Genomic DNA, 66,752 nt, shown 5'->3' with positions numbered 1-66,752 from the left:
ATACACCCTATAAGCTTCCCCTATAGAATCCAAATAGCAGAAAAGGTGCGAACAGTTGTCCGGCGCCTTTTCCCCTATTACACTGGCTAAAATTGCAAATGCTTGCAGCCAGTTTGTAAACGTCTGAGGGATCAACCGCCACCGCCGCTTCTCATCATCCTCTTTTTTGTTGTCGTCTTTCTTGGGCTTGTCCAAATTAAATTTCTCTAACGGCAACAAAGAGAAGATTTCCACATAATCATCCCTCCAAATTTTTTCCCTAACTTCCTTCTTTAAATGCGAGCCCAGCGGCCCCTCAAAACACACGTAAACCTCCCCCCTCGCCTTATCATCCAAATGAATCCGATCCTTGTCTTTTTCCGTCTGCACAGAAACCGACACTGGCTCGGACCTCCGCCGTACCTCCGCCGCACTCGCTGCCGCCACCCCCACACCCGGGACCCCGGATCCCACCCACGCCGACGCACAACTTCCGACACTCCCGCTCCCCTCTAGCCGCGCCAACAACTGCCTGACCTCCGACAAGACCTCCACAACCCCTAGTGACCCCGGCGGAGCCGCCTGCCCCTGAGCCATCCCAGCCCCAGCCGGACCCACTGCACTACCTAACACATCATTAGTCAAAGAAGACAAACAAGACACAGAGCTGTACTCACCAAGCTGCGCAGGAGCTGTGATCCCGCCAGCCGTCAATCCCGAATCCTGCCGTCCAGCCATCCCTGGCGCCGCGTCCCTCTCCTGTCTGAAGTCCTCCACAGGTCCGATCGGCGAAGGTAACCTCGGATCGGTCGGTCCCGAGCCCAATCCAGGTGGTCCACGCACCGCCGCTCCTGGATCCCGACCGCCAGGCTGCTGCTGAGACCCAGAGCAGTCCCGCCCTGGCCCGCCGACCTCCTGCCAGGGATCCCGCCGTCCGTCCTCCGTGTCCCGTGCCGACCAGCCAGGCCGCCCGACCGGAACATCGCCAGTGCGGCCCGCCGCAGCCTCCAGGTCCACTTGACTCCAGGTAGCAGCAGGCCCCTCCCCCCTATCGGGCCGAGGCCTGCTAACCACCGCTGACCTCAGCCGCGGACGTGAATTCCTCCCGGCCCGGAGGGGGCTCCCAAGGCTGGAGACCCCCCCACCGCCGGAGGGTCCCTAATGGGGCTTCCCTGCTGCCGCTGAGGCCCCGCAGGCGCTGCACTGGATCGCCCCAGCTCTAACCGCGGCCTGCGAGCAGGCCGCGCCTGCCCTGTGGCCCGCTCAGGACCGCTGGGAGAGAGGCGCTCCGGAGGCCTGGATCTGCGGCATGGCCGCTCCCTAATAACCGGAGAGACCTCCGCGGCCGGCCCCGGAGCCCCCCCCGACCGCCGACCGCAACGAGCGGGCCGCGCCTGTGGCCTAGCCGGGGCAGACGCACCCGACACCACGCCACCAGCCAGCACCGCCCGCAGCTGCTCCTCCAGCCAGCCGGATGGATGGCGCCGGGCCGCCCCCCGCAGCTCCTCCAACAGACCGTCCATAGTAAGTGGAAAACGGTCACTTTCACTTTTTTTTTTTTTTTTTTTTTTCTCGGCAGCAGTGTCTGACTGTGACAACTACTTCAGCTGCAGCCGCAGCAATGCCAAGCTTTTCCCCGCTCCTAGCCTAACGGTCCCTAAACCCCCACCCCTCTCCCTCTTCACCCTATCCCCCCTAGCCACGTCATGCCGGCCTCCACCTACCCCCTGGGGAGGGGGTGGAGGTTCCAGCTGGGCACTTTAAACATGGCATTGTTGGATGCTGCCTTCACCATAAATCAGTTAAATCCTGATCTACAAGATCGGCTATTGTCAAGCTTGCGTGACGAACATGGTTTACCTAATTGAGACTTTTCTGGATGAATCTTGGTTTACAGGGAACTTGGCAGCTAATTCATGCTGACCAAGCTACAGGAAGCAGAGTATGGCTGCACAATTATAGCCAGGTATATTTTTCCCTGACACACTGAGGATTTGGCCAGGGATCATAGCCGGAGATGAGACTGGTCCGGCTTTGCTCCATCTGGCTTCTACCAGAACCGCTCCAGTTGATTGACAGTTCTCTCCCATGCAGGTATGTAAGGACAGACATGTCAATCACCTGGCGCCACCCTTGGAAAAGATGGAGCATGAATTAGCTGACAGGCTTCCATTAGTGGATTTCTGAGGAATTCTGCCACTGGAATTTATTGTGCCTGCTGTAAAATGTAGTGCAAAAGACATAATGATATGGGGCTATTTTGTATGGTTTGGGATATGCTCTTTTTTTCTAATGAGGGGTAATGTTAACATGAGAATTATGGCTTCCATCTTTGGGACAACAATTTGGAAAAAAAAAACATTTTACTATATTAAAACTTAAGTGTCCTATATATGGTCCTGCTCTACATCTCATCAAACACTTTCCAGAATAATTAGAGCACTGATGGTTAGCCAGCGCCTTTTGGCCAATATTGTTGCCTGACCTCACAAAAATTCTTATGGCTAAAAGTGCAAAGGTTCCCAAAGGTGCACTCTAGTCTTAAGGGGGATTTACACGCAACGACATCGCTAACGAGATGTCGGTGGGGTCATGGAATTCGTGACACACATCCGGCCTCGTTAGCAACGTCATTGCTTGTGAAATGCAGGAACGACCGTTAACGATCAAAATTACTCACTATATCGTTGATTGTTGACACGTCGTTCTAACCTCAAAAATCGTTGCTCGTGCAGGACGCAGATTGTTTGTAGTTCCTGCGGCAGCACACATCGCTATGTGTGACACCGCAGGAACGAGGAACAATATCGTACCTGCGGCCGCCGGCAATGAGGAAGGAAGGAGGAGGCCGGGATGTTCCGGCCGCTCATCTCCACCCCTCCACTTCTATTGGACGGCCGCTTAGTGACGCCGTTGTGACGCCGAACGAACCTCCCCTTTAGAAAAGAGGCAGTTCGCCGGCCACAGCGACGTCGCTAGGCAGGGAAGTATGTGTGACGGGGACTAACGATGTTGTGCGCCACGGGCAGCGATTTGCCCATGGCGCACAACCGACGGGGGCGGGTGCTTTCACCAGCGACATCGCTAGCGATGTCGCTGTTTGTAAAGTGGCCTTTACAGAAGGCCTTCCCAGAAGAGTGGACTCTGTTCTAGCAGCAATATGGGACTTTGGAATGGGATGTCCAACACGCTGATCTAGATATGACCATCAGGATCTAGATCAGTGTTTCTCAACTCCAGTCCTCAAGACCCACCAACAGATCATGTTTTCAGGTTTTCCTCAATCAGGTTTTCAGGATTTCCTTAATGTTGCACAAGTGATGGAATTATTCCCTGTCTAACATTGAGGAAAACCTGAAAACATGATCTGTTGGTGGGTCTTGAGGACTGGAGTTGAGAAACACTGATCTAGATTATCATGATCTAGATATGACCATCAAGTGTCCACATACTATTACCCATATAATGTATTGTAACACCTTGAAGCTTTATATGTGGAAATGCACTAAAAGTGCATGTGTGTTATTTCCACATCTAATACAAGTCTATAAGAAAATCTGCACATAAACCTAAGGGGTACATTGCACACTACGACATCGCAAGCCAATGCTGCGATGCCGAGCGCGATAGTCCCCGCCCCTGTCGCAGCTGCGATATGTGGTGATAGCTGGCGTAGCGAAAATTATCGCTACGCCAGTTTCACATGCACTCACCTTGCCCTGCGACGTCGCTCTGGCCGGCGACCCGCCTCCTTATTAAGGGGGCGGGCCGTGCGGCGTCATAGCGACATCACACGGCAGGCGGCCAATAGAAGCGGAGGGGCGGAGATGAGCTGGACGTAAACATCCACCTCCTTCCTTCCGCATAGCCGACAGGAGCGGCGGTGAAGGAGGTAGGAGATGTTCCTCGCTCCTGCGACTTCATACACAGCGATGTGTGCTGCCGCAGGAACGAGGAACAACATCGGACCGTCGCAGCAAGGTAATTATGGTTTTCGCCGATGCTACACCGATGATACAATTACGACGCTTTTGCGCTTGTTAATCGTATCATCTAGGCTTTACACACTACGATGTCGAGAGCGACACAGGAAGTGCGTCACTTTCGACATGACCCCACCGACATCGCACCTGCGATGTCCTAGTGTACAAACTACCCCTAAGTGTACCCCCAGGAGAAATTGACATACTCGGGATTGGAAACACGGTCAGATTACATTGAGTAAAAAAGACGCGCAGTAGGAAGGAGATTCCATAAATCCCATCCACTTCACTGTAACTGTGAGACGCTATGTATTCATGGAGCAAAAATATGCAGCGTCAAAAACTCACTATAAAAAACATTGTGGGAACACAGCCATACAGATTAATTTTTACCGCTTGACAACAATGAAAAGCTAATATAATTATTTGGAAAGATGTATTATACATCTAGTTTTTTTCCATGGCTGGTGCACTAAAATGTTGTTTGCATGATTAAATTATACACATTTTAGGATTCTTCTTTCCAAAGCTGGTGTAAAATATAGCTAAAACACACAATAAATGTGGTGAAAACCGTGGGGTTCATTAGAAAATCTCCTAATTAAAATGTTAGTTTTCTACCTAAATCTCATGGATGACTAAGGTAGAAAATCTGCCAAACAATGTAGTGTGTCACCCCATGGAGCGCTCCTTACTGTCTTCTTGCCTTTGTGTTCTATTGAACATTTCAGAAACTTTGTAAATGGTTTATTGATTAAACAGAAGTATGAAAATAACCAGACATACCTGCAAAGTGAGGCATGCAGGAGCAGAGGAATGTGCTCTGGATTCTGCCTTGTACTTCTATGCCTAGTGACACATTTTGTGAATGCAAAATCACCAGACTGTTAAATCTATTCATCAGATGACTAACAGTCCAGATCTTATTAACTAGTCAGCATGATGGAGTGCATCAATTAGGAGCCATGGCCTGTGTATAGGGATGCTGCAGAACGTCACTGGCTGCACTGTGCATCGCTTCTACTTATCAGCTGCATGTCATCCACTAATTAAAGAATAAAAATAATCTGTGTAAAATATAAATATTCTTCTTCTTCCATGTGGATATGAGTATCTGTGGTTATTTATTATATACTGGTAGAGACTAAATATGTATAGTCTATTGCACTGTGTGAATGTGAATACTTCACTTACTGTGTTGTAATGATTATCCTTTAGATGATATTTTCTTTAATAGATTGAGGTTGATAAATACGAAATAATAGAGGGATAGTCAGAGAAATGGATAGAGAGATATATGATAGACAGATAACACTGGGGAACGCAATTTTTTAGGAGTTAGGTCAGACAACTGTTCTTAATTAATTTTTGGATGCTGAATCCAGAAATGATCTCAGTTTTTCTCTATCACGTCAAGTTTTTGAACTATAGGATTTTTGTCTTCTCAAAAATATGTAAACTACTGTACCTAAAAAGTGTTGTTTTTTTTAAATAGTACAAATATGAACAAAAAATGAAATATATAAGAAATAGGCACTGTCTCAGTTGTGACTACTCTTACAAGTTGCCACATAGCTCTATATGACTCGAATTGTACTCAGATAACAAGTCTTATTACAGAAATCAGTGCAATTGTGCTTCTATGGCAGGTAAGTTGAGGGGGAAAAACTTGACGTGATAGAAAAAAACTGACTACATTTTTGGAATCAGCATGCCAATTTTAGTATAAATCAGCTCAAAAACCTAACTCAACAGAATTTTTTTTTCAAATTGTTCCCCAGTGTTATAGACAGATAAACAGATAGATAGTTAGATAATATATAGATATATGGATAGATAATAGACAGATAGATAATAGATAGATAGATTAATAATAATAATAATAATTAATTTGCAAAACGTTCAGACCTTTATTGGCCCATAAGTGTGTCAGCAACAACGTTTGGGTTCCTGGAAACCATGAAAAAGGTTCCCAGGAACCGAAATGTTGCTACTGATACTGTACAAGTATGGGCCAATAAAGATCTGAACTTTCTGCAAATTATGGAGTGCTGCCCTCATTATTATTCTTTTATGTAACGGTAATGGAATTGTTGCCTGGATAGATAGATAGATAGATAGATAGATAGATAGATAGATAGAGATATAGATAGATAATGGATAGATAGATAGATAGATAGAGATATAGATAGATAATGGATAGATAGAAAATGAATAGATAGATAATAGATTATAGATAACACATAGATAACTAGCTAGATAGATAGATAGATAGATAGATAGATAGATAGGGGGATAGATAGATAGATAGATAGATAGATAGATAGATAGATAGATAGATAGATAGATAGGGGGATAGATAGATAGATAGAGAGATAGATAGAGGGATGGATAGATAGATAGATGATAGATTGATAGATAATGGATAGGAGATACAGAGATGACACAGGAGGTCACTAGTTTTGCAGTATTTCCTGATTCCTGAGCTCCTGCCATATCTTGCTAGGCTCCTCTGCTGTGTAAGGAGCACGGGTTGATATTCAGGAATAATTGTCTTAATGCCGGCGATTGTCATCACAGGCTTCCGATCCGATCTCATTACTGGGATAGATGCATATGCTCCGTGGTGATTTCCTCCATTATTTGCAGGCTTGGCGCGCCTCGGTCATTAGATCAGCATGAATGCCTTACAAGATGCCTGCGATCCTTCAGTAGTTGGGAATTTGGCCTCTTCCCGCGACTTTGACACTCAGGAGTGAAGGGCGTGTGCTGCATTCCTGGGATCTGCCTGGCCGGCTCTGTGCCGGCTTTATATAAGGGAACAGGGCCGAGAAGCAGCACGATCTCCCCAGTTCAAGACGATCAGCACCGCGGACAGCGCCAGCTCCACACCATGAGCGTCAGCCCCGAGAGGATCTCCTCCTACCGCCGCCTCTTCGATGAGTTCGCCAGCAGCTCGGTGGTCCGGCTCCGGGTGAGCAGCCCCTCTCCGCCCCGGTCCAGGAGGTCCACGAGCTGCAACCGGGACACGTGTGAGGTCCACGCCGGGGGAAGGAGGAGCGCGTCCGCCAGCAGGAGACCCCGCAGGTAAGGGGAGCAGGACGAGCGCAGGTGGGGGGCAGCAGGACGAGCGCAGGTGGGGGGCAGCAGGACCAGCGCAGGTAGGGGGCAGCAGGACGAGCGCAGGTGGGGGGCAGCAGGACGAGCGCAGGTGGGGGGCAGCAGGACGAGCGCAGGTGGGGGGCAGCAGGACCAGCGCAGGTGGGGGGCAGCAGGACGAGCGCAGGTGGGGGGCAGCAGGACGAGCGCAGGTGGGGGGCAGCAGGACGAGCGCAGGTGGGGGCAGAGGTAAGGGGTGATAGCGGGATAAAATGGTCCACATGACATACACGTGTATGTGTAATCTATCTATCTGATAATCTATTATCTATCCCACTATCTATCTACCTATTAACTATCTATATCTATCTATCTCCATTATATATCTATCACTTATCTATCATCTATCTATTATCTATATCTATATATCTATCTCTCTACCGCTCTCTCTTTATCAGTCTGTCTATCTATCTATCCATCTATCTGTTATCTATCTATTTTTCTATCTATCTATTATGTATCTATTTGTCTATATCTATTATCTATTTATCTGCTATCTATTTTCTCTATTATCTATCTTCTATCTATCTATCTATCTATCTATCTATCTATCTTCTATCTATCTATCTATTCTCTATTATGTATGTCTGTCTATCTATTATCTAAGTAGCTATCTACCATAGCTATCGATCAATTTTTCTGTCTATTATCTATCTATATTCTATATATCATTTATTATTCTATCTATTATCATCATCCCTCTATTATCTGTCTATGCATCTATTTATCTATCTCTTTTTATTATATATGTATTTGTCTAGCTATCTACTATTTATCTATCTATCTATTATCTATCTATTTAGCTATCTATCTATCTATCCATATATCTATCTATTTTCTATCTAACTATTATCTATCTATTTCTCTATCTATTTCTCTCTATCTATCTATTATCTATCTATATATTATCTATCTATTTAGCTATCTATCTATCTATCCATATATCTATCTATAATCTAGCCATCTATTATCTATCTATTTCTCTCTATCTATCTATTATCCATCTATTTCTCTCTATCTATTATCTATCTATCTTTATCTATCTATTTAGCTATCTATCTATCTATCCATATATCTATCTATTATCTATCTAACTATTATCTATCTATTTCTCTCTATCTATCTATTATCTATCTATCTATCCATCTATCTATCTATCTATCTATCCATCATCTATCTGCCTTGTTTATCTATCGCATGTACAGCAGGGGGTGTTATTGGTGGCCCATGTGGCTACTTGTGATAACCTGTCCATTACTTGTTTAGGTTCATCCTAAAGTCTATAGCCCTCTTATGTGTATTCTTGACAGATCAGCATTCTGGCTATCACATCTGCTTGCACTTATGTCAGTCATCTTGTCATGAAGTGGGTGACCCAAAGCACTCACTTGGAAAAGTTATGACATAGACATGGAAATATCATGTATCTGTGACTTTACCATCTTTGTGGTACATCAGTGTAGGCTTTTGAGAGTATTGTTTTTAGAAATGCTCTTTGTCATTGTCAGAAATTAGATTAATATCTGGACCAGTACAATTAGTCTATATTAGTAAACACTTCTATCACCAATATAAATGAAAATATGGGACGAATGGGAAGGTGCGGGTGTGCAGGAATGGGGCGGGGGCCAAGATTGTGGAGAGGAAGCTCTGAGACCCACCCTAGCCTACGTTTGGAGATAAAAGATCTTTTTTATGTAGCCAAGGCTGAAGTCACTCATCAGAAAAGAGCAAGATCTGTGTATACAATCAATCCCATACAACTCAGAATGGACCAATTAACTATTTCAGCTGAATGAACATTCACAATGGTTGATGACCAACAGCTGTCTGCCAAATATATAATAATGTGTCATTTTTTGACAGTTGTGGCATATGCATGTTGGTAGTGTGGATGAGTCAGCTATCATTAATAGTCTCCATTGGCTCCTAATCTTTAATTCATAATAATCTTTACAAATCCAGAGCAGTTCTGAAACAAAAAGGAGCACAATTAGCTCTGAAAATCATCTATAGTATTGTTACAGTGCCTTAGAACAGAGGTTCCCAACTCCAGTCCTCAAGGCACACCAACAGGGCATGTTTTCAGGATTTCCTTAGTATTGCACAGGTGATAATTTAATCACCTGCAAAGGTGCTGAATCCAACACCCATGCAATGCTAAAGAAATCCTGAAAACATGCACTGTTGGTGTGCCTTGAGGACTGGAGTTGGGAACCTCTGCCTTAGAAGGTCGTTCTCAGCTCGGTTTGCCAATACCTGTCCACAGAATATGGGATAACTCGCTAATCATTGGGGTCCAACTGCTCAGACCCAATGGATCCAACCAACGGGGCTCCAGACAGAATAACTAGAATAGAGCAGTGGGTACAGATGCTGCTTCATTCATTGTCTTTTGGACTGATGGAGAACGCAGGATACCACACTCTGCTAGCTCCAGAAATCCTATAGACGCTGGATGAAGCAATGAGTCCCATGCACGGCCATTCCCAAATGCTAACAGGGAATTCAGGAGCCTTGTTGTGGGGGTCAGTGGGGTCGCAGGGGTCAGCAACCTGTCAGAGCTGAGAACAGGTGCTAACAAGGGACTATCATTCCTCAGTACAGAACTGGCCTCATCTAATCTATCTATCTATCTATCTATCTATCTATCTATTATCTATATATCATCTATCTATCTTTCTATCTATCAATTATCTATCTTTCTATCTATCTATCTTTCTATCTACCAATTATCAATCTATCAATTATTTATCTATCAATAATCATTCTATCTACCTATCTATCTATCTATCTATCTATCTATCTATCTATTATCTATATATCATCTATCTATCTTTCTATCTATCTATCAATTATCTATCTTTCTAGCTATCTTTCTATCTATCTATCTTTCTATCTATCAATTATCAATCTATCAATTATTTATCTAGCAATAATCATTCTATTTACCTATCTATCTATCTACCTATCTTTCTATCAATAATCATTCTATGTACCTATCTATCTATCTTTCTATCTATCAATTATCTATTTATCTATCTATCTATTATCAATCTATCAATTATTTATCTATCAATTATCTATCTATCTATCAGTCTGTCTATCATCTATCTAATCTATCCATCATTTATCTATTCATCTATCTATATCTCAGTCACTCTGCTACATATTGGGGATATATATATTTTTATATATATATATATATATATATATATATATATATATATATATATATATATATATATATATATATATATATATATATATAGGTCTACTTAGATATATGTGTATATATTCATATAAAATGCATTAGTCTGACCTGCTCCAAGTGTACCATATATATAGCATTAACTAATTTAGGATGCCTACACTCATAAGATGAAAGTCGGCCATTTTCGGTGGTATCGGCCGGCAATCTACATACAGTATGGGTGGACCCGACTTTTCCCACAATACTTGTCGGAAGATAGAAGGATGGAGCATGTTGGACCTCAATGTTCTGGTCCTTTGTCTCCACACATATGAGCCTCTTATTATGCAGTGCTTTAGCACAATGTATTGCCCTCTCTTCATTGAAAATATATTACTATTTCATAGACATAACATGTATATACAATTTATACAATTACTTGTGAGGACTATAATTAACGTGGTAAAAAAAGAATGATCATAAAGCATGCTAAGGAATACATAGTTACACTTTAAAATATTTTCATGAATTAAATTATTGGACAGATGTTTGCCTTTATTCTGGTAGATGAACACAATGTTTGCATGATGTGAATACACCTGTGCATAGTTATTCCAACACATGGGCCTTGACTTTGTCTTTGGTAGGTTGGAAAAAGTGTATAATGAAAAAAAAAACGTATTTGTATTATGGGCAAATGTCTGAAATATTCATAGAAGTCACACCAAAGTGAATGTTAATCTCTGAGGCCATGCACCTTTATATTACCAGTATAGTACAATATTATGTCCTGATTTCTCCTGCATTAGGTGGTCTGTTAGTGATGGAGACCTGTTCCAGGACCCTTGTGCGTTGTCACTGCACACTGATTAGTATTTCACTTCTTCCATTTTTAGGGTGATCTAGCATCCAAATGGCTATTTTTCAGAGATCACATGTACAAAGCAGGGAAGGATCCTTACAACGTGGGAAGACACATTAATCATTGTTAGTCATATATAATGATTAGGTTGACATTTATATTTACAGTATATATATATATATATATATATATATATATATATATATATATACATATACATTATTTGCCAATGATGTATAGAATGAGTTCAGTCAGTCATCATTGCTGGTTATGAGATCTGTCAGCAGCCACTGTCCTAAAGTTACTTAATAATTAATACACCTTCTAGTGACACTGTATAAACAATACTTATCTTCTTCATAATGTTTTAAATGTTTCTTCATTCAATTAACAGGTTCTTGATAGTTAAGATCAGACATGATATATTATTCACATGTAATTTATCCTCCCAAGATAAAATGAAGCGCAGTTGTGTTTCTGCATTTGTTATACAAGAATCCAAGGAGAAAGACAAATCCATGTTTCTGATATGCAGAACTGAGTTGCTAGATTATATTAGAATATTTATCAGAAAATTACTAAACATTGTAGCACTGAGCCACAGTATCACTACGAGAACACTTAGAAATTCCTCTATAAATCAATCAGGGAGGTAATAATTGTGTATTATTATTATTATAATTTTTATTATTATTTACAGCAGATTTATACCAGTACTTAAGTACAATAATTTTGTTTTATTATTCTTTATTTTTTTTTCTAATTTGCTTTATTTTTTTAAGACCCTTATTTACACGATCCCCATCTCATTGGTTATTGTAAAGAAAAATGAAATGACCCCCCCTCTTTTTTTTTTTTTATAAACCATTTGGCGTAGAGAAATGTAAATAACGAAGTTTTATTTTTGTTTAATATGTTGTATTGATACATAATGGTGATACAGATAAGACAGAGGACAGGGTCAGCTCTCCATAGGTGACGATAAGTGACTTGTCTTCACCCTAACAATGTAGCTTCTCATTGAAGCAGATGTGCTGATGTAGATGCCTCCTCTATACTGTATATATGTAGAATATTTACATCTTATTATTTATATGCTTAGTCCTGAATGATCATAATAATAAATCATAGACGAAGCCGGTGGCACAATGTATAATGTTATAAGTAATTGTGTGCCATATTTATAGCATGAAAACAGATATTTATAAAGTAAATGTATCTATAGAATAAGTACACATGCTGAAACAAATGCCCGATCTCTGCTGCTCTCGGAATGCATTGATCCTGTATGTTCTCATCAATGATCTTGGAAGGGAATCAGAACCAAATCACCAGTTGTCTCCTACTTCAAACACCTACAATCCCAGCCCCATTAACCCCTATTATTCCAGCACAGAATGTGGTGTCATTTGTTTTCTATACACCTGTAAATTTCCTTAAAATAATAACAAACGTCAGAAACGAATTTTCAATATTTTGTAATCTCATGTATTCATTGTATGATATAATTCTATCTGCGGCTATACCTGAATGCTGGAGCAGACTGCGGCAGATGAATGGGGCATTGTTTGGGGTCTAATAAAGCGAGAGTTACCTAATTACCTGGGACTGATAACTCAGGGACTAAGCTTTATACAAACACTGAATTCCAACAGTGGAGTATGCTTATTATTTGTAGTATTTATTATACAGTTGTATGCAATAGACGATCAGGTAGCACAAGTCAGCCCTATTCTCTGCTTTGTGTAATTGGTCAACTAAGAAATAGATAGAACGGTAGATAATAGAAGATTTATAGATAGATAAATAATAGATATATAAATAGATAATAAAGAATAGATAGATAATAGATAGATGAACAAATAATAGCTAGATAATAGATATAGATAGATAATACATAGATAAATGATAGGTAGGTAGATAGATAGCTAGATAGATACATAGATAGATAAATAATAAAGAATAGATATATAATAGATAGATGAGCAAATAATAGATAGATAATAGATAGATTTTAGATAGATAATAGATTTTAGATAGATAATAGATTATAGATAGCTAATACATAGATGAATGAAAGGTAGATAGATGATAGAGAGATAAAGGGATAGATAGATAAATAAATAATAGAGAATAGATAGATAATAGATAGATTTTAGATAGATAATACATAGATAAATGATAGATACTGTATATAGATAGATACATAGATAGATAAAGAGATAGATACTTAGATGATAGAGATACATAGATAATAGAAAGAGAGATGATAGATAATAGATACATGGATAAATTATAAATAGATAGTTGATGATAGATAAATAATACATGATAGATACATAATATATATATATATATATATATATATATATATACACCCCGGACTTTCCATCAATGGACGAGGAGAGGAAACTCCGCATCCTACTGGGGGAAGAAGAATCAATGGTGGAGATCGCCGCCCAGTGTGTCTCCACTTGTCATAAGATGAGGGGTACTAAAGACCTCCAAATGAGCCATCATTCCCTAAATTGTGGCCCCCAACACCCCATCCCCACAACCCTAACCCACTCCCCTTTCACACTTCCTTTTTTGCTTTGGCAATGCTAATAGTTTTTTGGTCCTTCCAATAAAGCCTATTTGACTTGATTTGATTATATAATATATATATATATATATATATATATATATATATATATATATATATATATATATATATATATGTAGATAGATATAGATTGATAGATAGATATATAGATATACAGATAGTTAGATAGATAGATAGATAGATAGATAGATAGATAGATAGATAGATAGATAGATAGATAGCGATAGGTTGTACTGTTATGGAGACCTAGCATTCTTACTCAATGCAAGTAGCAAAACTGAATGTTTTTATTTTTACTATTGTAAATGAATAGCATTATGATTACTACTACCACTAATAATAATAATAACAATAATAATAATTCCACTTCTCAGACTTGTATATGAATACAGTGGTGCTGTGAGCTCCCTGCCCTCTGTGACTCTCTGCTCTTGTCCTCACAGTATGGTCGCCCATGGCTTTGCAGCTGCATTTGCCCCGGTGGATTTGGAAGCTGCCAGCGCAGCAAACCAAGAATTTCTAAGCATCAGGAGCAATGAGAAACGTGAAATGATCGTTCTCAATGATCGTCTGACTAAATACATCGAAAGGGTAAAGTCTCTTCCCACCTATATCGTCCACCGCACACCTCTCCCGCATACACTCTCCATAGGATAGGACCGTGTGGGAAGCACAAGGCTAGTTGTACATATGTAACTTATTATGTACATTTATTACACACTATTTACATAAAGGGTAAAAAGAAAAATCTCCATTTCTCACATACAGTTCATAAACTAATGTGCTCTATAGGAAAATGCCCGGAATGTACATAGCGTATATACTGCACAATTACTGTGGGAGACACATACACAGCGAGGAATGCTCAGATATATGGGATATACTATACATAATGTACGGGAATAGCAGGAAACCAAGGAAATATTCTCCTCCTTTATAAAATGTATATCAGAGTATGTGATGGATATCACCAAGCAGGAAAATGTCACCTCCAACATACAAATTGTGTATATAGCTAGATATTGCACATTCAGTCCTATGTAATAGGTAGATCATAATAGGTAGTGTATACATTTATGCCTCGCGTATATGCGTATGTGTGTGTGTATATATATGTGTGTGTGTGTATATATATATATATATATATATATACACGCTTGAAGCGTATGCAAAAATATAATCTGTGTATATGTATTAGAGAGGTGGAAGCACATACACACACACACACACACATAGTATTTATATATAATATATTATATATATTTAGATATATACATCTGTCTTTCTCCCTCTCTGTATATATTTCTATATACAATGGAACACTAGTGTATCGATATATGGAGGATACACTCACTTTTTGTCATGTACACTTTGTGCATGTGAAAAACTCAAACTCTTTATTTCCACTAAACATATTGTAATTGTACACGGAATATTATCTGTCCTGGGACTTTTGCCTATCACGGAGGCGCTGTCCAGGGAAATCGGCCGATCATGGAGGTGCTATACTGGGACGTCTGCCGATGAGACAGGCGTTGTCCTGGGAGGTCTGCCGATCTGGGAAGCGCTGTCCTGGCAGGTCAGCCGATCATGGAGGTGCTGTCCTGGGAGGTAGGCCAATCATGGAGGTGCTGTCCTTGGAGGTCTGTCGATCAGGGAGGTGCTGTCCTGGGAGATAGGCCGATCATGGAGGCGATGTCCTTGGAGGTCAGCCGATCATGGAGGCGCTGTCCTGGGAAGTCTGCCGATCATGGAGGCGCTGTCCTGGGAGGTCTGCCGATCATGGAGGTGCTGTCCTGGGAGGTCTGCCGATCATGGAGGCGCCGTCCTGGGAGGTCTACAGATCTGGAAACCACTGTCTTTCGAGGTCTGCAGATCATGGAGGCTCTGTTCTGGGAAGTCTGCCGATCATGGAGGCGCTGTCCTTGGAGGTCAGCCGATCTTGGAGGTCAGCCGATCAGGGAGGTGCTGTCCTGGGAGATAGGCCGATCATGGCGGTGCTGTCCTGGGAGGTCGGCCGATCAGGGAGGCCCTGTCCTGGGAGGTCTGCCAATCATTCTGTTTGTGCCGCAGGTTCGGGACCTGGAGCAGCAGAACGCCACTGTCCAGGTGGAGCTGGACGCGCTCCGCAGCCGCAGCACCCGACCATCCGCGCTGCGGGCCCTGTATGAGGAGCAGCTGCGGGAGCTGCGCAGGGAGGCGGAACAAGCCAGGATGCAACGGGTAAGATAGTGGGGATGTGCGGGAATTAACACTGGGATAACAGGCTTCACCCTGAACCCCGGGCCCAGGCAGTGTAGGACTGGGGTGAGAAGGGCCCACCCGTAACACTGACTCCGGGGGCCACTGTTCAGCTACAAACAAAGATCCCAAATCGTTCACACTTGTACCTTCGCTCCTATATATTAATACACTTGATAGTTTGTTGAATGAAAGATCAGATGCTGATTTGCCTGTTCATAGTGCATTCAATGCATTGGGCCAAATGCTGCTCATGTTGTAAGTGGCTCACTCCTGCACAGTGGCCCACCGGGGGATTTCCCTGTTGTCCTGTGGGCCGGTCACTAGGCACTGGTGATAGTTCTGAACAGCTGGAGCAGCACTGGCCGGAGCTAGTACCAGATGAAACCCTCAGAGCTGGGCTCTGGCGCCTGGTGTACTACACAAGTGCACTGGCCTTGTAACCTCCAATCTGTTGAGGATAAGGAGGTCTATAAATCTTGAATGGCTGGGAGTCTGTGTGAGGCCGGTGTATGGAAAGTTCTAGGCATTGTTGGGCCACATGTCACTTCTCCTCAGCTGGCTTCTCCCCTGATCATCATGCAGATCTTGGCTGGGGAAAGCTTTGTTTGACTGGTAGGATGTTTTGTCTCCAGTTCCCCCCATTGGGGTGCATTGTTTATCTAGTTGCTAGGAAACAAGTTGAGGAATAAGTGAAGCATTTAGCACAGCCTGGAGGGAGAAGTAATGATGGGGCTGCTTTGTTTTAGAGGGGCAGAAAGTGAGATTAGTGGGGACAGATTATTGCATGAACTGCATGTTATCAAAGGAAAAATCCATATTGATCTAAGTATTGAAAGCTGCACCCATGTTTCCAGTGACCCTGTGCTGGAGATATGCTGGAGAGTGCTCAGGCTGAGGCAGGGTGGGATGCAGAGACCCCTGGCCATGGTTGGGGCAGGAGCAATGCTGCAGGTCAGCCAGGCATAAGACTCTGCTTTATTTAACAGGATCTAGCAGTGGCTGCCAAGTCATCAGTGTCTGAAGAGCTCAGCGCCATGAAGAAACGCTATGAAGAAGCAGTGGAGGGGAGGAAGAAGGCTGAAGGGGACATTGAAGCCTTCCGCCCTGTGAGGAGCTGTCTCTCCACACTCACTCACCTATACACTGCAGCCAGGCATTGTCTAATCACACACATATATCAGCTGTGCATGGAAATGATGCCTTAACCCTCTAACTGCCAGGAGCCAATAATGAGGCTACACGACTTTCCTCTGCTGTCCAGCTCCTAGCGCTTGGCACTCCAGGGGCGCACATGGGGTAAATTGGGGGCTATAATCCGGAGTGATGGTCTGGCACCTTCTTCTCACCCTGCACTTCTTACTGATGAGCCAGGGGCAGTTGTGTGATGTCTTCATTTCTCTGCTGTACAGTCCTGGCTGATTGTGGAATATAGGAGCCTTGGGGCCATAAGAGATGCCACACACGATTCCCCAGATTTTCCTAATTCATTCTAATCACTAGAGGGAACAGCAAGAGTTGTCTGCAGTGTGTAGAGCACAGGGGAGTGCTGGGTGATAGCAGATCGGTGTCAGATGCCATGACTTTCTTCAATATCATGGCTACTATTGTACTGTAGGATCATTGCTATGTCTGCTGTTAGGTGGGGTGCTGCCCTCCTATTGTACTGCAGGATCACTGCTATGTCTGCTGTTATGTGGGGTGCTGCCCTCCTATTGTACTGTAGGATCACTGCTATGTCTGCTGTTAGGTGGGGTGCTGCCCTCCTATTATACTGTAGGATCACTGCTATGTCTGCTGTTAGGTGGGGTGCTGCCCTCCTATTGTACTGTAGGATCACTGCTATGTATGCTGTTAGGTGGGGTGCTGCCCTCCTATTGTACTGTAGGATCACTGCTATGTATGCTGTTAGGTGGGATGCTGCCCTCCTATTGTACTGTAGGATCACTGCTATGTATGCTGTTAGGTGGGATGCTGCCCTCCTATTGTACTGTAGGATCACTGCTATGTCTGCTGTTAGGTGGGGTGCTGCCCTCCTATTATAATGTAGGATCACTGCTATGTCTGCTGTTAGGTGGGATGCTGCCCTCCTATTGTACTGTAGGATCACTGCTATGTATGCTGTTAGGTGGTATGCTGCCCTCCTATTGTACTGTAGGATCACTGCTATGTCTGCTGTTAGGTGGGGTGCTGCCCTCCTATTGTACTGCAGGATCACTGCTATGTCTGCTGTTAGGTGGGGTGCTGCCCTCCTATTGTACTGTAGGATCACTGCTATGTATGCTGTTAGGTGGGATGCTGCCCTCCTATTGTACTGTAGGATCACTGCTATGTATGCTGTTAGGTGGGATGCTGCCCTCCTATTGTACTGTAGGATCACTGCTATGTCTGCTGTTAGGTGGGGTGCTGCCCTCTTATTGTACTGTAGGATCACTGCTATGTCTGCTGTTAGGTGGGGTGCTGCCCTCCTATTGTACTGTAGGATCACTGCTATGTCTGCTGTTAGGTGGGATGCTGCCCTCCTATTGTACTGCAGGATCACTGATATGTCTGCTGTTAGGTGGGGTGCTGCCCTCCTATTGTACTGTAGGATCACTGCTATGTATGCTGTTAGGTGGGATGCTGCCCTCCTATTGTACTGTAGGATCACTGCTATGTATGCTGTTAGGTGGGATGCTGCCCTCCTATTGTACTGTAGGATCATTGCTATGTCTGCTGTTAGGTGGGATGCTGCCCTCCTATTGTACTGTAGGATCATTGCTATGTCTGCTGTTAGGTGGGATGCTGCCCTCCTATTGTACTGCAGGATCACTGCTATGTCTGCTGTTAGGTGGGGTGCTGCCCTCCTATTGTACTGTAGGATCACTGCTATGTATGCTGTTAGGTGGGATGCTGCCCTCCTATTGTACTGTAGGATCACTGCTATGTATGCTGTTAGGTGGGATGCTGCCCTCCTATTGTACTGTAGGATCACTGCTATGTCTGCTGTTAGGTGGGGTGCTGCCCTCCTATTATACTGTAGGATCACTGCTATGTATGCTGTTAGGTGGTATGCTGCCCTCCTATTGTACTGTAGGATCACAGCTATGTCTGCTGTTAGGTGGGGTGCTGCCCTCCTATTATAATGTTGGATCACTGCTATGTCTGCTGTTATGTGGGGTGCTGCCCTCCTATTGTACTGTAGGATCACTGCTATGTATGCTGTTAGGTGGGATGCTGCCCTCCTATTGTACTGTAGGATCACTGCTATGTCTGCTGTTAGGTGGGGTGCTGCCCTCCTATTATACTGTAGGATCACTGCTATGTATGCTGTTAGGTGGTATGCTGCCCTCCTATTGTACTGTAGGATCACAGCTATGTCTGCTGTTAGGTGGGGTGCTGCCCTCCTATTATAATGTAGGATCACTGCTATGTCTGCTGTTATGTGGGGTGCTGCCCTCCTATTGTACTGTAGGATCACTGCTATGTATGCTGTTAGGTGGTATGCTGCCCTCCTATTGTACTGTAGGATCACAGCTATGTCTGCTGTTAGGTGGGGTGCTGCCCTCCTATTATACTGTAGGATCACTGCTATGTATGCTGTTAGGTGGTATGCTGCCCTCCTATTGTACTGTAGGATCACAGCTATGTCTGCTGTTAGGTGGGGTGCTGCCCTCCTATTATAATGTAGGATCACTGCTATGTCTGCTGTTATGTGGGGTGCTGCCCTCCTATTGTACTGTAGGATCACTGCTATGTATGCTGTTAGGTGGTATGCTGCCCTCCTATTGTACTGTAGGATCACAGCTATGTCTGCTGTTAGGTGGGATGCTGCCCTCCTTTTGTACTGTAGGCTGACTGCTATGTCTGCTGTTTGGTGAGGTGCTGCCCTCCTGTTGTAATGTGGGATCACTACTATTCCTGCTGTTAGGTGGGATGCTGCCCTCCTATTGTACTGCAGGCTCATTGCTTTGTCTGCTGTTAGGTGGGATGCTGCCCTCCTATTGTACTGTAGGCTCACCCTTATGTCTGCTGTTAGGGGAATTCTGTTTAACTGATGAGACAATTCACTCGAGAATACATCCACAATAGCACTTATAGCTTGTCACCTAGGTCTGGAGGAATAGTCTAAGCTTTATACCAGTGCTACTCCTGTGGCTGAGAAAAGAAGGCTTTGTACCGCAGAGTGTGTAACTGCTCTAACTTCATCCCTGTATTGCTACACACAAATATTTCAGGTATCATGAGAATACTACTGTTGCTAATACTTATACTACCATTACTACTACTACTACTAATACTTCTACTGTTGCTAATACTACTAAGAACTACTACTGATGCTACTACTACTACTGTTGTTGCTACTAATACTATTCCTACTATTACTTCCATTACTACTAATAGTACTACTGCTACTAATACTACAAACACTACTGCTACAACTATTATTATTAATACTACTACTGGTATTGTCACAACTAATACTACTATTACTACTGCTGTTGCTACTACTAATACTACTGCTGCTAGTGCTGCTACCACTATTACTACTACCACCATTACTATTAATACTACTACTGCTTCTCCTACTACTAAGACTACCATTAGTACTACTAATACTACTACTGCTACTAATACTACTATCACTACTGCTACAACTATTGTTATTACTACTGTTGCTACCACTAACACTACCATTACTACTGCTGATGCTACTATTAATACTACTGCTAGTACTACCATTACTACTACTACTACTGCTACTAATACTATTATTACTGTCACTACTACTATTACTACTGCATGTACTACTACTAATACCATTACTACTACAACTATTATGATCACCTATACTACTGCTACTATTGCTGCAGCTAATAATACTACTATTACTATCACTAATATTATTACTAAGAATACTTCTACTATAAATACTACTACCATTACTATTACTACTACTGCTACTACAATATTTACTAAAATGAATATAATTACTACAATTACTACTATTAATACTACTGTGACTGCCGCAACTACTACCATTACTACTGCTTCTACTAATGCTATTACCAGTACTACTGTTACTACTAATACTACAATTACCAAATGTTGTTACTATAAAAACTACTATTATTACTACTGCTACTACGAATACTACCATTATTGTCACTACTATTATTACTACTGCAAGTACTACTACTAATACCATTACTACTACTATTATTGTCACCAATACTACTGCTACTATTGCTGCAAGTACTAATACTACTATTACTATTGCTACCACTATTATTACTACTACTAATATTAATACTACTACTACTACCATTACTACTGTTACCACTGAAAGTTTTACTAATACTGCTACTGCTATTAATACTACTACTACTAGTACTACTACTACTACTACTACCATTACTATTACCACTGTTACCACTAACATTATTACTAATATTACTGCAACTGTTATTAATACTACTACTACTACTACTACAATTATTATTATTACTACTGCTTCTACTACAATATTTATTAAAATTTACATAATTACTACAATTACTAATAGTATTACTACTACCATTACAACTGCTGCTACTAATGCTACTACCAGTACTACTTTTACTACTATTACTACTGCTGTTACGATAAAAATTACTACTATTATTACTACTTATACTGCTTCCATTACTAATTATTATTACTTTCAATTACTATTCCATTACTAAATTACTTTTACCACTGCTTATACTGCTGCTATAAAAACTACTACTACCATTATGATTAGTACTACTGTTACTACTGCTTATTCTATTACTACTAATACCATTAATACTGCTTCTTCCACTGTCATTACTATTACTACTACCATTACTACTGCTGCTACTAATGCTATTACCAGTACTACTGTTACTACTAATACTACTATTACCACTGCTGTTATGGTAAAAACAACTATCGTTACTGTTATTACTACTGTTACTTCTAATACTGCTTTCATTACTACTACTACTACTACTACTACTACTACTACTGCTGCTAGTACTACTGCTTATACTGCTGCTGTTATGAAAACTACTACCATTACTATTAGTTCTACTGTTACTACTGTTTATTCAACTACTACAGATAGCAATAATTGTGCTACTTTTATCATTACTTCTACTACTACTACCATCATTACTACTGCTATTAGTACTACTACTACTACTACTGTGACTACCACTTCTGCTACAAATACTACTGTATTACCAGTACTACTGCTATTACTATCACTACTGCTGCTACTACAAATACTACTTACATTACCACTATTGCTACTATTACTGACACTGCTTCTACTACTGCTACTTCTTCTATTACTACCACTGTGGTTACTACTAATATCAGTGTTGCTATTACTACTACTACTGATAATACATAATAATAATGTTTAGACTTAGACATACAATAATATATTACTACTATCTTTATTGTGCTTCTAATGTTTGACAAGAATAGCTATAATAAATATGATTGTCTCCTTGTCCTTATTTTAATAATGCAGATAATAATATTGATTATCTAAGTATTAATGCTTCTGATACTAAAGTTATCTTTTAGATCATACAAGAAAGCATTCAACCTATAGCACTGACTTTAGACTCACATGGTTTTGATTACAATGTTATCTATCTATCTATCTATCTATCTATCTATCTATCACTGATCTATCATTGATCTATTTATTATCTATCTGTCTATCTATCTATCTATCATTGATCTATCTTCTACCTATTTATCTATCTATCTATCTATCTATCATTGATCTATCTATTATCTATCCATCTATCTACAGTATCTATCTATCTACAGTATCTATCTATCTACAGTATCTATCTATCTATCCCTCTATCCATCTATCTATCTATCTACAGTATCTATCTATCTATCCCTCTATCCATCTATCTATCTATCTACAGTATCTATCTATCCCTCTATCCATCTATCTATCTATCTATCTATCTATCTATCTATCTATCTATCTATCTATCTATCCCTCTATCCATCCATCTATCTATCTATCTATCCATCATTGATCTATCTATTATCTATCTACAGTATCTATCTATCTATCTATCTATCTATCTATCTATCTATCTATCTATCTATCTATCTACTTATCCATCATTGATCTATCATTGATCTATCTATTATCTATCCATATATCTATCTATCTATATATAATTGATCTATCTATCTATCTATCTATTATCTATCTATCTATCTATCTATCTATCTATCTATCTATCCATCTGTCTATCTATCTATATATCATTGATCTATCTATCTATCTATCTATCTATCTATCTATCTATCTATCTATCTATCTATCTATCTTCTATCTATCTTCTATCTATCTATCCATCTGTCTATCTATCTATATATCATTGATCTATCTATCTATCTATTATCTATCTATCTATCTATCTATCTATCTATCTATCTATCTATCTATCTTCTATCTTCTATCTATCTATCACAACAGAAATAAAATCTACATGATACATATAAAGTTGACCAGTGGACTTCCTATCTGTATTATACTGGTCTTTTTGTCCCTACCTATTTCAGCTATAACCCATTGATCGGTGATTACCCAACATATTACCAGCTCTACAGTTGCACAATACTGTAAGAATGGATTCACCTATATGCCAGTGTGAATCCAGTCCTATACAATATATAGGCATTGTGAAGACTGAGGCTTTCTGTGATGTCTCCTATAGGACGTGGATGCGGCCACTGCGGGACGGATTGCATTGGAAAAGCAGCTGAAAACTTTAGAGACAGAGATTGCGTTTCTGCAGCGAGTTCACGGGGAGGTAATGACACAATCTGTGAGACGTCTCCCACTCTTCTGTATGGGGTGCACAGTGTAACCCAGGTCCCTATCTGTCAATGCAGGAGATTGAGGAGTTGATGAAGCAGATCTACAACATGGGCGCCTCCTGTGACCTGGCATTCTCCATCCCAGACTTTGCTGCTGCTCTAAGGGACATTCAGACAGAATATGAAGAAATTGCAGCCAAGAACCTGCAGGTTAAAATTAGAGCACATCCTGTTTGGGGAAATGTGGAATTAGATGTCAGATTCTACTTAATATTTGTGGCAACCTAAAAAGCTTGTTTATCTTGTATCCGATAAATCAGAATGTAGCCATTGGACATCCCTGACAGTCCTCATAGATTGATGCACACAAAGCTCATTCCTAGCATGCTCTATTAACCCCTCCAGAGCCCAGCACACTCGCTGCTCTATTGGAAATGGAAAGCTGGAGGGGTCCCCTGTGCTGCAGTCATTTTGCTGCAAGGTGGTTAATTAAAGAGTTTGGTGTTCATAAGACCTTAATGAACCTTCCTTTGTGAAGACCTGACACTACATGTCTATATCCCCATGCTTATTATGTCTTCTGCTGCTCTTACCCTTAGGAGATGGACGAGTGGTACAAAAACAAATTTGTTGACTTCAGTCAAGCTTCTACAAAGCATGCGGAGAACGTGAGACATTACAGAGGAGACATGGCAAACTGCAAGAGAAGCGTAAGTGGGGCTGCAAAGGCCTTGGAGCCCATTGATGTCACATTATGTGGAGACTATCTTGTGATGTCCCTAACATTTGGAATATGACTACTATCTTCTGTGCTGTGCACTATACAGTCTCACATTCCCAAGCCTACAAATAGGTTGGAGGCAGCTAATTAAAGACCCATTCACACAGTGCAGCAGCCAATTTGTCAAGATCAAATCACAGTGCTGATATCTTCCATGCATGTGAGATCCTTGTTTTGTTTTTTAATTCCGATCATTTTGTCAGTGGTCAACATTGTTTTGTTGATGGTCATTTTTGTAGCCAGCAACGGTCAAAGTCATAAATGTAGTGTACTGTAATGGCTGACATATACTGACCCACAGGAGAACAGGTACATTTCCCGGTGGGCCCCTTCCACTCCTACATGAGCAGTGTTCAGTATAATACACTTGATTCACTATGTACAGACAAAGGCATAATAATCTCATAACTCATAAACCAAACTACCCAGTTTATTAATATACAGTATTTTGATTTGATAGTTTTTATTGCAAAGTTGCGGTCATCAAAAAAGCCGTAATTCTGACACTTTTATTTTTTTCTCATTTCACCGTTACCGATCAGGTTAATTTATTTTATATTTTGATTGCTGAATATAATCTAACACTCAATTCAATATCTGACATGTCTTCGTGATTTTGCACGGACCACAAAAAAAAATCACCGATATGTGTACAGCTTCATAGCCTATCACAGGTACGAGTGCTATCCATGAAATAACACATATAGTACTTATGATTAATCTGTTTTTATTGATTTTTCACACATTAAACAACAAGCAACAATATTTTAGAAAGAAAGAAAACAAGATTAGATAGTTCGTGAGAGTGATCTCTCTTCAGGTCCAACAATCTTGTACATACCACTACATAGGATAATTAAGATGTAACACTTGCTCATCACATTTACTCTATATTAACATTTCTTCTTAATAAGCTAATTGCAAACTACTTCAGCTCCCATTTCCTTTCCCTTTCGGATGTACTTCAAATACATTATCTTGCTTCAGTTTATCTCCATTTTCGGTTTATCGAACAACCATAACTATGCTATTTTCCTATTTATCGGTCTCAGGGGGGTTCCTGAACGTAGCCCCCTAAATGACAGAATATCTTACTTCTGGCCCGGGCCGGAGTGGGCCCCTACCAGCGTTATGTGTCTGAGTAGAGAGCAAGCTGTACCCCCCATTACATCTCGCTGAATTTCCAAATGTTTATGTCTGCATAGAAAGTGAATGTAGATTGCAATGAGGGAGGACCATTTTTTAGTATACTTGGAGAGAGCGCTTGAAGAGAGAAGGTATTGGAGAGAGAGACCAGAGATGATAGTTTAGATTCAGAAGAAAGAGCGAAGGATGATGAGAAAATACATGGGGACAAGAAAAAAGAGAAGAGGAGGAGAAAAAAAAAAGGGGGGGGGGAGGGGATTTGTAATTTTGAGAAGGATGTATAATGGGGGAAGGATTAAAGGGAGGGGAGGTAAGGAGTAGGGGGTGGAGGGAAGGGGAATGGGGTTAGGGGTATTTATGACACACAGGCCCTCTGGACCACCTCTTTACTGAGCCAGTATCCTCAAGAAATCCTGGGTATCTTTAAACATAATCCATGGTTGCCAAATCCGGGTGTGGGTGTCATTAGTGTCATTTGCTATTGCTGATAATTCTTCCATCAGGGCTATATGTGAGAACTCCTTAAACCACTCCCCAACAGGTGGCGTCTCCATCCTCCGCCAGTATCTGGGGATTACTGATCTAGCTGCAATCAGGCAAAACCTGAGCAGATCTCTTTTTTGTGCCCCAATGGATCCTGGCAACATGGAGAGGATTGCCACCTGAGGGGTAGGACTGACCTTGTTACCTGTGATCCTTGTGTAAGCCCCGAAAAACGCGTCCCAGAAGGGTTTGATTTTTTCACATTCCTACCATATGTGGGTCATTGTCCCCTTTTCAGTGCCGCATCGCCAGCACCTATCTGGGGCTGAAGGGAAAAGTTTATGAATTTTGGTTGGGCATAGGTGCCACTGAGCCAGAATCTTGTAATTCTTCTCCTGAGCAAACCCCGCCACCGACATTTTGTGTGTAAAGAGGAAGGCTTTTTGCCTATCCACCTTCGAGAACGTGGTGTCCAGTTCCTTTTCCCATGCCCGAACATAGTCCGGACCTGATTGATAAGACCGTCCGTTAAGGTGTTTATATATCACCGAGATCAGGTGGGGGGGGGGGGGGCGAGTCCCCTAGGAACAAGCCCTCAAACGGTGTGGGTGACACCGGGGGAGGGCACTGTCCCTCCACACCCAATTTCCCCAAAAAGGACCGCAGCTGACCGTACTGCAACCATGAAAGTTTCATGGGAGGGTCTCTTTCCTCCAGCTGTTCCCGTGTAGGGAAACGTGTGTCCTGTAATAGGTGAGCCACTCAGATGTCCGAACTTTTATGCCATCGTAAGAACCTCTCCCCCCCCATCGCTGGAGGGAACTCCGGGTTGTTAAATATAGGAGTTAATGGGCTAGGAGTCTTAGTCAGTCCGCTGTTTTCTCTCAGCCTATCCCATAAATTCAGTGTTGCCTTCACCAATATCCCCTCAGGTTTAATGTGTATCTTGTCTCTCTGTCCCACCCATGGCAGGTTCTTCAGAGGTGTCAGGGTGCATCCTTGCTCCAGCTCTACCCACTGCTTTACATTTGCTTGGAAGTGCCAATCAAATAATCTGACCAACATCGATGCTTGGTGATAAAGTTGTAGATTTGGTAATCCCACCACCCCTCTTTCTTGTGTCTAGTAAGGGTTAAGAACTTTATTCTGGGTTTTGCTTGTTTCCATATGAAATTTAAAAGGGCGGTTTTCATGGGCTTGAAGAAACTCATTGGGGGGTTTATGGGGACAGCCTGGAATACATGCAAGAATCTGGGGAGAATGTCCATTTTAAAGGAATTAATCCTTCCAAACCAACTCAGAGGTTTTTTACTGTATATGTTAAAGTCCCCAATGGTCTGATAATTTAATGTGTATAGTTTGTTTAGATCGGCCGGTATCTGAATTCCCAGGTACTTTATTGAGTGTGCCTGCCACCGGAATGGAAAATTGTTTTGGGATCTCTGAACTTCTGATGCCGGCAATGAAATGTTTAGGGCTTCCATCTTTTTGTAATTAACTTTGAAATTGCTAAGATTTCCATAATGTTCAAATTCCTTCAGGAGAGAGGGGAATGATATGTGGGGTTCTGAAACATAAAGAAATAAGTCATCTGCATAGAGGGCAGTTTTGTACTGTCTCCCGTCCAAGGTCAGACCTTGCACACTGGGGTTCTTCCTGATAGCCACTGCCAAATGCTCCATAACAATGGCGTAGATTAATGGGGATAGCGGGCATCCCTGTCTAGTACCATTGTAGATTCGAAAAGGGGTTGAGAGGGAGCCGTTAGCTTTAATCCGTGCTGTAGGGCCGGAATAAAGGGCCAGTATTTTAGCTAAAAAACCTCCCCTCAGTCCAATCTGTTTGAGGGCTGCCTCCATAAAACCCCAATGTACGCGGTCAAAAGCCTTTTCGGCGTCGATTGACAGCAGGCCCATTCCCCCCGGGCTCGCCCCTGCCCTGGCAATTAGCGATATGGTCTTGCATACTGTCACGCTCCCGGTGTCCCAGCAGCCCTCCTTACCCACTGAGCCGGTTCCTGCATCGCACCACCGCTCCATACCCACTGATCCAGTCGTACCTGCATTGCACCACCGCTCTGTACCCACTGATCCAGTCGCACCTGCATCGCACCACCGCTCCGTACCCACTGATCCGGCCTCACCGTCATTGCACTGCTCCTTACCCACTGATCCACTCCACGTGTCCACCGGTCATGGCCGCCGCTCCCGCTCGTGCTCTCCTGTATCCTGCTCCTGGTCTCATGAGTCTGACTCTGAGTATTAGCCTCATGCCTCTGTATAGGACCAGGCCGCGCCCACTCTCCTGGTTTTATGGACCCAGCACACCTGAAGCAGGATGTGACATACGGCTGTGCTGGATATATAAGACTGGCCTTTCCATAGGGGCGTTGCCTGATCAACGTGTCTGGAAGCTTTGTCTTTTGAGCTAGGTGCTCAGGCCCCCTGGTGCCGTGTCCTGTAGACTCCTTGTCTTTGCTCCCTGGTACCTGTGCCTGTTTCCTTACCGTCCTGAAGAACTCTGTGACTCTGCTGACCTGGTTATACCTGTCCCTGCCACGCCAGTGCTCCGGCTGCCGTGTACCCTGCCCCCCGGTGGGATACTCGGTCCAGTGGATCCACCTCCTGGGCCCATCAGTCCTCCCGGTCCTGACAGTTTGATCAGGCCATGGATCCCGCTGGAGCACAAACATCTGAGCTGGCCGAACTACGCCAGGAACTGGTGCAACAGCGTGACACCTTACACTGGATGCTGAAATTCCTGGCGTCCATGGACCACCGGTTATATACACTGCAGACCGCTGCCTCGTCTGAGTCCACGCAGCAACCAGTCTCCGGCTCCGAACCAGTTTCCGCCACGGCCTCGCAACTTCGCCTCGCTGCTCCGCCTCGCTATGCAGGGAATCCCGCGGCTTCTTGAATCAGTGCTCCCTGCATTTCAAGTTGCTTCCTCATTTGTTTGTCTCAGACCAGGCTAAAGTGGCGTTCCTGATGTCGCACTTGGAAGGCGAAGCTCTAGCCTGGATTAACCCCCTGTGGGAGAATGAGGATCCAATGACCACTAACATCCGGGAATTCCTGCACGCTTTCCGAAGTACATTCGATGAACCCGGACGTACCACCACAGTGACCTCTTCACTCCTCCGGCTACGCCAAGGGACCCTGACCGTCGGCCAATACGCCATCCAGTTCCGCACGCTCGCCTCTGAGCTGGGCTGGAACAATGAGGCCTTGACGGCGGCCTTTTGGGAAGGACTCTCTGGCCGCGTCAAAGACGAGCTTGCTGGCCGTGACGTTCCACGCACCTTGGACGCTTTAATATCCTTAGCCACCCGGATTGACCTCCGTTTCCAGGAGCGAACCAAAGAGGTATTCCGGGAGAAGCTACCACCCCGTCACGCCTTGTCCCCGCAGAGGCCTACCGCTCCTTTGCCCCTGCCTTCCTGTGACATGTTTCCGGAACCCATGCAAATTGACCGACTGAACCAAGCCAAGCAACGCCGTGCAGAACGGCTCGCCCTGGGCCTGTGCTTCTATTGTGGAGACGGGTCACACATGCTTCGGACATGCCCTGAGAAACCTGGTAGACCCCAGGCCCAAGGGATGGTGGGAACCGCTACCCTTGGCACCGGAATCCCCTCCGTTCCACTTACACAGACTGTCCAGGTGACGACGAAGAAGACCAGGTTCACAGCAGAGGCCCACATCGATTCTGGGGCGGCGGGTAATTTCATACGCCAGTCTGCAGTGGATCGATACCAAGTACCTGTGATCCCGCTTGCCAAGCCCCTCTGGTTCGCCTCCGTGGACGGCAAACTGCTATACGAACCTGTCCGATATACCACTGAACCAGTAAGACTCCAGGTTGGCACTTTGCATACTGAGACCATCACCTTCTTTGTGATCCCGAGGATGGCTCCTGAGCTCCTGTTGGGTCTGCCCTGGCTTCAACTTCATGACCCTGCCATTAGTTGGCACTCTGGCGCTATTAACCGCTGGGGGTCCTCGTGTCATGACCACTGCCTACAGCCCGTTCCTCGGCCCCTGTCACCCGAGCCTGCTATGCCGCAGGAAGAAGAAGAGGCGACGACTCAGTCCAGCGGTGTACCACAGCTCCTGGCACTTGTGCCTGTGGTGCCACCGGACCCAGAAGCAGAGTCGACGCAGTCCAGCGTCGTTCCACCATCCCTGGCACTTGAGACTTTGATGCCCCCTGCTACTGAGGATGACACACTTTCCTGTACCCGGTCCGAGACGCCCGAACTGGTCGCCCACGACTCCAGTCCTGCTTCTGACTGTCTTCCCTTATCCGTTGCCTCCGTTGCCGCTGACTTGGGTTCTCCGATACGGGACATAGTGGCCATGAAAACGGTCCGGGGTAGGCAGTCCTTCCTGGTCGATTGGGTGGATTGCGGCCCCGAGGCTCGGTCCTGGTTGTCCCGGAAGTACGTTGCTGCCCCTCTTCGGCGCGCCTACATGTGTGAAGCCCCACAGGTGGTGTGTCGGTGTCGGTGCGTTACCTTCAGGGACTCCACGTTGCTGGATCTCCGTCACTGGTAGGAAATCTTCTTGTTTGATCGTGACGCCACTCTCAGTATTGCGGCCAGTAGGGACCGCCACTGCAGGTTGAGGGTCGCCTGGGGCTGATGGTGTGTGCAGTTAGATGTAGTAGCCTCCTGAGAGTGAGGCAAGCCCCAGGGCCCTGTGTAGGTTTGTAGTACCACAAGTCGCAGAATGACCACACAGGCAGGATGTCTTTCAGGGTTTTTACTCACTTCAGGTGGCAGGGTGAGTAACCCGGGCGTAGCTGAGATGAACCAGGTAGGAACCAGGTATCCTTCAGGCTGACTTTATGAGGGTGACTACTGACTCGCCTTCCTTAGCCCTTGGTGGTTTGGGGTGACCCCGACTTTGAGTCCCTATGGGGGTCACCCAGGGAAGATGCTGCAGCCTCTCTCCCCTTGTTGTTTGCCGTGTGCTTGTTCCCCGGACCAGGCCACTCCAGCCTCTTGCCTCCTATGACCTATGGGCCCTCACTGCGGTTACGTGGCTGCGGCTTTTGTAGTGTTGTGGTGTGGGCTTTAAGAGCCCCACACCGGCAGGTTTAGCAGGGAAAGGTGAATCTATCCTCGCTTCGGGATCTGCCGCCCGGTTGGGCCTGGTGCTCTCTAGCAGTCTCCTTACTTCCCACTCCGTGCACTCTCTAGCTGAAGCTGGCTTTCAGGCAGCACTCCTAGTTGACCGTTCTCCCCCGTCTGTAGCCACTGCGCGGGCGCTGTTAGACAGCAACAGCCCCACAGGTCTGCTCCTCACTGAGCCCTATGGAGTTCTCTGCTCTAACTGACTCACTGCTCCTCCTCTCCTGTTCTTGCCTACGCCACCTAGCAACCAGACTCTCTTACCACACCCCTTGAGAGGAGATGGAGGCTCTACCCCCTCCACTATTCCAGTGAAGGTGAAGGCTTGCCCCCTCCTGGGATCCCCAGGGGTCCTCTCATGGGTACATGTGTGAGACCTGATCACTATGCGCCTGTGTTCCACACCCCTGTCAGCCTTCTGGATTACCTGTATTGTACTGTCCCCAGCATGGGTGCAGTACTCAGTGGTGCCTGACCAGGTCAGGGGCGCCACACATGTCCCGGCCGCGGGGAGGGGGGCTTCAAGGGGGGGGTACTGTCACGCTCCCGGTGTCCCAGCAGCCCTCCTTACCCACTGAGCCGGTTCCTGCATCGCACCACCGCTCCATACCCACTGATCCAGTCGTACCTGCATTGCACCACCGCTCTGTACCCACTGATCCAGTCGCACCTGCATCGCACCACCGCTCCGTACCCACTGATCCGGCCTCACCGTCATTGCACTGCTCCTTACCCACTGATCCACTCCACGTGTCCACCGGTCATGGCCGCCGCTCCCGCTCGTGCTCTCCTGTGTCCTGCTCCTGGTCTCATGAGTCTGACTCTGAGTATTAGCCTCATGCCTCTGTATAGGACCAGGCCGCGCCCACTCTCCTGGTTTTATGGACCCAGCACATCTGAAGCAGGATGTGACATACGGCTGTGCTGGATATATAAGACTGGCCTTTCCATAGGGGCGTTGCCTGATCAACGTGTCTGGAAGCTTTGTCTTTTGAGCTAGGTGCTCAGGCCCCCTGGTGCCGTGTCCTGTAGACTCCTTGTCTTTGCTCCCTGGTACCTGTGCCTGTTTCCTTACCGTCCTGAAGAACTCTGTGACTCTGCTGACCTGGTTATACCTGTCCCTGCCACGCCAGTGCTCCGGCTGCCGTGTACCCTGCCCCCCGGTGGGATACTCGGTCCAGTGGATCCACCTCCTGGGCCCATCAGTCCTCCCGGTCCTGACACATACATTGTCCCTCGCCTCCTGTCCCTGTACGAAACCCACCTGGTCCGAGTGTATTATTTCTGGGAGTAGCGGTGTCAATCTATTGGCTAGTAACTTTGCGAAGATTTTGATGTCTACATTGATCAACGAGATTGGGCGATAGTTTGATACCATCGTGGGGTCTTTCTCTGGTTTGGGTATTACCACCACATGGGCCTCTAATGATTGAGGGGCGAACCCATTGGTATGTGTGACTGAGTTGAACACCTTTGTCATGAAGGCCTGTCTCAGAAGGTCTTAAAGAAAAGTGGGGAGAACCCGTCCTGTCCAGGGCTCTTTCCGCTGGGAGTATTATTGATAGCTGCCTCTACCTCCGCCTCTGTGAATTGGTCCTCGAGCTGAGTTAAAACGTCGTCCCCTAATACCGGAAGGGCTGTGTCTGTCATTTATTCGTCTACCCGCCTCTGAAATTCCCGGGGATCCATGTTCGAGAATTTCCCTTTGATATTGTATAAATTGGAGTAAAATGTTTTCATAATGGCTAGGATTTCTACCGGATTGTGTTCCTCTGTCCCATTTGGGTGCTTTAAATGTGGAATATATTGAGTCTGCGTACGGGGATGGAGGAGGCGTGACAGTGGGCGGCTGCATTTGTCTGAGTAATTGTACAGGGTCTTTTTGAATTGATTTTTGAATCTAAGATAACTTAAATTTAGGATGGCTTTCAGGTCATCTCTACATTTAGTGCGTTCAATCAATGTTTCTGAGGATGGTATGTTCTTATGTTGAGTTTCTAGCACTTGAATTTGGGCCAGATGTTCTGTCACCCTAGCCTCCTTTGCCTTTTTGATGCGTGTTCCCTGTTTTATAAAAGTGCCTCTCAGAACGCACTTCAGTGCCTCCCATTTAATGGGATACGGTGTTTCATCTGCAGTGTGCACTGAGAGGAATTAGTCAATTGAGTCCCCAATGTCCGCCACACATATAGGGTCCCGGAGCAAATTGTCATTGAGTCTCCAACTCCAAGTCTGCTCAGGTCTATCTGGGGGGGACAGTTTCAGAAAAATTGGTGTGTGATCGGACCACACAAAATTACCTATGGGGGCGCTAGGTCTCCATTTGAGAGCGTGGTGGCTTATTAAGAAAAAGTCAATTCTGCTGTAGGAGTTGTGGGGGTTCGAGAAAAACGTATAATCTTTTCCCTGGGGGTTCATTATTCTCCATATGTCCACCAGGTGTAGTCTATGTATTTCTTTTTTCAGTGCCCGTAGTGACCTCTCCGGGACAGCGGTTCTTCCCGATGTGGTGTCCATCCACGGGTTCAATTAGATTGAATCTAATTAGATTAAAGTCCCCTCCTATCACCACCACCCCCTCAGCAAACCCGGATAAGGTCTTCAGAAAAGAGACACACGCCCTTGCTTGATTCTGACTCGGCGAGTACCATCCAGCAATCGTATAGAGAGTTGAGTTGATTCTAAGTTTTAACAGTATGAATCTACCATTGGGGTCTGTGATTGAGTCAACTACCGAGTGACCCAGATTTTTATGGATCGTTATGGATACCCCCCTTGAACGCGAATCTGAGTAAGAACTGTGGAACCATTCAGTATAGTACCTATCCTTGATGACAGGAATGTGGTCCGTTTTAAAATGTGTTTCCTCTAATATCAGTACCTGAATCTTTTGTTTATGCATGCCATAGAGAACCTGCGATCTCTTCTGTGGGGTGTTGAATCCCCGGATGTTAATGGATCCGAAGTTCAGAGATGTCATGCTCTCCGATCCCTTTCGTGCCCAGATGGTATAGAGCCTGTGTGTCTGTTGTCAAATGTTGGTGGCTGGGGGGTGCGGGTGGGGGGGGGGAGGAGGGGCAGGCGGAGAAGAGAAGGAGAGGAAAAAAAAAAAGGGAGGGGGGGAGAATGGAAAAAAGGAAATAAGAGAAGGTTTGCTGGAGAAGTAATAGAAGAAAAAAGATCAGGAGATTTTAAGTAAGTTAGGAGAATAAAGTGTTTAGAAGAAAAGTAGTTGGGCGCCCTCTATTCGAGGGGTACCCCTGGATTCAAAGGGAATAGGGAAAGAAGTTTTCCCACTGTACCACGTCCCACAGGGTAGTACTCCCTTTTTGGGTAGCGAGCTTTCTATCGAGGAGATCTCCCCCCAGACCGACAGAACCACAATCTAAAATGCAAAATATATCAAAAGTTAACACCCATTCATTGCATCTATGCTACCAAATATTCCAATAGAGATTTTCCCTGCTATTTAGCCTATTCCCCTGCATGGAGAGGTGATCGCTCTCCCCTGTGCCTCCTCCCCCCCTCAACCTTCTCAGGTGGCAAACGGCTTTTCTCGGATTGGCGGGCATGTCTGTCTCCATAACGGTCTTTCCTTCTTTGGTCGTGCCGCTCGCCCCTTCCCCTCGAACCCCTCCTCCGATTTGTCGGTTTAATCATCTGCCTCCGGGGGATATGTGGGGAGTGTCCCTAAAACGAAAGATGTTGTTGGCTTGAATATCGGGAACTTTTCCTCTTACTCCTCTAATCTCAATTAATATCTCCCCTTCTTCTGAGATCCCGTCTTCTTTGGGGCAGTGGGAATGCAGGTTTTAGGGGTCTCTCTCCCAGGAGACCCGAGGGTAACTGGGGCCAGTCTCTGATCTCCACCGGCGGCAGTCGTAAAGCATCGGTAAAGGCGTCGATTCCTCTGGGGTGGCTGAGGGTGTTAACTCTCCCATCGTGACGGACCCGTAGACGGATTGGGAACCCCCACGTGTATGGCATTTTATGTCGCCGGAGAGTGTCCAATAGGGGTCTTAGTGCCTTCCTTTTTTGTAAAGTCCATCTTGAGAGGTCTGGGAGGATCTGCATTTTCTTGTCTAGATGACGGACGAATACCAGATACACGGGCCCGCGCCGTGATGGCGTCTATTAGTTGGTAGCGATGAACTCTACAGATCACATCTCTGGGGTACTCTGGGTCCCTTGATTTGGGTCCTAAGGCTCTGTGGACTCTATCTAGCTCGAGGCTGGTGTCCAGGGGAACCTGCAGGAGTGCACTAAATATATGACGTGTTGTTTTATCCAGCTTGCCCGGCTCAATAGATTCTGGCAGGCCCCGTATTCGTATGTTATTTCGCCGCCCTCTATTTTCTGCATCGTCCATTTGATCTGCCAAGTAATGCAGTTGGTACGAGTGGATTGACAGGTCAGAGGAGTGGATATTCAGTGTCTGTGACATAGATGTAGTAGTCACCTCCACGGTGGAAACTCTCTCCCTCACATGCTGTATATCATCTTTCAGGGCCACCAGCTCAGCTTTATATGCATTTTCTAATCGGGACACATAGTGCTCCATTTCCTCTGTTGATGGCATGTGTTTAATTCTATTGCTTAATTCTCGAAGATATGTCAGGGCAGCCATTCTCACAGCCCTGGAACCTTCGTTCCCCAGCTGCATTGCCTGGTCTTGGAGTCCCTGTGGGGAGTGAGCACCTCCCTGAGGGGGGCCCATTTGGTGATGGTGGATTTCATCTCCCTGTTCGTGGGGTCCCCTCTCTTGATTCCATGGTATTTGTAATTCCTCTGAGGCTAGTGTTGCCACTATGTACTGTGAGCCGGAGGTATGGGGTTCTCTCAACTGGTCTGTTGTGGGGGATGGTGGCCGTTCCTGCCTTTCTGTACTTCCCCTTGCCTGCGACTCTTTCCCAGATCAGTCACCCTCTTGTGCCATGATAGCTCCAGGTTATGGCCCCTGCTCTGAAGGTCCTGGCTGTGGCTGAGCCTGAGTGCCGCCGTTTTCTCTATTCCCACTCGGGGGCCCTCCCTCTGCCACTGCCCACGCTGTGAGGCCTGGCGCGTTTCTGTCCCCCACCGCAGCGCCATCTTGGCCATGCAGTGTGTGTCCCGGACTGTCACCATTTCCTCTGACCTGTGCCCGGATCCGCCCGTCCGTCTCCTCCCGATGCCGCCGCTCCTCCTCTGTCACTTGCCGTTCTGAGTGTAGCCGTCCGCAGCTGCTTCTCCCCTGCCTCGCTGCCTGCCTGCGTCGCCGTTATGGATCCAGATCCAAGCTGATCTGCAGGGCCCGCTCCTGACATGAAGCGGGAGATGTCCTGAGATAGGGGCTCCGCTGCTCTCGCTGTGCCGGTAGGTGCTCCCTTCTTTCTTTTCGCTCCCATGGGTACCGATCTGGGTGCTATGGTGCTCTGTTTTGCTGCTTTTCCTTCGGCCCGGGCTAGGATCTTAGCAGACGTGCGTCTCTACTCCTCCATAGCCAGGCCACGCCCCCACACATATAGTACTTATATGTGAAAAACTCATGTGTGAATGAGCCCTTAGTTCTGAGACACTCAAACAACCCTGATGTATATATCTGTGAGGGAGATTAACACTGCCTCTATATTAAAGGGGAAGATGGAAAACAAATGCATGGGAAGTGAGGAGATGGACCCGGTATCTGTTCTATTGCCTTATGACGTCAATTAGCCACCTTTAAAAGGGGGCTTGTGTTTTAATTGTTTTTTCTTGTATTTTTTTTCCAGTTATTCTCCCGTTCTGTTCTGATTCTTATAGAAACCCTCCAGTATAAACAGATATTTATTACATAAGCCTCTCCTTTTCCAAAACTCACCTCTAGAAATTAAAATTTGATTAAGGTTTGCAAAAAAATGTATCTAATCATCATCAGTAACTTCATAGAATCATAGAATGGTAGAGTTGGAAGGGACCTCATGGGCCATCGGGTTCAACCCCCTGCGAGTGCAGGCTTTCCTAAATCATCCCAGTTATATGTTTATCCAGTTTCTACTTGAAGATTTCCATTGATGGAGAGCTCAAGACCTCCCGTGGTAGTCTTTTCCACTCCTTGACTGCCCTCACTTCAGAAAGTTTTTCCTAATGTCTAATCTGAATCTCCTTCCTTTAACTTTCATCCCATTGCTTCTTGTACTTCCTTGTGCTAGTGAGAATAGGATAGTTCCCTTTGCACTGTGACTGCCTTTCAGATATTTGTAGACCGCTATTAAGTCTCCTCTCAGCCTTCTCTTTTTCAAACTAAACATTCCTAGTTCTTTTAGCTGTTCTTCATAGGACATGGTTTGCAGACCTTTTACCATCTTGGTTGCTCTAGTCTGCACTTGCTTCAATATATCGATGTCTTTCCTGAAGTGGGGAATTTATGTTTTCTTGATGGGAATTTATATGTTTTCCTTCCATCAAAAGCACGTGTGCAATATTCTATGCGTGTAAGAGTCTGAATCTTTAAAGGGAATCTGTAAGTAGGCTCAAGGTCATAGAAAGTTGAATAAAATGATACCGTGATATCTGTGATCCAATGTCTTATTCCAGAGAAATCCACTTTTTCTTAAGGGGTAAATGTGATGTTAAAATCTATGGATCGGACACCGAATCTGCCTTCAGAGCATATTCTAAATGAAAGAGGGAGTTATCAGTTTGAGATATGTAAATCAGGAGAGTGGACTGTCAGTCATTACATGTCTCACACTGGGATCGCCCTCTTTCATTTAAAATAAGCTCTGGAGGCAAATTTTCATGCAGATCAGTGGTGTCTAGTCCATAGATTTTAACAACTCATTTACATATTAATAAAAAGGTTTATTTCTCTGGAATAAGACACCAGATCACAGATATCAAGGTATCATTTTATCCAGCTTCATATGACCTACATGCCTTTATAGAGGGTTTAGTAAGGTTGATCCTGCTGACAGATTCCCTTTAAATTAAATCTTCCAGGAAGTTCTGGGGCCTTTTTGAGTTACAGGGAAGAAAGACAGTGATGGGGCAAGTTCTCTTGGTACTTTGGCCATGGCTTCTTACTCTTGGTCCATAAAGTTCAAGATAGCTGTTGATTGGACAAGAAGCAATTCAGCTACCCAGTCCTTTCTCTCCTTCCCAACCAATTCTTTGCATTACTTCATAGTTTTTGTCATGTACATATGCCTCAATGTTGGGCTGATTAGTCACATTATCACATATCGGTGTGACAGGTGCCATTATCGTACCGATGGTAACTTGACATCCAAAAAATTATCAGTAGCTCTCATTAAGTGTTTATTTGGCTGTACAAATGTCAAAGATATGTTTATGATTGGAGGGTTCATTACAGATTAAAGGCAAAGAAACAGAACTAGAATCCCTTAAAAACAAAAACGCAGCACTGGAGGCCCAAGTTAAAGAGACTCAAGAAAAGAATAAACTTGAGATAGAGGAGCTACAGGTAGGTATTGGTCAATACGGAATATTTCCCATCCTATTCAATTTACTAATGATTTCATTTATTTTGCATTTCAATAATTAGGAGAAAATCAGGAAGTTTGAAGATGATTTAAAATCTCTGAAGGAAAAAATTGCATTACACTTACGGGAATATCAAGACTTACTGAGTGTAAAGATGGCACTGGATATTGAGATTGTCACATATAGGTAACAGGAGTCTTAATTCTGTGCTGTAAATTATTTCTATAGGTATTTGGTAGCAATAATTTATTTCTTCTCTGACAAAAAAGATTACAGGCATTGAAACTGACATCTTTGGCTGTTTTTGGTTGAAAGTGAAATCATATTGATTATAATGGGATCCATTTAGATATAGGTTTCCCTTAAATGTCGTAGCAGAAAAGACAGAGCGAACTGAGAAGAAGGACATAAAAGTATAAATTCACACTTTTTAATGCAATTCATGCTGTTGTTATTACTTGCCTTAATCTTACACCACCTTGGGGCAGATTTATTAATCCTAATACTTAGCATAAATGTAGACTAGACCATCATAAATTACACCAAATTTAAAGTGAACAATCACCAGGATTTTCCCATATAACCTAAAGCCAGTGCTGTACTGGCACTATCAGATGTTAGATTGTATGAGCTGGAAGGAGCCCATACAGTCTAGCATCTACAGAGGCCAAGGAGGCAGACAGGCAGACAGGGGCGGGAATAGATATCAAAAACCACCCACATATTAGCTATTCGGCAGCTGCTGCCAATCAAAAAGCCATACATTTCTTTAACGTTACTGGCCTGTATTCGAAAACTATACATCGGAGCTGACCAACCACTAATGGTATGTAGAGAATCAGCCTGATAGTGCCAGCATAGCACTGGCTTTAGGTTGTATACAAAAATCCTGATGGTTGGATCCCTTTAAAGAACCACTCCAGCTTTATTTTTTAAACTTTACATCTAAACCCTCTGCCCCCTGTCTCATACTCATCCTCTCTAATTGGGGGAAATACCCCCCCCTCCCCCGCTGGAATGGGGCTTTACAATGCACCAAATCTATGTTAGATTATAAATCTAGTACATGTTTAGACTTCAAAGTCTACGTTTATACACCTATTAGATAGCTGTTACTTTACTACTTTCTAAGACAAAACACTGCAGCACACCTTTAGTAAATGTGGCAAATTTTACAAACATATCTAGTCAGACTCAAAACTGTGTAAAATCCTTAATTAATGTGGCAAATGGCATGTACCCCAGAATTCTGACTTGGTTTCAGATATAATTTTGGTGCTTTGTTAAAAAATATCCCCCCTTGTCTCTTCATGGTCTCTTTTCTTCCTAATTAATTTCTACCGTGTCAGGCACAGCACTGTCTACCCAGTCAATCTAAAGTATTGGTAAATGGAGTCTGTCTGTCTAAATTGACAGGATAAACTAAACACGTAGCCTCATAGGTGACATAGCGCCTTATAAAAAAAAAATCACTTTAGTGTTGTAATCGCTGCCTCTGTACTGCAGAAATAGTAGATGAATGAAATATGCGTACTAGGCTGCTCAGTGCACCCTTGGGGTGACCAGGAGGCACAGTGCACCATTCTGGCCACAGGTTTTGTATGTTCCCTTTTCCCTCTCTGGTTACAATATTTTTATTACATATTAGAACATTTATATATTACATTAGTTTAGTGGAACAAAGTAGAAACATTAGACAATTTCTTTGTAACAGTTCAAACATTTGCGTTTTTTGTTTGAGGGGAGGTAAGCCGGGGAGGGAAGGTTGAAGGAGAGATCTTTATTGGGGAAACCGGGAAAAGAAAGGTGAAATGGCATTCGGAAAATGGTTAGAAGGAGAACTATCATGCATAATAATCATTTGCAAAGACTTCTGTACAACATATATATAGCTTAGTTTAGTTATATCTTCTTTGCAAATATTGAGAATCATTACTTTTAAGAAATATGTACAAGAAAGAAAAAAAGAGGAAAAGGAAAGAGAGGAAGGGAGAAATAAAGGAGAAAATTGATTGGGATTTGTCAGAGGACTATTTGTGTTTTTAGCTTCAAAATTACTACTATATAAGCTGATGGTTTGGATTGCTCGATGTAGGATAGCCAGGTACCCCATCTCTTTTGATAGGGTTGGAACAGGTTATTGTATATCGCGTGTTTATTTTCAAATTCGTGGTGCATGGATAACATCTTGATTACTTCAGAAATATTTGGAACAGTATCACTTTTCCATTTGGCCAATAAAAGTTGTTTGGTGATCAAAAAAATGTGAATCACAATCGGGATCTGCATTTGGTCTAGTTTTTCCATATCCATAGAAAGAAGCGCCATTTGGGGCGATAATTTGATGTTGGAATTGGTAACTCGATTAATTAGATTTGACACTTCCCTCCAGAGATGTCTTATCTTTGGGCAATTCCATAAGATGTGGACCAACATTCCTTTTTCGTTACAATTTCTCCAACAAAGTGGAGTATTTTTGGGGTCTATGTTATGTAGCTTAGATGGAGTGAAATACCAATTTGTTATGACCTTATAGAAGGACTCGTGTAGAATAGCCGAAATGTTAGAGGAAAAAGTCGCTTTTAGGCTAAATTGCCAGTTTTCTTCTGTAAAATCCTTGTTTAAAGTTTTCCCCCATTTAGCCATGTAGTTTAAAAGAATAGGTTTAGTGTCATTATTTACAAGGTCATAGATATATTTGGTATTCCAGATTGTTTTCTTTTCCGTATTACAAAGGAGGTGGTTTATAATCTCTGGAAGGGGATGTTTACCAACCAATAATTTATTAAGAGATTCCCTTAGAAAAATCAATGTTTTGAAGTCCAAGTCTGTGATCTTATATTTTATTTTTAGATCTAAAAAGGAAATAAAATCTTTTCCATCATGTATGTTACTAATTGTTTTTAGGCCAAGATTTTGCCATGAGGAAGGAACCTGTACATCAGTTAGGAATGTTAAGATATTTGAGAGAAGTTTTTAATTTGATCATATTTCGACATCTTGGTTTTAATCTTACATAAACTCTGCCAAACAAGAATAGTAGATGCAAGAGTAGGGTGGTAAGGCAGGGAAAGTTTGGGATTAAGTATATGGGTTAAAAGAAGAGAACGGAGAGAAGAATAGTTGTTTAAAGCAGACTCAAGGTCCAACCATGTCGGAGAAAAATCACTATTTAACCAACAAATACTTTGTTTTATTATATTAGTTTTGTGATAGCTTTCAAGGTTTGGCAAACCATAACCGCCTCTAATTTTACGTTTCATTAGAATGGACTTAGAAAGTCTTGGTTTTTTATGATTCCAAATAAACCCATTTAGAATTGATTGAAGTTTACCAATGAATTTTATTGGAATGGTGAGTGGAATAGCCCTAAAGTAGTAAAGAATCTTGGGTAAGATCATCATTTTGTAGGACATGAGTCTGCCTAGCCACGTAATTTCTTCTTTATATAAATTGTTAGTGGCCTTTTGAGTGGCTTCGATGAGATCCTCCATATTTATTGTTATTAAGGAATGTAGGTTGTCGGTAATTTTGATACCCAAATAAGAGATTGATTTAACTTCCCATGTAAATGTTGAAAACTTTTTTATTAAGTTAATAGTTTTATCTTCCAAGAAAAAGGGAAGTATGTTGGATTTCTCCATGTTCAGTTTATAATACGAGGCTTTGGAAAAGGAATCAAGCACTTCCTGTACTGCTCTAACAGAGTTTATTGGGTCGGACAATGTAAGGATAACATCATCCGCGAACAAGCCTATCTTATGATGGTAATTGCATGTTTTAATTCCTTCTATTCGCTGATGTGCTCTAATTAATTCCGCAAGTGGTTCAATGGCTATTACGAATAGTAAGGGAGATAGGGGGCAGCCTCCCTTTTCCCTCTCTGGTGATTGACACTGTCAGTTGTCAGTGTCAGCTGGGAAATCTCAGGGCAGCCTCTTCTGTCAATCAGCAGTGCAGGAAGTGGGGGCTTGCAAAACCAGCGGGTGGAACGATTCACTGTGCTTCTTGGGCACTCCAAGGGTGCACCAAGAACCCTAATTAGAATGTTTGGTTACATTTCAGGTTCTAATAGAGGCAGTGATCAGAAAACTAAAGATGCAAATTTTATAGTGACGATATCGCCTACAAGGCTTTGTGCTTAGTTTATACGGTCAGTTTGGCCTGCAGACTCCATTCTCAAGCTTATTCACAATTCTGCTGCCCTGTGCATCTACGATAATTGGGTCATCTCTCAAGATATAAGTACTTGTAATCCTGGCTGGTCCACTTGTATCTACTGCTGAAAGTTTCATGTGTTGGCATTGTGACTAGTGTTCTGATGGGGGTGGCTGGCCGGTGCATTTCAATAGGTAAGCCAGCCTTCTTCTCTGTCTATACGTTGAAATTTGAAACAATCCTTCATAAAACGCACTGGTTATATGATGTCGGAAATGCTATGCTTTGTCAAGCTTAAGCAGAAAGTGAACCTGCCAAGATCTGTTACTGATGCTTTATCTTTGTTAATTCTGAGTAAGGCTTACAGCTTTCTATTTAAGACAGGACTGTTGGATGAATTACAAACAAGATTTGCTGCTAGTCTATAACCTTAAAGCACCACTCCAGTATTTTATTTTTTTTTTGCTTTAAATTTAAAGTCCCTGCCTCCAGTCTTATACTCGCTCTCCAGGGTTTTCACCTTTTAATCACCTCTGCTCCCATCCTACAGCGCCATCATGTGACCGCAATTTCTGACTGAATGGAAGTCAGACGTTACATTACAAGTGCTCAATGTAGGTTGTAGGTCTATGAGGGTCAGAATGAGGCTCTAATAGACTTGTATGAAGAGTGACCTCTAGCTTGTTCCATGAAACACTGGAGTGATTCGGCAGGTCACAAACTTCCTGAGACTGATGGGTTTCGCACCGAAAAAAAGGTGAAAACGCCAGAGGGTGAGTATAAGACCAGGGGCGACATTAGCACCACTCCAGTGCTGAAAAAAAGAAAAACAACTGTGCAGTGATGCCTCAAATATAAATAGAGTAGTATAGGATCTGCATCTTTCACTTACTATAATAATTTTGAAACAGACTTTTGGTTGTTTCATATTTTATTTTAGAAATATTGCAACAAAATAACACTGGTTACAAAAGCATAGTCTACTAATATAAGGGAAAAAGAAGCCTTGGCTATCCTTTTAGGTATGTTTTGTTTTCTCTTTGCAGGAAGCTTATTGAAGGAGAGGACAGCAGGCTCACTACTGCAGTAAGTGGCATTCTCCACCAGAGTAAAGTATCTGGAGTCACACATGTGAGTACCACTGAAAGTGTCTCCCAGACATTGGAGCGAAAAGAAAGGACAACTGTCCTTATTAAGTGAGTATAGTTTTCTGGTGGCATATACCAATTATTCAAGTTTCAGATAAAAAGTATACATTTAACCCTTCCTGTTCTCTCTATTTTTTTTATATAAACAACAGTTAAAGCAGGTGAAAAGAAAGTATGCGATTGTCAACTGGCAAGTGCCGCTGAGGACATGGCAAGTGCCGCTGAGGACATGGCAAGTGCTGCTGAAGACATGGCAACTGCCGCTGAAGAAATGGCAAGTGCCGCTGAAGACGGCTTGTGAGCGCTAGATCCAAGGCTCATCTAGCTTTAGCTTTCATATCTGCTCTGTTCTCTGGACTATCCTCTGGTTTTCACTTTCAGCTTTGTTATGCATGATCATCTTTCTCTAGCTTTGCTAAATAAACACGTTAGCATCAACCTCGTCTGAGTTTATTTATATACACTGTAATTTGTAAGGGGTGGGCAGACCCCTTACAAGGAAGCACAGGTTTTCTCTGAAGTGGTTAATGCTGTCCCCATAGAAACTGTACAGGAGGGAGGAGGAGCCGGCAGCTTAGGGGGAAAGGAAGTGTGTGCTGAAGGCAGTTGTGTCCGGGACAGGAGAGAAGAAACAGCCAGGGGCAGAGTGTGGAGCTGAGTGGGCAGAAAGAAAGAAAGAAAGAAAGAAGGGAGCTGGAAGAACAGGGAAGCCGGAGAGAAAAGGAGCGGGCGGAACCTCATAGTGCGAAGCAGTCCCGGTGTGGGTCCGGGCTGTGGGTAGCCATAAGTGGGAGCCAGGTGAAGTAGAGTAGCCGGGCACATCCCCACTGGAGGAGACGTCAGGGCAGGCTTTCCCCAGCTAAGAAAAGAATGTGAAGTCATCTGTAACTGCCGGTTTTTGGAAAGAGTTGTGAAATAAAGAATGTCTTTTATTTGCATCAAACCATGCCTGGAGAGTGTTTATACGTCGGACGACATCTGCACCACCACACTCTGCCCCACCAAGACATCTCCCGTCCCGATAGTGACGGCGGAGCCAGGGGTAAGCCTGACAGAAGGGGCCATGACTACAAGCCCAGAGGCGCCCCTGGCACCCCGTTACAAATTACTCAAATATTTTATATGAAAGCTCTTCATGAGCCTAAACTGAACTTTTATATCTGTAATGTGCAAAAGATATATAAGGCCATGTTTCTATATGTGCATCTATCCTTTGCTTTATTCCTTCTGATATGATACAGAAAAGCCAGAGGGAAACAGATGCCAGAACTGATCCTATAGATTTCTATGGGATTGTTCCCAGTCATCCATTGCATACGTTGTCTTAGACCAGGATCAGGAAATACTGAATACAGTGGGGGGGGGGGGGGGGTGTTCTGGCCATGGATAATGTACCTTTCTTGGTTTATGGGCAAGCTATGCTCCCTTCCTCTATGGTTACCACTCTATTTCTATGCTCCCCATTTGACATTAAAAGTTGCCTAGCATGTGTCAGTGACATAATCTCCCTTGGCTTTTTAATCCCCAGTTAAGCATACCCACCCCTATGTCTGAGTATTTAGACAATACTGTGTTCAGTTTCTTCCATTTACTGCTAGTTAAACCACTGTTTGCTTTAAGCATCAAGAAGTGTTATTAGAGACTATTCTCACTGCATCGCCATCTTCTGGGGATTCTATGACACCCTAGAAGCCACAGAACCAGGAGCGCATAAGAAGAGGAAAATAGCAGGTCTGAAGTAGCACACAGACATAGGTATGAAAGTATCACGGGGTGTGACATGGTAACTAGGAATGGGGGCACCTAGACTGGCCCTCAGACTAGGAACCCTAAGGTATCACTTATTCCAGAGGTAAGCCTGATGGTGGGGAGGTCTGAACCATCAGCATAGCCCTGACTCCTGCTCAAGCACTGGTCTAATACCCCCGGGGAGGGCCAGGACAGGAGTGATGAAACCCACAGAAACAGACAGATAGGAGAAAACCAAAGTAGAAACTTACTGCAAGCGCACACAGGGGTAAAGACAATACATGCTCAGGGAGAAATAAAGTACAGGGAGGAAATAAACAAAGAACAAGGATATTTCTACAGCACACCAAATAACACTCAGCAGTTCATCAATAGCTGGATCCCAACACACAATTACCGGTATCTCTAGAGCTATAGTCAATGTACCGCCCCGCGGGCTCGGCTGCGACCGCAGAGCTGTTCAGATCCGTGCTCGCACTGCGGGTGGTGGCTCGAGCCTCTCACGGACCCGGGGGTCATGTCGATCTGCAAGGGGTTGGCGCTACACGTGGGGATTTGGGGTGTTTGGATTTGAGGTGATAGTTCGTGACGCCACCCACGGGTTGTGGTGATTGTAGACACCACTTCTGTGGTGAAGGTGTAGGGGCCCCCAGGAGTGGTGTAGTAGCGCAGCTAGGTGTTGACCCCTCCTTTTAGTAGGGGATGTTGGTCCCGGGGTCCGGTGGGCCGGGGCCCGGGTGCAGGGTGTAGTGTTGTGGTGCAGCGCGGCGCGGTGCCTGATGGCACTGGTATACTCACTCTGACACAAGACACTGGAGTCACTGGTAAACCAAACGGAGTGATGAACGGGGCCCGCAGCCGGCTGCAGCTTTTCCCAGGTTAGGTTGGTAATATCCGCTTTTCTCCTGCACCCCTGTATGGGAATCTTGACTCCTGTGCCTAAGCACCGGTAGTCCGCTCCCCGATGTGTATCTGTCGTAGGAGCCCGTTTGCCCGCAGACGCTGGCCCTTTGGATCTCTGGCCCTTGGCGGTGGCACTTATCTGGAATGGTTGGGCTGTTGCCTTCAATCGGGACTTAGGTGGGAATGAATCCCTGAGGTCCAGACCGCAATCAGTTAATTTGACTATGGTGGTGGCTTCTAGCCTAGTTCGGGGTCTGAGTACCCTACCTGGTGCTCCGGTATCCAGTTGGCTCCCCGGTTCGGTTCCGGCGGGCCACTACCCTGTCCCGGTCCCTTACGGTTCCACCGGTCGTCTTCCCGGTCTCCTGCAGGTGGCCACTACCGTCTGCCTCCTTGCCAATGGTGACTGGGCTCCAACCCAGCCACTGGAGTAGTCTTTGGCAGGCCTGTACACAGGTCTGCTTCTGGACACAACCTCTCTCCTTCACTGTCACAACCACTCTCTCAACTGACTTGAACTTGACTACCCGGTTCCTGCCTCCAGGCCTGTGAACATCTCAGTGGGTGGAGCCAACCACCTGGCTCCACCCCCCTGGTGTGGACATCAAACCTGGAGGGTCGTGACAAGGCTTTTAGTTTGCCTGCTGTTATCTAACTGGGAAGGGGGGTGTGTAGTGTTGTTGTGTCTACCTGGGACGACCTGAATAGTCCAGGGTGTCACATCAGCATGGAGGAACAGCTCCCACCATCTTTTAAAGGGTGGATACAGCTGTGATAGATTTTCAGTAACCTTTTAGGCTGCTTTCACACATCCGGTTTTTGCTGAGCGGCACAATCCGGCTCAAAAACCTATGCAACGGATGCGGCGAAAAAACCGGATCCGTTGCATAAGTTTTTCCATGCGACCCGTCCGTTTTTTGACGGATGCGGCTTGATACTGAGCATGCGCAGTGCAAAAAAACGCATCCGGCCGCCGAATGCGTTTTTTGCCGCAGGACGCCGCGTCCGGCATCCATAGGCTTGCACTGTAAGTCGCGCCGCATCGCGCTGGATCCGGCACGAAGCGGCTTTTTCGGCGCATGAAAAAATGTGCCAGGCAACGTTCCATCCGGCCGCTGCATGGGCTAAATATGCCGCATCCGGCAAAAAACGGACGCAACGCAAGGCCATGCGGCACAATACGGCGCTAATGCAAGTCTATGCAAAAAAACCCGCAACCGGTGGCAAAAAAAAAAACGGTTGCATTTTTTCTGCAAAGCGCCATATTGTGCCGCTCAGCAAAAACCGGATGTGTGAAAGCAGCAATTCACAGGCCAGCAGGTATTAACTCCTGCTAGACCAATCACCTGTGAGCACAACAGTGGCCAATGTCTGGCTCAGATTGACAAACTTAAAAGCACCAGGGGGTGTGTCAGACTCTGCAGTGTGAGTGTGACACCCTGGACTAGCCAGGTAGTCACATACATACCAACATACACACCCCCACCCTAGGCAGTTACAACAGTCAACCAAAAAAACCCTTGTTGCCTCCCTCCAGGGCCTGATGTCCACACCAGGTGGGGCGGAGCCAGGCGGTTGGCCCCACCCACCGAGGAGTTCACAGGCCTAGAGGCGGGAAAAGTGTCAGTTCAGTCTTGGAGGTGAAAGTGAGAGGAGTAAACACTTGAGGTGTCTGGGTAGGAGCCCAGGCACTGACAGCAAGGTTGGCAGATGGTGGTGGCCGTCTGCAGGAGTTGGTGGAACTCCGCAGAGCCGTAAGGACAGGGGTCGGGCGTCGGCCCGCCGGTACCGGACCCGAGAGCGGAGTGAAGCTAAGCACACAGGCAGGGCCATCGGACCCCGACCAGTCTTGGAGCTGCCGTCAATAGTCAAATCCGAGTGTGACAGGAAGCCCAGGGGTTTCCTAACAACCAAGTCCCGATTGAAGGCAACCATCCACCCAGAGAGGATATACAGCCACCGCCACAGGCTAGAGATCCAAGGGCCAGCGCCTGCGGGCAAAACTGGCTCCTACGGCACCTATACGCCGGGGAGCGGACTACCAATGGGCAACCACAGGAGTCAGAACATTTCTAAAAGGTGTAGGGAAAGACAGCCACCATCAGCCGTCCGGGGAGAGCACAACAACAACACTGCAGCCGGCTGCGGGACCCGTCCATCCAGCCGTTTTAGTTTACCAACGACTCTGTCAGTGATTGTCTGAGTGAGTACACCAGTGCCGTCCGGCACCGCGTCGCGCAGTCCCTGCACCCCAGCCATCCAGCCTCCCCGTTACACCAGCGGGCCCCGGGATCACCAACCACCTACCCACGGAGGGGACAACATCTAGCTGCACCCTACCATCTCTCCCGGGATCCCCGTTACCAGCAGCGGTGGTGCCATCATCACCACGTCCCGTGGGTGGCGTCACGAACAATTTCCCTAACCAATCCATCCCTTTTCACTCACGGGCGAGGAGCGCTACTCGAGTCCCCGGGTCCGGTCCACCGCTCGAGCCACTGATCAGCAGCAGCAGCAGAAGCTCCGGACCCGAGCGTGGTGAGCGCGTCCCCACCGCCCGCGACAACTTGGCGTCATGAACAGGATAGAAACGATCTACCTACCGGTAGAAGTGCGCCTTGCAGTCCCTGCCGGCGGCGTCCGGCCGAAAAATTTGAAACGCCGCCATCTTTGGCGCGAAAATCTCCCACTCGAGCGTCTTCCCCAAGCAGAGAAGGCGCGAAAGCGAAGCCCCGCCCCCAACAAGCGAAAGTGCTAGAAAGAACCAAGGGGGGGCGGGTGAAAGCCTGCCTCATGTAGCCGAGGGCATAAAAAGCGGGGACGCCAGGACTCTGCAACATATCCGGTTCCTGGAAGTCTGCCAGCAAGCATGTCTGTCCTGTCCGGTGATGCCGAAATTCCCGAGCCCTTGCTAGGAACGGCGGCGTGGGTGGAAGCTCGGACCGCACAAATGTGCTGCCGCCTTCAAACCCAGGTCCGGTTCTTGATGAAGCGCTGGGTGGCCGAGATGGAGGAAGTGGCGGCGGCCGTGCGGAGACGCGAGGTGGAGGCAGTGTTGGAGGAGCGGGTAAGCGACCCACGCCCCTGTGTCCGAGAAGGACCGGACGCTGCGGCTGAGGGGCCCGGCCTGCGTCCGCTCACCCTCCTGCCTCCCCCACCATCCGTACCGGTTGCTGTTGCCCCTCCGCTCGGTCCACTACCCCTAACACCGGTAGCGGAATCAAACCCATCCGCCCTAGAGGACCGACCTGGGGGCGTTGTCTGTGAATGGCCTGCATCCCTGCCGCTGCCATGGAAGATCCTGCGGGAGGTGCCCGTCCGCGACCAGAAGCCGTCGGCCCCGGAAGTGACCGCACCCGAGACCGTCCTGGCCCCGGCAGTCCGCCTGGCCGTGGAAGAACCGACCGCTGCGGGCCCGAAGGCCCAACCGGTGAGGCAAGCTGTCCCTGAATCCCACGCCTCGGCTGAGGCTGCGCCGGGCTGCCACTGCAAAGTAGCAGTCCAGGCCATGTCACTGCAGGACCCCCACAAGAGAGTACCGATTGTGGCCGGTGTGGGCGCGGTCCAGCGGGGCCCGACCCGAGCACAGGGGTATCCCGGCACCTCTTACTGGGACAGGGAGCCAAGCCAGTTGGGCCGAGGAATTGCCGCCAGGGAGCAGCAGAGGGCTGAAGTGATGGCGCGAGTTATCAAGGAGAAAGACGCTCTCCGCAATGCCACCTTTCGAGTGCGGGGCCCGGTGTATGAAGGCCAAGTCCGGCAGTTTGACCCTCAAAGAGGGTTCGGCTTTATTTATGAACCGGGCCTGGAGGCCGAAGTTTTTGTGGCCCGCCGCGACGTGAACTTGCACCTCCCAACGGGCCACCCAGGTCGTGATCTGTTGCCAGGTGACCTGGTAACCTACACCCGACACTGCGGGGAGAGGGGCTGGTTTGCCCTGGATGTTAAACAGAGGGAAAGCCGCAGTGTGCAGATGCGGCCCCAGCCCCCTCCTCCACCGTGCCATCCAGATATCGAGCTGGAGGAGGTCCTTGATGAGTGTGACCTCAAATAGTGGCAGCGGTCCTCCGTTGCAACCAAGTTGTCCCCGTTGGGACCCTCAGCACTTTGAATGAATACAAATCAACAGAGTTTTCACCTGATTATCTTCCATGAGTACCCCGGCCGTTGCCGGCAAGTTGTCCCCGGAGGGACCCTGGGTGTTTTATCGTCCGCATGAGGAACTGCTCATGGACATGGCCGAGAACTGGCAGGCCACCCACGAACTGGTGGGTTTGTAAATAGTTTGTTGGGCCGTTTTCCGTCCGTGCTGCTTCCGGAGAGGCAGATTGGAGGAAGGGCCCGCAGCAGAGGAGGCTGGGGCCCGGCCACCACCTGGACCGGTGGCCATACTCCGGGGGTCAGGGGTCCCCCTGGACGTGGGGTCCCCTGAAGTGACAGCCGGGTGCGAGACACCGTACCCGTTCCTGCTCGGGTAACCTGGACCTGGACTGGGGTAAATGGGTGCTGCCTGTTTCTTAGGGGCAGCACTAAGGTTTAGGTTAGGCTAGTTTCACACTTGCGTTGGACGGGATCCAGTGCTATCTGCAGGCTTGAGGAATTACGGTAACCTTTACAGGAAACCGTTATATTCCTCATAGACTTCTATTAGCTACAGATAGCAACGGATGGTCTTGCACTGCATCCGCCCCGGAGCGCACCAGTTGTTTTGACGCTGACCGTCAGTGAGCGTCGGGCGGATGGAACGCTGCATGTAACGTTTTTTTGAGCAGCGGAAACCTTTATTTTTCACTGCGCATGCTCTTTTTTTTTTTTTTTTATCACAAACTTTATTTTATTTCTCGGTGGCCGAACGTTCAGCTGAGCGCTCGGCCGCCAGGAATGTCAGGGCGCTCAGCTGATCCGCCGGCATGTCAGGGCGCCCAGCTTAGCGCTCGGCCCCCGGCATGTCAGGGCGCCCAGCTGAGCGCTCGGCCGCCGGCATGTCAGGGCGCCCAGCTGAGCGCTCGGCCGCCGGCATGTCAGGGCGCCCAGCTAAGCGCTCGGCCGCCGGCATGTCAGGGCGCCCAGCTGAGCGCTCGGCCGCCGGCATGCCTGTGCGCCCAGCTGAGCGCTCGGCCGTCGGCATGTCAGGGCGCCCAGCTGAGCGCTCGGCCGCCGGCATGTCAGGGCGCCCAGCTGAGCGCTCGGCCGCCGGCATGTCTGTGCGCCCAGCTGAGCGATCGGCCGTCGGCATGTCAGGGCGCTCAGCTGATCCGCCGGCATGTCAGGGCACTCAGCTGAGCGCTCGGCCGCCGGCATGTGAGAGCGCTCGGCCGCCGGCTATTAAGAGCTATCTGCTGATCGTTCACAATAGTTGGCTGCCGGTAAACTGTAAGAAGAAAAGAAAAAAAAAAAAAAAGCTTTCCGTTATTTTGTACGATCCGTAGCATTGCGTTGTGCCACTATATGCAACGCTTCCGTTGCATGCGTCACACAACGCAATGCTACGGATCCCGTCTAACGCAAGTGTGAAACTAGCCTTATTTGGGTGGGAGAGCGGATGACTACGAATCTGTCCATTTTAATAAAAATGTTGAAACGTTAAAGTACCGTGCCTCCCGTAAGGGAAGATTTCTAAAGATGCATATGTTGAATGTTTAAATGTTATTTATCTTTTGCAGTTTGAAATATAAAACAGGTGATGGACGGGCAGCCCGTGGACGGTCTGCATTTTACCAAGGGGAAGTGTGACGCCATGGACTAGCCAGGTAGTCACATACATACCAACATACACACCCCCACCCTAGGCAGTTACAACAGTCAACCAAAAACCCTTGTTGCCTCCCTCCAGGGCCTGATGTCCACACCAGGTGGGGCGGAGCCAGGCGGTTGGCCCCACCCACCGAGGAGTTCACAGGCCTGGAGACGGGAAAAGTGTCAGTTCAGTCGTGGAGGTGAAAGTGAGAGGAGTAAACACTTGAGGTGTCTGGGTAGGAGCCCAGGCACTGACAGCAAGGTTGGCAGATGGTGGTGGCTGTCTGCAGGAGTTGGTGGAACTCCGCAGAGCCATAAGGACAGGGGTCGGGCGTTGGCCCTCCAGTACCGGACCAGGAAACGGAGTGAAGCTAAGCACACAGACAGGTCCATCCGGCCATTTTGGTTTACAAACGACTCTGTCAGTGATTGTTTGAGTGAGTACACCAGTGCCGTTCGGCACTGCGTCGCGCAGTCCCTGCACCCCAGCCATCCGGCCTCCCCGTTACACCACCGGGCCCCGGGATTACCAACCCCCTACCCACGGAGGGGACAACATCCTAGCTGCACCCTACCATCTCTCCCGGGATCCCCGTTACCAGCAGCGGTGGTGCCATCATCACCACGTCCCGTGGGTGGCGTCACGAACAATCTCCCTAACCAAACCATCCCTTTTCACTCACGGGCGAGGAGCGCTGCTCGAGTCCCCGGGTCCGGTCCACCACTCGAGCCACCGAGCAGCAGCAGCAGAAGCTCTGGACCCGAGCGTGGTCAGCACGTCCCCACCGCCCGCGACATGAGTAGGGGCAGAAGCCACCATGATAGCTGGTGAGTATAAAGCAGAACATCGCATGAAACAAAGTCCACAAAAGGCAGCAATGTAACCTGGACAGGCTCCAATAAATAGTTTTTGACACTTAAATAATAGTTAACCAGAGCAAAAGCAGATTACAGAACCAACAGTAGATTGTAACATAATAACAGTCTCCATTAAGAGATCAGGATGGTTGCAGTAAACAATGGGCTAACCAGAAGCAGATGCAAGTAATGTGAACAGACTCTAATAACAGTTTGTGATGTTGCAGCAAATGATGGGTTAACCAGGATTTGTATAAATCACAAGACTTTACCAAGATGGATCCCACATGACATGAACAGTCTACAGGTATTATAAAAATAATCTTCATTCTTATAGCTCCAACATATTCCGCAGCACTTTACAATTCAGAGGTTTGTATACATGCAAATATTCATAAGTAACAGCTATAGAAAAACAATAATTAAAGCAATAAAAAGATTGATAAGGCCATGTTCACACTGCGTTTTTGCGGCTTTTTTTTCTGCAGTAAAACTGTAGAAAAACTCCTGAAAAAATTGACATGCTGCTTCTTTCAAAAATGCCGCAAAAACCAAGGAGGCTGACACTTCAGTCAGGAAAACTAACTTGGGTGTTTTATTTGTGTGTGCGTCAGATTTCTGGAATCTCATAGGCTTTGCTAGTATTGTAAAGGCAACACCAATGCAAAAATCATGCAAAAAATGCAGCAAAAACACCCTGTGTGAACATGGTCTATTAGTTTTTGAGGAAACTCGACAGGGAGATTGTTGCAAACATCTCGGAGAACTAACCACAGATCTGTGTAAGGAGACTTTCACAAATCCTTTAGTCTCTTCATGTAAGGCTAGTCAGAGGTCAATGACTAGTCACAAGGGCATTATTTCCCTTGGCTAGTTGGCCCCCTTAATATGTAAACACGCCCCTGTGGGCGTACTAACATGCTATTGAATGCGCAGTGTTAGAGGTATGGTCGATCTCACCGCTCTCTGTTGCCACCGCCCCCAACACTGGATTTTGGCCCAGTGAGCATGATCAGAGGTCCCAGACTTCCAGTCATGTGCACTATGAAGCCGGGTGTATGCGTCCTGGCTTCAAACTAGTGTAATGCACATGTCCGGAAGTCCAGGGATGTTCTGATTGTGCGCACTGAGCCGAAAACCAGTGGTGGCAGGAGAGGTGAGATTGACCATGCCTTTGACGCTGCGCATTCAATAACATATTAGTATGCCCATGTGGGGCCGACTAGCCAAGGGAACTAACGCCCTTGCAACTAATCCCTGTGCTCATTAGCATATGATAAAAGATCTTTAGAAATACTTTGCCAATACACATGGACAGTAAAAGAAATGCAGCTTTAATAGACGCGTTTCAAAGTGATTTCACTTCTTCCGTAGGATACAACCAAATATTTGTCAGGTACTGAAATTGAAAAATAATTTATGCCAAATGACGGAGGAGCATCACATTAAACACATTAATAGAAGTCCAGATTAGGCTACAGATCATGGCTGGGATCAATTACCATTCCATCACTTTAACCTATGGCATTGTGATTTATAATTACAAGCCAATATCAATATTGACAACAAGTCATTCAGTAATTGACCATCTGAAATCCCATATGCACGGCTAGCTTTAGGTGTTTCTAACTTTTTTTCCTGGTAAAATATATCTTTGTACCATGTTAGCCAGTAGATAGACAACAAAAAATTGTTTAAAAGAACTGAAAGTTCTCAGTGGTTGATACCTTTTAATGGCTACCTGAAAAGAGACCTGAGTAGTCTCAAAAGCTTGCTATTTATTACCATCTTTTCAGTTAGGGTACTGTTCCACTTGTGTTTTGCACAGACAAGTACAATCCGATAAAACATCAGATTGCTCTCTCTAGTACAAAACTATGGGGCAGTGTCCATCTGTGATTAATTTCTCATGCTATAGCGGCATGTGGAATGAATTGCAGCATGCTGTGTTTGACAGTGATTCTCGGCTCACACCACCCATACAAGTCTATGGGAGCATGTGAAACATCGCTCTGCACTCGCATGTCATCCGACTGCAGTGGGATATATGAAGAAATAGTCCGGGGAGTAGATGGGGAGAAAGTGCTCCCTATCTCTTCTCTGCAGCTGTGACCTGATCGCAAGATCACATCACAGTCGAATGATGCTCGGCTAACGCTCGCAGGAGAGAGTCATTAGCTTATCGCTTCCAATGCTTTCGCATAAGAAGCTATGCGCAAGTGGAACAGAGCCCTTAGTCATTTAAAGGTATCAACCAATGAGGACTTTCAGTTTTTTTAAGCAATTTTTTGTCTTCCCGAGGTCTCTGGTAGAGGCCTACTCCCATCTACCATATGAGATATATATGTTTGGCTGAGCTCCAGCATGCATGTATATAAGAGAGTCAACTGACAGTTACTTAAAGGGAAGATAGTATCCGAAAATAATATATTGTCTAAATCAACGTTGTTTTGTTAAATGAATTTTTTATAAATGTGGCAATTTTTTTATCATATCGCGATCTTTCTGAACTCTACAAGGACAATTCTTTTTCATGTTCTTCTTCCAAGAGCCATAACTTTTTTTTTATTTTTCTGTACACTTAGCCATATCAGGTCTTTTTTTTTTGCAGGACAAATTGTACTTTTGAATAATGATATTAATTTTACTATGAATGTATTTGTAAAAAAGGAAAAAATTCCAAGTGAAGTTATAAGGAGTTGAAAATGCTATCCCCACCACCTCGAAGACAATGCGATGTGTTGCTATAATGCACCATTTTCATTGTGGTTAAATGAGTTTGTCAGTTGTAATCTATTTAGTTTGGCATGAAAAGGGTTAATATTTGAAACTGAATCAGACTGGGAGGAGTTATGTGGGAAGGTAAGAGGGTTGTTTCCAGAAAGGAGTCAGTGAGTAGCTAGACCCAGAGTTTGTGGGTAGTGGACCTAAGGTCCGAGAGTTGGCAGACTCGTGAGTATTAAGGCCCCTTTACACACTGAGACTATCTAGCGATCCCACCAGCGATCCCAACCTGGCCGGGATCGCTACAAAGTCTCTGGTGAGTTGCTGGTGAGCTGTCAAATAGGCATACCTGGAAAACGACGCAACAGCGATACGGATCTGCAGAACGACCTAGCTAGTCATTGGGGATGTGTCAAAGCAACTTTTTGAAAGGGAAGTCACTAACAAAGTCGTTGTAACGGTGTCAAGCACACCGATGCATGCTGCACAGCGGGAAACAAAGGACCAAGAAATGGTCCTGAAAGATCTGTAGCGATCAGCAACCTCACAGCGGGGGCAGGTCGCTGATGCGTTTCACACACTGCAATGTCGCTGGGGAGGTCGCTATTACGTCACAAAACCGTTGACGTTACAGCGATGTCATTTGCGATGTTGCAGTGTGTAAAGGGGCCTTTAGGTATGTGTTGTGATGAGAGACAACAGCAGATAGTAAGATATGAAGACTAAAAAACTGGAGAACAGACATGATACAATGTAGCAACTGATAGACTGGAAAGTCTGATAGACAGGAAAGTCCGATAGACTGTGATCCTGTCTGGGGGAAATGAGTAAATAAAATGAAGAGACTCAGGTAAAATGGGAGACCTGTGTGGATAGAAACGTGAACCGTGAAAGGACTTCTATCAGAAGGATGTGAGTAAACTACATACAAGAGTGAGAGGTATCCCGAGCCATGAGACATAACATGGTGACCATATTGGGACTCAAATTCCTCTATGGGGAATTGGGAGCGTATCACAGCCTAAAGTCTGTGACCCCCCCCAGTAAATGGACTTTGTAAGTCATGGTGAGAAGCCGTCACCACGTGAACTTTTTAGCGGAGGCCTCACAAGGGAAGATGAAATCCCTCAGAGTTCTTCACAGTACTGTCGTGAGATACCAGAATATGGAAGGCAAGCCAAAGGAACTGTTGTGTAAATTAACTGAGAAGCATTCATGCCTGCGTATAGCAAGTGAAGTGTTAACTATCTGTTGAACATAGCTGTTGCCAAGGTAAAGTTTAGTAAAAAATATAATTATTATTAGAAATTTGGTCTCTCTGAAATCTCTGTGAAACAACTGGAACTGGTCCTGGCCTGCAGTAGTCTGCAAAGGTGTTTCACCCGGGTAAAGGTTACCCCAAAGATACACACACCAAGCCAGGACCCCCACCTTCATGTAATGTGGCAGGGCGTAAGAGAAGAGTACCTTGCTGAGTTGTGACCAAAAAATGCAATTAATTTTATCCTATTTTGGTTTGGTCATCAAGATGCAAGTTTACCGAATATCTGTAACAATGTTAGAAAAATGTGGTTTTCACCCATTAAATTCAAACTTAATAGATACCCAATGTGTTACTACATATTAATATGTAGGCCCCCCAAAAAATTAGTATGAATATAAAGATATTGTTACAGGCATGAAGATTGTTACAGGCAATACATTTCAGTTAATTTTAAACAATGTAACTATCTTTAATTTCCAAATAATAAAAAAAAGACTTAGCTCTAAAATATGCTCTGAAAAAGTGTTTACATTCCTATAAATGTCATAGATCTACTAAATGGGTTTTCCAGATCCTAGACAAAATTTTGCAGTCATCCTATATGACCGCAGATTGCTGAATCATAACAGTGTGCAATGTGCAGACTGTCGTGATTTCTCTGTATTACTAGTGGAGGAGAGCAGTCACATGACATCAGGTATGTGATTTGCAAATTTGTGGTCATGTGCCAACTAGCTTCTCCTTCTCTTCTATCAATAGTACAATAAACAGTTGACATCAAACCCCCAAAATATTACCACAACTGCCACCGCACCAGGGCAATCGGGAAGATCCAGGGAAAGCGCCAATGGTACAACTAATGTGATGCACTAACTCTGGTGTGGCTACAGGCTGGTATTTTTAGGCTGGGAAGGGCTAAATAACATGGTCTTCCCAGTCTGATAATATTAGCTCACAGCTGTCTGCTTTACTATTAGTGTTATCAAAAATAGAGGGGGATCCCAATCCATTTTTTAAATTATTTATTTTTTAGCTTAAACCAGTCTAAACACTGTTTCATGCCACATGAAATGCACTAAAGGGTGCAAGTTTATAATATGTACAAGACTTGGGACATTATATAGCTGCAGGATCTCTACCTTTCATATCTATTTACTTAAGGCCCGTTTCACACGTCAGTGAAAAACACAGATGTTCTTCACTGACGTGTAAAACATGCACATGTCCCTCCGTGTTCCGTGATTCACGGCACACGTGGGTTGTCCATGTGTAATCCGTGATTGCATATGGACATTACTCACCTGCCCCCACTCCTGCTGTCCATGGTGCTGATCTCCTCGGGTCTCCAGCGTTTGTCCACCGCTCTCAGCACCTACTTCCTGGTCGCCAGTTCCTGCTTTCATGAATATTCATGAGCCAGACAGAAACTGCTGAGAGCGGAGGCTCCAGAGCGAATCGCAGGCAAGGTAAGTTGAAAATATTTAATATTTAATATGTCCGTGATTTTCTGGTACGTGTTTCACGGATCACACACGGATCACACCATAGTGTGGTCCGTGGGTCATCAGTGATGCCAGAAAAAAACTGACTTGTCTCCGTGCAGATTCACGGCCACGCGTGCACGCTGCACGGAGACACGTTCAGTGAAAAATCACTGATGTGTGAGCAGACCCATTGATTATAATGGGTCTGCGTATGTCAGTGATTCCGGCACGTTTTAAAAAAACACAAATGTACCAGAATCACTGACGTGAGAAAGGGGCCTAAAGCTGAGTGCACATGTTGTGTTTTTGCCACAATTTTAGGTGTTTTTGAAAAAATTGCAGCATGTTAATTCTTGCTAAGAATTGACATGCTGTAGTTTTTTTCTGCATCAAATCTGCAGTCCAGAAATAAGCAACGTGTATATGATACTTCAGGATTTTCATTGACTTTGCTAGCATCATAATTTCCTACAGGTTTTGTGAGTAATCTGCAATCAAAAAGGCATCAAAATCCACTGCAAAAATTTGATGTGTACACACAGCCTTACTTTGCTTTGGGTACTTTGAAAAAACGAGTGCCTCAAAAATGCGTCCAAATTTTTTTTATTTCTTTGGCTCTATGGGGGAACACTGAAAATTTTGGCCCTGTTGAGGCATATAATTCACTCATTTCCCTATCCAAATTTTTTTGCAGGCAATTGGCATGCTCTTACCCCCATTTTACTACAACCATTTTACAGCCCAAAATTTCAGGTCCCCATTGACTTATATGGGCTTCGGGGTCAAGTTCAGGTCATGTTTAAGGGCTGAACTGAACTTTTAACTACAATTCAGCAGAATCTGGTGAAAATGAACATCCACGGGCCGCTCATCCCTAGTTGTCAGCATCGTACTGTGTAGGGACGGGCCCTCTGAGAAGTTTATTCCTACATTTCTCAAGGAATAACAGAGAACCAGCAGAACATGAAGATCTAAAAAAAAATCCAGAATCATTATTTACGGAGGATGCAAATATATACACAAAAACAGACATGTCAGGACACCTGACAGGTTCTTTTTAGCAAGTAATCCGCACCTACAAGCACCTATACTACTTCAATAGTGAGAAATACTGGCAAAAAAAAAGCTGTGGGGAAAGCTCCATGCCCAACTCTCCATAAATATGTCGGGAGGGCACAGAGGATGTAGTGTACACATTAGGCCTGGGGTTGATATAGCTTATCTTTTATGTCAGTATTCTAGAGTAAAAAGCTTTGAAAAGGCCTATAATTTTAGGGTAACATGAGGATGTTCTAAAATTATGCAAATTTTGGCATTCTCCGCTATTTTTACCGAGCTCCGAGATAGTGGGCGGAGCTGGGTTGGGAAAGGGGCATGGTGACCGCCAATTAACAAATTCACGAGGAGTGGTGGTGTTTGCTACTCCACAAACCTTACTCCAGCAGGGACTGGAGTAGCATTAATGGTGAGGCAAAAAAAAAATGCTGCACTCCTGTTCTTCAGCCCTAGACGATTTTAATTCTTCATTTGCAGGTTCCTGTCCACCAATGAATTGTAGGTTTTTTAACCAAAAGAGAGGCATTCGTTTGATAGGAACTTAACAATAAGAGGTCGCCTTGCCGCTAGCTGTTGGGCTCACATAAAATCTGGCCATTTTTGTGTGTTAAGTATCTCAATTTTTGCATGTTTTCCATAGCAGTATTGAAAGTCTATATTCCTATATTCATTGTTCCACATATCTTAGCACTACAGAGTGCAACTGTCTCTTTTTTGTTACTATGTTTCATGCTCAGTTTGCAGCTGTTCACATTAGAAAGTTAGAAAGTGCCATCAGTCTTTTGCTTAGACTGATGGTGAGCACACACAGAAGCGTGTGTCAATTATCCGATGACCTGCATTGTTAATGCAGCTCTTGATGAGACCAGTCCCAGATCAGTAATGAACTGGGAGCACTGAAGTCTGCAGTCATGAGCTGCAAGGAGAAAGCCAGCCTCGTCTCTGAGGTCACTGTGGTGCTGAATGGAGTCCATGTTGGCCTGATGGCATTACTGCTCACATTACCATGTCGGGGGTAGTAATAAAGGATGGGAACCAGAGCAGGGTTAGACCTGGAGATTGGCACATTGCTGGATGTGGGGATGTAGTTCAGTTGGATTTTGTAGGACTCAGACGCTCCTGATTCATGAAGAAGTTTATTCCACTGCAAGAATCAGGCGCGTAGCACAAGCTGAATGCACCTCTGTGTGAACCTTGCCACAAATCCTACTCCAATCCTTGCTGGAATAAGATTTGTGGCGTACAGAACGCTGCCATTCATCATGAATTTGATGATTGCCAGTAGACACCACCCTTTTTCAAGGAACTACGTGAAAATGGTATGACAAAGACGAAAGTCTCAAATATTTAGTACTGACTCAATTTGAGACAAAATGATGCAATATTTCAAAGCTTTTTATGCCAGGATGATGGTGTAAAGGCTTTGATGAATCAGACACTATGTCTTTGGGTATCAGACAGATGCAAACTGTACACAATGTTTGGATCAGTGGTATCCAGCTTAGAAAACAAACAAACTGGCCAGCAGCACAGCTGATATACAATATGTGAAGGACCCCCAAGCTGCTCCTAGACACCATCTCCCAAAATCCAACATGGCACTACGTCTTCCCTGTCTGCAGATGTGCTTTGACGCACATTAGATCATTGTAATAAATATTCCCTCCAGGAAAAAAAACAAAAAAACAAAAAAACAAGAACAGTGACGAGTAGGTTACATTTAAGAGCAACTTGAACAAAATAAATGAACATCAGATTGTAGTTCTCTAAACCTCTGCCATAGTTTGTTATTTTGTAATTGTATATTTGTGATCATTTATATAACTAAAAATAGTGTGCTAAGGCAATTCAATGAAGTAGCCCAACTACATTCTGCAAAACGGAACACTTTTCTCGCTTGTTTCTGTCAAATGATCATTTTGCCTTGTTTTTTGCTTATACAATATATATGAATCTATTTATATTGGCTTATAAAGCATCATCTCATCACTTCCAAGGCGCTTTACCCATTGGGGCTCACAATTTACACTATGTGCAGAATTATTAGGCAAATTGTATTTTAGAGGATTTTTTTTATTATTGATCAACAACTATGTTCTCAATTAACCCAAAACACTCATAAATATCAAAGCTTAATATTTTTGGAAGTTGAAGTGTTTTTTTTTTAGATTTGGCTATCTTAGGAGGATATCTGATTGTGCAGGTAACTATTACTGTGCAGACTTATTAGGCAACTTATTAAAAATCAAATATATTCCCATCTCACTTGTTTATTTTCACCAGGTAAACCAATATAAACTGCACAAAATTTAGAAAGAAACATTTCTGACATGCAAAGCCCCCCCCCCCAAAAAAAAAATAGTGATCAATATAGCCACCTTTCTTTATGATGACACTCAACAGCCTACCATCCATAGATTCTGTCAGTTGTGTAATCTGTTTACGATCTACATTGCATGCAGCAGCCACCATAGCCTCCCAGACACTGTTCCGAGAGGTGTACTGTTTTCCCTCTCTGTAGATCTTACATTTTATGAGGGACCACAGGTTCTCTATGGGGTACAGATCAGGTGAACAAGGGGGCCATGTCATTATTTTTTCATCTTTTAGACCTTTACTGGCCAGCCATGCTGTAGAGTAGTTGGATGCATGTGATTGAGCTTTGTCCTGCATGAAAATCATGTTTTCTTGAGCGATACTGACTCCTTCCTGTATCACTGCTTGAAGAAGTTGTCTTCCAAAAGCTGGCAGTAGGTCTTGGAGTTGAGCTTCACTCCATCCTCAACCCGAAAAGGTCCTACAAGTTCATCTTTGATGATACCAGCCCATACCAGTACCCCACCTCCACCTTGCTGGCGTCTGAGTTGGAGTGGAGCTCTCTGCCCTTTACTGATCCAGCCTCTGACCCATCCATCTGGCTCATCAAAAGTCACTCTCATTTCATCAGTCCATAAAACCTTTGAAAAATTAGTCTTAAGATATTTCTCTTTCTCAGTCTTGACGTTTTATCTTATGTTTCTTGTTCAAAAGTGGTCGTTTTTCAGCCTTCCTTACCTTGGCCATTTCCCTGAGTATGGCACACATTGTGCTTTTTGATACTCCAGTAACGTTACAGCTCTGAAATATGGCTAAACTGGTGGAAAATAGCATCTTGGCAGCTTCACGCTTGATTTTCCTCAATTCATGGGCAGAAATTTTGCGCCATTTTTGCCCAACACGCTTCTTGCGACCCTGTTGGCTATTTGCCATGAAACGCTTGATTGTTCGGTGATCACGCTTCAAAAGTTTGGCATTTTCAAAACTGCTGTATCCCTCAGCAAGACATCTCACAATTTTGGACTTTTCAGAGCCCATCAAATCTCTCTTCTGACCCATTTTGCCAAAGGAAAGGAAGTTGCCTAATAATTAAGCACACCTTATATAGGGTGTTGATGTCATTACACCACATCCCTCCTCATTACAGATGTGCACATCACATGATTTACTTAATTGGTAGTTGGCTCTCAAGCCTATACAGCTTAGAGTAGGACAACATGTATAGAAAGTATCATGTGATCAAAATACTCATTTGCCTAATAATTCTGCACAGTGTATATTCTCTATCAGTTTGTCTTTGAAGTGTGGGAGGAAACTGGAGAACCTGCAAGAAACCCACTAAAAAACAGGGACAACATTCAAACTCCTTACAGATGTTGTACAAGGATGAGGAGATTTGGAAATCTCTTTCAACCATATTTTATTCACATCTGAACGTAGAATACAGATCAGAAGTTGAAAGTTATACATTTTTTCTATTTCCTTTCAAAACATTAACTCATCTAGAGACTGATGGCAGCAACGACAAAAAAAATATGTATTAACAAAAGTTGGAAAAGTTCTTGTGAAAGTTTGGAAAATGCTCGTAATCTGAGGTCCATCAGACGGCACAACATTAAAAAGAAGCATAATTATATTGGGAAATCACTACATAGGCTCAGGAATACGTCCAGAAATCATTCTCTGTTAATACAGTCTGCTGGGCAACCTAAAATACAAGTTAAAGCTCTATCATGGGAAAAAAAGGATAAATATAGCAAAACAATCCAGAAATACTGATGTTTTTGCTAGGCCAAGGCTCATTTAAAATACTGTGACAAAATGGAAAACTGTTCACTGGTCAGATGAATCAAAATGTACATTTGTTATGATAACCACATACACCATGTCCTGTGAACTCAAGAGGAGAGGGACCATCCAGCTTGTTAGCAGCACAAAGATGAAAACTTAGATCTCTGATGATATGAGGTTTCATATTGCCTATAGCATGGGCAATTTACATATATTGAAAGACACCATCAATACTGAACATTATATAGGGGTTTTAGAGCAACATATTCTCTGATCCATACAATTTCTTTTTTTAGGGGAGATTGTACATATTTGATCAAAATAATTCTAAACCACATACTGCATCCATCACAACATCATGGCTTCACAAAAGAAGAGTTGGGTGATGAACTGACAAATAAGACCCAGGACTTTTTGAGCAGCTACAATCTTACATCAGATAAGAATGGGGAAACATTCCTCTCCCAAAACTCCAGCAAATGGTCTTCTCACTTCCCAGAGGTTAGGTAATTACATAGGTTGAAAAAAGACCCATGTCCATTTAGTTCAACCTTTCTCCACCAATTATATATTTTGTCACTAAATCATGTATAATTGACAATGTTGTGTGTACTGAGGAAATCATCCTGCCCTTTTTTAAAAGCTGTTATAGTGTCTGCCATTACTACCTCTTAGGCCGGTTTCACACATCCGGCTTTTCGTCGGTTTGCCGGAAACGGCGCTCTCCCGTACAGACAATACAGTACAGTAACAGCGCTGTAACTTCCGGGTCACATGCGCCGGTCACATGACAGCATGTGACCGGCGCTTGTTGCGCTGTCACTGTACTTTAGTCACTGTATGGGAGAGCGCCGGATCCGGCAAACCGGCGAAAAGCCACAGTCTGACTGCTCTAACTGTAAAGAACCCTTTCCTATTTAGCTGTTGGAATCGCCTTTCTTCTACTACAGAGTGTTGTAAAAAGAATAGGGGACACTACACTATGGTAGACATGGCTCTCTCCCAACTTTTTTTTTAGATGTTTTGTTGTCATCAATTTCAAAAAGAGTTAATTTCATCAAATGAAATAAAATATCTAATGTTCATCTTCTGATGTGTTCTATGTTTGTTTTAAAAAACCTGGCTATAAAAGATTTCCAGATTATTGCATTCTTGTTTTCTTTACAGGTTACACAGCATCTCAAGGTATTTTGGTTATTTTGTGTGTGTGTGTGTGTGTGTGTATATGTGTGTGTATATATAAAATATGTGTGTGTGTGTGTGTATATACCGTGTTTCCCCAATAGTAAGACACCCCCGATAGTAAGACGTAGTGGGGGTTTTGGGGGGGTCGGCTAATGTAAGACGTACCCCGAAAGTAAGACGTAGTAAAAATTTATTTATTTATTTATTTTCCTCTTTACAGTACAGTTACAGCGGCCGAGCGCTCAGCTGAGCGCCCTGACATGCCGCCGGCAAAGCGCTCAGCTGAGCGCCCTGACATGCCGCCGGCAAAGCGCTCAGCTGAGCGCCCTAACATGCCGGCGGCCGAGCGCTCAGCTGAGCACCCTGACATGCCGCCGGCATGTGACAGCTCTCAGCTGAGAGCCCTGACATGCCGCTGACAAAGCGCTCAGCTGAGCGCCCTGACATGCCGCCGGCAAAGCGTTCAGCTGAGCACCCTAACATGCCGGCGGCCGAGCGCTCAGCTGAGCACCCTGACATGCCGCCGGCATGTGACAGCTCTCAGCTGAGAGCCCTGACATGCCGCCGGCAAAGCGCTCAGCTGAGCGCCCTGACATGCCGGTGGCCGAGCGCTCAGCTGAGCACCCTGACATGCCGCCGGCATGTGACAGCTCTCAGCTGAGAGCCCTGACATGCCGGCGGCAAAGCGCTCAGCTGAGCGCCCTGACATGCCGCCGGCAAAGCGCTCAGCTGAGAGCTGACACATGCCGGCGGTCTGGCGCTCAGCTGAACGCCCTGACATGCCGGCGGCTTAGCGCTCAGCTGAGAGCTGACACATGCCGGCGGTCGGGCGCTCAGCTGAGCGCTCGGCTACCGAGAAATGTTGAGATGTTGCAGTAATGTTGTCCATGGTCCATCAGGACCATGGACAACATACAAAATCACACAGCCTCAGTGCCCTCATGTGCAGCCGCTGGTGGTTAAGTTTCCTTAACTTGCGGTACACTTAGGGCGCAATCGCGGCAAGTCCCCATACGGTACATTGCATGGAGACTTGCTGCGATTGCTGTGGGATTTTTTCCAATATAAGACATACCGCGAAAGTAAGACATAGTGGCACTTTTGGGGGTAAAAAGAAAGTAAGACACTGTCTTACTTTCGGGGAAACACGGTATATATATATATATATATATATATATATATATACTAGCTGTACTACCCGGCTTCGCCCCGGGTTAATAACTGCTGTTAACAAAATAGAATGTATTAACAAAAATGTATTCTGCACACAAAAACTACAAAACAAATAGATAGAAATGTAATTATTAAATTGTTGCCTATATTAACCAATCAGAGCTCAGATTAATTAACTGTAGCAAAATAGAAGCTAAGCTATGATTGGTTGCTATTGGCAGCCTGATAAATCTCCAGGCAACAGAAAGCCCTCCCCCCTGACAGTATATATTAGCTCACACATACACATATTGACCGGTCATGTGACTGACAGCTGCCGTATTTCCTAT

The 66,752-nt window shown here is 44.9% G+C and overlaps 1 protein-coding gene across 2 annotated transcripts; it reads left to right on the top strand.

The window, feature by feature from the left end:
- Nucleotides 1-6,824: 6,824 nt before the first annotated feature.
- LOC142295279 (desmin-like) lies at nucleotides 6,825-44,612 on the top strand. 2 transcript variants are annotated; one of them, XM_075338385.1, is made up of 11 exons: nucleotides 6,825-7,049; nucleotides 14,225-14,372; nucleotides 15,855-16,004; nucleotides 17,012-17,131; nucleotides 23,768-23,863; nucleotides 23,946-24,080; nucleotides 24,470-24,580; nucleotides 38,748-38,858; nucleotides 38,940-39,064; nucleotides 44,083-44,232; nucleotides 44,337-44,612. In XM_075338385.1, exons 1-11 carry the CDS (start codon nucleotides 6,856-6,858, stop codon nucleotides 44,338-44,340), a joined length of 1,344 nt encoding a protein of 447 aa, XP_075194500.1. In that variant the 5' UTR covers nucleotides 6,825-6,855; the 3' UTR covers nucleotides 44,341-44,612. The 2 variants fall into 2 exon arrangements, with proteins under 2 accessions (XP_075194500.1, XP_075194501.1); XM_075338386.1 differs by lacking the exon at nucleotides 17,012-17,131.
- Nucleotides 44,613-66,752: the final 22,140 nt, after the last annotated feature.

This window comes from Anomaloglossus baeobatrachus, chromosome 3 (genome assembly GCF_048569485.1).
Source record: "Anomaloglossus baeobatrachus isolate aAnoBae1 chromosome 3, aAnoBae1.hap1, whole genome shotgun sequence".
In the NCBI taxonomy this organism is placed as follows: domain Eukaryota; kingdom Metazoa; phylum Chordata; class Amphibia; order Anura; family Aromobatidae; genus Anomaloglossus; species Anomaloglossus baeobatrachus.
This window is presented reverse-complemented; position numbering and strand designations above follow the sequence as displayed.

Excerpts from the sequence above, each read along its gene's own strand:
- LOC142295279 (XM_075338385.1), top strand. The coding sequence starts at position 6,856 with ATGAGCGTCAGCCCCGAGAGGATCTCCTCCTACCGCCGCCTCTTCGAT. Across the intron at positions 14,373-15,854 it reads TGACTAAATACATCGAAAGG|GTTCGGGACCTGGAGCAGCA; the intron begins GTAAAGTCTCTT and ends TTTGTGCCGCAG. Across the intron at positions 17,132-23,767 it reads ACATTGAAGCCTTCCGCCCT|GACGTGGATGCGGCCACTGC; the intron begins GTGAGGAGCTGT and ends TGTCTCCTATAG.